The following is a 72,089-nucleotide window of genomic DNA, read 5'->3' on the forward strand; positions in this document are numbered from 1 at the left end:
ACCTATAATGTTCTCTTTGCTTTATATTCATAAATGATACTTTGAGTCTTAATCAGTTAATAACTAATAGGAACATTTGCAAGGATAAGGTTCTAATGCTTCGTAAAGAGTGCTTGTTTCTTACCTGAAACTCAACACATGTTTTATGTTTTCCTTTGTCTGTCCTTCTTGCCAACCTATGGTAACTGCACATCTCACATGCTCTCTGACTTTTAATTCCATTTTGCTATTGTACCACATTATCATCCATGTTTGAGTCTAGATCTTTATTGATCCATACTGGGTTTGTGAACATTTTACCACCCCATCACCTAAACTTGGTTCATAGATATCTATTCTTTTCTTACTGATAATATTCAAAGGGATGGGAACTATATGATTTTTGCAGTATACCAAGAGTTTTTAGGGTTTTTCATGTCTGCCATATCTGAGATGGACATAAAATTCAGACACCATTTCTTCCTTCCTTAAATCAGACTGAATATCTAATACAACAGTTTATTCTGTATAGCAAATGTTCAGTAATTGAAGAATTGATTTTAACAAATAATTTTAAGAACTATACATAATCACTCTACTCCATGAAATCAATAATAATTCTCTACTTTCAAAGACCGCACACTCTAATCAATCTTTAGCCATAAGCTGCATGCGTATGGAGAGAGAAGATGGTGCCAAAATCCACTCCATGGTAAGATGAACTTAGCAATTAATGTGCTATGACCTTAATATTTGTTCTCCATGTATTAAAATTGGGGGGAACTTTTGTAAAAATAGTATGTCTTGACCTATTATATATAGTTCTATCTAAAGTGATAAATGTTTGCATTTTTATTTTGCTTATACTTCACTGGAATACTGTGTTTGATATTGCCCAAATTCTAAATGAGCTTCATATGCTGTATTTGGATAGCTCTCTTTTGAAAATGGAACCCAGTACATTTTTTTCTCTGTAGCTTTCCAATTAAAATTCTGTTTTTATATTGTATAGACATGTTCTTTTTTGATATCTGTTCTTCATCAGTTATCCACAGCTCCATGCATCAAGGCTATATTTGCTTTGTTTTGTTCATTATTTATATGCAGAATGCACAGGTTAACACACTTATCCTGTATTCACTGATTTTTTTATTAGGCATCAAGATCTATGTTAGATGAAGGAAAGAAGACCAAAAATAAGATAATCATGGACTCTTGGTTCTTGCAACTTGCTAAATAATATAACTACAGTGGCCCAGTTACTACCTAAATTAAGAAAAATATATCAAGGCCTCTGTCTTTGAATGACTCTAACATGGGAATGGACAATCACCATGCTCCACACTATGAGCTTATAGAGCTATGTGCAAATATTCTTGTATCACAGAAAGAAATAGTTTATAGGACACCTGAGGAGGTCAAAAAGAAGACTGACCAAACATATGTACACTTTGTCAAATAAGACAAGGCAGGTAATAGCACTACAGTACAGTGGATACATATATGTCCATCCTGTTACGTGTTGAGGAGTGAAAGTAAATTTGAGGGCTTAGTGGAATGAAATATGATTTATTTATATTAGTCTGTCAGCATCCCAATACTAAAGGGACCACAAAATAAGTAGTGTGACTTTACCCTAAAGCTAATGTGGGACTTTTAAAGGAAATATTTGTTTTTCATTAGAGAAACTGATAGATATTTGGAAAAGTATGCTAACTCCCTCTTCACCCTTCACTTACCTTTTTAAATAATACAAAATATATTCTACCACAGGAGTTTCTAGCAAGAAGAACAAAAGCAATAATAAAAGATTCTAAATATTTGTTGTAAAGAAGCATTGATTATAAATGGAGAAAATATAATTGGCAGTAAATAATGTGGTTACTATAAATCATTTCAGATATTGTAAAATCAAGACATAGAAAGAAAGTATCTGCCACAGGCTAAGTTAAGATCAAGTTAGAAGAGAGTAGAATGTCAAGCCATGAATTAGTGATGGTTATAACTGGAAAAGATTGAAAGGAATCACTGTGGTTAGTAAATGATAAAATACATAATGCTTATATGATATTGAATCAATGCTTCTTGGATCATTAGTACATATATTTCCAGATTTCTCTACCCATTGAAATCAATATTTTTATTGCTTGGGGGCATCAAGCTCAAATAAATGGTCCATTGCTAACGTCTGAATTTTAAATTTTGTAGACAGATTTGTCTACAGGATATCAATTGTCTTGAAAGCAGAGTTTGTGGATAAATAAGAGTTTTTAATATTAGGAAATTTTCTCTTACTGATCAAAATAAAAGAAACATACACTAGGGAAGAAGAAGATATAACAGATCTATAATCTAATGGCAAGCATAAAGCCCTTCTACTTCTGGATGTTGAAAATAGAAGAAAAGGGAAGATATAGAAGGATTTTTTTTGCTCCTACCATCCATCCCTGTGGTCAGTTATATGGATTGGCAATTTGGCTGTGCACAGTTAGACAGTTTTTTTCTGCTGGTTTTGGCTGGGTTGACTCGTGCATTTGTCTTCAGCCAGTGGTCAAAAGTCCCATTCATATAGCTGACAGTTGGCTGGCAAGGGACTGACTATTGGCCAGGGGACAGGGGGAGTGGGTCATATGTCTCACATCTTTTAGTAAACTACCCCGAATTCATGTACATAGTGGTGGATGTAGAGTTTCTATGAGCATAAATAGTAGAAATTCCACAGTCTCAAGAGATCAAAGACCATCTTTTTGTCTTTCTATTGGAGAAAGCAAGTAGAAAGGCTAGCACCCAGATTCAAGTTTAAGGAAAACAGACTTCACCTCTTATTGGAAAAATCTAGAAAGTATTATGCTTATATTTTTTAATTGTCTTTTGATATTTCCTTTTAAAAGACATTTCTGCTGGAGTCAGCAAGAGCTCAGTAAAAAACAGTCAGCACGGGGGCTCCTTCTTGCTCTCAATGGCAATAAAAATACCAAATCTAGTATAATCCCTGAGTAGATTAATACACAAATACATGCATCACATCCAAGCAGTAGGGAGGACGTGCTTATATATAAAGAGTAAATAAATTCTATCTACCTCCCTATACATATGTCCAAATTTTTTTTTAAAAAGAAGGGGAAAAGGTGAAGAAGGAGGAGGAAGATGATTGTAGGCATATAAAAATATGAAAAATTGAACAAAGCACACCTCTAACTAGCATCATATTAAGTGATGAGAAACTAGATGCTTTTCTTCTAAGTTTCATAATAAAGTAAGGAAATTTTCTCACTTCTCCTACTCAGCACCACACTGGAAATCCTAGCAGTGTAATAAGGCAAGAAAAAGAAAAACACATACAGATTAGGAAAGAAGAATACAAACTGTTTCTATCTGCAGATATGTTGAATTATGGAAAACCTACCCTGCTAAATCTACATAAAATGCTCCTAGAGCTGAAAAAAAAAATTGACCAGGTCTGGAGGAGGGGGCACCCATGTTATAATGCAGATTGTGAAAAATGTATCTAATTATATGACACGTAGATGGCATATTTAAAGCAATGAATACTTGAAAAAAAAAAAAAAGCATGTCTTTGGGGCACCTGACTGGCTCAGTCAGTAAAGTACCAAAGATTCTTGATCTTAGGGCCACAAGTTCAAGCCCCACTTTGGACACGGAGCCTACTTAAAAATAAATAAATAAATAAATAAGTAAAAAAATTATATATATATATATATATATATACATATATAATATACTATCACTATTGAGTGCTACATTTCTCACTGTCAAAGAACATTACAAATAAGTATGAAAAATGTTAGAATGAATTCTGTGCTTATGAATTAGAGTTATATATAAGTATGAAATTATATGTAATAGATAAATAGATAGGAAGACAAAAAATCAATATATGTGTTTATAGATACATGTATTTATCTGATTCAGACATACACAGAGGTGCCAAAATAATCCAGGGGTATGGACTAAATGTTTTTTCCCCCACCCCAGTATTCATATATTGAAATCCTGATCCCCAATATGATAGTATTTGGAGGTGGGGCCTTTGGCAGGTAATTAGGTTAAGAGGGCAATACTCTTACGAAACCAGAGATCTTGCTCTCTCTCTCTCTCTCTCTCTTTCTCCCCCTACCATGTGAGGACAAAGTGAGAAGACATCAATCTGCAGACCAGGAAGAGGGCTCTTACCAGAACCTGATCATATATGTATGTACATATTTTTCATAACTCCATTCTCTCAAAGGGCCTAGAATCCGTGACACCTCAGAAGCAATAAGCACAATTTGTATCTAGATCATGGCTTCTACATACCATTTCCTAATAAAAGAGACAAAGACCCCTTTTTTAAAATGTTGATTTTAGACTTGGAGCAAGGGAAATATAACCTAAGCATATGTCTGCCTATTCTTGTATGGCCATTAAATACAATGAGGACACAGGAGCCAACCTGAAAGAGTTCCTAATTAGAAGAACTAGAGAAAAAAGTGAGTAATAACATAAGATGGATTAGATCATGAACAGAGAATAAATAATTACCTATATCAATAGTGATGTAAATAAATATTTGATTAAACAAATCAATAAATGGGGTGCCTGGGTGGCTTAGTGGGGTAAGCCTCTACCTTTGGCTTAGGTCATGATCTCAGGGTCCTGGGGTCAAGCCCCACTTTGGGCTCTTTGCTCAGCAGGGAGCCTGCTTCCCCCCTTCTCTCTGCCTGCCTCTCTGCCTACTTGTGATCTCTCTCTGTGTTAAATAAATAAATAAAATCTTTTAAAAAATGATATAGTAAATACATAAATGGGTTAAGAAGGAATAAGAAGAAAAATAAATTGTAAGACAGAATTATCTGAAATTTTAAGTATGTCTACACTTTCCCTATGATCTATGACTAGAAAAAAGACTGCAGATGTAGAATAAGATGAGAGAAATTATTTTTTTTCCACACTTTAGTTGTGATGTGTAAAATTTCACTGTATAATCTTGAAGTAACTGGAGCTCTAAATAGGCACAGGAGGATAGTTGTAGCTCTATCACAAAGGATATTCCAAAGATATTTGATACTAAGTTTGCCTTTAGAAGACCACAGCTTTTCTTCCTTCTTTTCTTCCTTTCTTCTTTGTTTCCTTCCTTCCTTCCTTTCCTCCTTCCCTCCCTCCTACTCTCCCTCTCTCCTTCCTCCTCCCTTCTTTTCTTTCTTCCTTCTTTCTCCCTCTCTCCCTCCTCCTTCCCTGCCTTCTTTCCTTCCTTCCTCCCTCCCTCTTCCTCCCTTTTCCTTCCTTCCTTCTTTCTCTTTTTTCTGTGGGTTTAAATAAAAATTACTTTATTGACAGTTCTTAAACTCATGGAGTTTAATGGAGCCTTTGATATTTCTTAGGAAGTCTACTACTAGTTTGTAAGATCAAGTAGGGAATATTTTGAGTTAAAAAAATAGTATTTATCATTGTATGTGTTCTCTGGGATTTGTCTAAATTATGGAAAGTGAGAAAATGGCTAAAAATCAGTCTCTATGTGGTTTTTATTTCCCCAAATGTTCCATCTGGCCATATCCTCAAGTTGATTTGAAATGTACCACATGATTTGTGTCACTATGGTGCTGAAATTCCATGAAGAGTACTGAAATTTTATATTGTATTTGTTTGATTTGTTTGAAAATCTGCATGGCTGCATTTGAGAATACAGCATTTGGTGCTGTTGAAAAACATCATGTAAAAAAAATACAGTTTTGAAATTACTATTTTATAGCATTCTTTTCTACCGACACACATAAAATGCATTATAATGTTACATGACACTCACCTGATTTTAATAATTTGACTAACATAAAATAATTGGTTTTAAATCGTGTGTCTAACGTAATAAAAACAAAACATAGTGCAGTTATGGTGATGCAACTTGTACCAAAGAGTTCGTTGGAAATGACACAAATGATTTGATTAGTATAGGATTTCTTTAAAAAAAAAAAAAAAAAAGTTGACTAGTTTTTTTTTTTTTAAGTAAGCACAATACTATCATTGTCTCTAATTTAATCAGAAGATCATATAGGAAAACATCTGTTTCTAATATTACTATGTCTGCTTTTTATTTGGTGTAGTCATTACAGTGCTCAATACCTCAGGCAGCCTATAAGAAGTGGTATCTATGATAGATACAGTGTATTCTTGGAAGTCATTCATCAGTGCAAAATAGCAGGTGACAGAAAAACTCAGAATTTAGGTAAAAGGACAAACTATCTTCTCATGATGAATTTGATGTAAACCAGAAGTCAGGATATATACCAGTCTTGTCATTTGAAAGGTTGATGATTTGTTTGGTTTTCTTTCTGCAGATGTTTTATCATTATAACCAAAGAAATAACTTCAAGCTTAGTTGGAATATATTTTGGCTTAGTCCAAGGAAACTTAGTAAGGTCAGAAAACATAAATCTAATCCTGATGCAATATACCTGTCATAGACTAAATGTTTGTGATCCCTTAAAATTTAGTATGTTGAAACTTAATACCCAATGAGATGGTATTTGGAGGTGGTGACCTTGGGAAGTGATTAGGTCATGAGGGTGGAGTTCTCATGAATGGAAATAGTGTCCTTTATATAAAAGAGATCTCAGAGAACCCCCTTACCCCTCCTACCATGGAGAGGACACAGTTAAAAACAACCCTCTATGAACCACTAGGTGGGACCTCACCAGACATCAAATTTTCCTGCATTTTGATCTTGGACTCTGAAGACTATAGAACTGAGGGAATGAATTTCTGTTGTTTAAACCACATAATCTATGGTATTCTGTTATGGCAGCAGCTTAGTTGGATAAAGAGAGCAGCTATTTGGATTTGAAGACCACTTAAGTCCTCTGAGCTTCTAATTCCTCATCTATAAAATGGAGAGGGGAAATAATGTCATAATATATTAAAAGAATAATTAGAGGAAATATACGATAAGAAAGCAATTAATGAAACACAAAATATCATTATAAGGGGATGCTATCTTAGTCTAAATGAAAACTTATAAAAATATACAAATCTAATGTGATGATGAATACTATAAATTTTCAAAATAGAATAACAAGAGTAAACACTTATAACTGAAAAGCTAAATTAATTCTAAAAATATTTAGTTATTTAATTGTTTTCACTTTTTATTTAACATTTATTCAGCCAAACTATTCACTAGGCATTGTGGTAATCTCTACGTATTTAAGCATAAATACAACAATCTTCTGTCTTCAGAAATAGTAGTTAGGGGCACCTGGGTGGCTCAGTGGATTAAGCCTCTGCCTTCTGCTCAGGTCATGATCTCAGGGTCCTGGGATCAAGCCCCACATTAGATTCTCTTTTCAGCAGGGATCCTGCTTCCTCCTCTCTCTCTGCCTGACTCTCTGCCTACTTGTGATCTCTCTCTCTGTGTCAAATAAATAAATAAAATCTTTTAAAAAAAGTAGTTTAATAGGTTGAGAATTTCAACCAGTTTTCTTCTATTTGTAACTGAGTGTTTTGAATTCAAATAAGCAAAATAATACTTTTAATTTTCTCATGGTCTCTCCATGCTGAAAATGCATAAATATTTAAAGAATTTTTGATTTATAAAATATACATTTCCTATGTGAAATTTTTTTCAAAAATTGTTATTATATCCATTGAGATTTCCTTACATATCAATTACTCAAAAGTAATAATAGCAGTACTAGTAGCAATAGTAATAATACTAGTAACAGAAGTAGAAATAGTAATAGGAATAATTAAATAATATTTTAATATAGAATGAAACTTTAGAAGAGACAGAAAAAGAAAAGAAAGTAAATGAGGGAAGGACAGATAGAGCAGACTTTTGTCGAAAATTAATTGATGAGAAAATCAGTTGATTATTTTTGTGTTAGTGTAGTACTTGTGGGCTTCTTCTTTTTTTTTTTTTTTGGACAGAGAAAGAGATGATAAGTAGGCAGACAGGCAGGCAGAGAGAAAGGGGGAAGCAGGCTCGCTGCCGAGCAGAGAGCCTGTTGCGGGGCTTTATCCCAGGACCCTGAGATCATGACCTGAGCTTAACCCACTGAGCCACCCAGGCACCACTATTTGTGGGCTTCTTATTCTTTTCTGTTAATATGTTTTTTTTTCTTTTACCTATACCATACCGCCTTGACTTCTATATATTTATAACAAGTCTTACATTGTATAATATGAGTCCTCCAACTTACATTTCCCTTTTCAGTATTTTTTGTCTGTTGTAGGATTTTGCATTTCCATATAAATTAAAGGATCAGTTTGTTAATGTCCACAAAATAGCTTGCTACCATTTTAATTGAGAATTTACTGAATCTATACATGAACTGGGGAAGAACTGACATCTTAACAGTACTGAGTTTCTCAATGCATGAACATGGAGTATCTCTCCATTATTTATGTATATCTCCATCATGTGAGTTTTGGCAGATTGGGTCAAGGAAGGGGTCCATTTAATCTAAACTATAAAATTTGTGAACACAGAGTTTCTCATAGTATTCTTTTTTACTATTATTTTCATGTCTAAGGTATGAGTAGTTATGACCCATCTTTCATTTTAATATGAGTCATTTGTCATTTTTTATTGATAGCTTGATTAAAGATTTATTAATTTTAGAGAACTTTTTTTAGATCAGTCAGCTCTTGGTTTCGCTGCTTTTTCTCTTCCATTTTCTTATTTTCAATTTCATAGATTTCTGCTCTCATTTGGATTTATTGTCTTCTACTTGCTTTAGGCTTTATTAGCTCTTCTTTCTCTAGATTCATAAGTTTACAGCTTATTTATTTGAGGTCTTTATTCTTTTCTAGTAGGGTAGTCTAATGCTCTAAATTTCCTTCTAAACATCACTTTTACTGCATCTTACAAATTTTGAAAAGCTGAAGCTGTACTTTCATTTTTATTTAGTTCAAAATAGTTTTCAGTTTCTCTTGGGGCCTTTTCTTTGACTCACAGATTATTTAGAAGTGTGTTAAGTTTCCAAATATTTGAGGGATTTTTTTATCTGTCTTTCTTTTAAGGATTTCTTGTTTAATTCCATTGTAGTCTGAGAACATACTTTGTCTGACTTCTGTTATTTTGAATTTGTTCAGATGTGTTTTATGGCACAGAATTTGCTTTATCTTGGTGAGTATTCCATATAAGATCAAGAATATGTATCCTGCTGTTGTGCATACACACTTAAACTCAATATGTCTTCTTAGAGATTTGACCCCTTTAGTATCATGCAAAGCCCCTTTTTATCTTTAATGATCTCCTTTGTTCTGAAGTCTGCTTATTTTCTGAAATTCTTATATCTACACCAGCTACTGTTTGATTAAGGCACACCTGATATATCTTTCTCCGTACTTTTATTTTTGCCTTATCTGAGTCTTTACATTCAAAATGGGTTTTTACTTGAATCTTGTTTTGCTTTTCTAATCTAGTCTTACATGCTCCGTCTTTTAATTTTTGCTTTAAAACTATATTTTCTTAAAGTTATTTTTGATAGAGTTAGATTAATATCTATAATGTTTCTAATTGTTTTCTAATTGTATACATTAGTTTATTCTCCCTTCTTTTCCTGCATTTTCTCATTGAAATTGCATTTTATATGATTTCATTTAAGCTTCTCTCTCAGTCTATTAAATATATTTCTTTAATTTATTTTATTTTTTTTTAGTGATTACTCTAGAATGTACAATATATAGGTTTTTTTCTTTAGGTTCTTATTTTAAGATTTTATTTATTTATATATTTATTTGACAGAGAGAGAGAGAGAGATGGAACACAAGCAAAGGGCCTGGGAGAGGGAGAAGCAGGCTTCCCGCTGAGCAGGGAGCCCAGTGTGGGGCTTGATCCCAGGGTCCTGAGCTGAAGGCAGACGCATAATGACTGAGCCACCCAGGCGCCTCCAGGTTCTTATTTTAATTCCAGTTAGTTAACATACAATGTTACATTACATTAATTTCAGGTGTACAAAATAGTGACTCAGCACTTTCATATATCACCCAGTGCTCATTAAAACAAGTACACTCCTTAATTTCCATCACCTATTTAATCCATACCACTATCTACCTCCCCTCTGGTAACCATCAGTGTATTCTCTATGGTAAAGAGTCTCCTTCTTAGGAGGAATTAGTATGGTTGAGTAGAGGGACCTTAAGCTTGTCTCATCCATCCAAAAAAAAAAAACAAAACTTGATAGGAAGCAAGTCACCCAAGAAATTAATCTTCTTTTTGTTCTGAAAGAACAAAAAACTAAGTCTACCAGTAGAAAAGTGACCACCTCTTGGAAAGTAGGAGGTACAGAGAGTTGACTTGGGAGAGATATAGCCATGGGTATGGTGGCAGGAAGGGAGCCCTGCTTATGGAGACTATTGGGAAGTATTATAAGCAATGGAGCATAAAATCTGAACTTTTAGAAGTCTGCTAATAAGGGAGCTATCCCTAGCTTAAAGGTGCTCATGTGGTGAAGTGGGGCCGAGTGCTAGGAGTGACAGCATTGTCTGAAAATCTCTGTGGGTTGCAAGAAGAATGGGAGATGCCAACATAGCACACTGTTCTTAAGCATAGGACCAGTGAAACCATCTGAGACTGTGAGTCTTGGTGCTGTATTTCTGCTCTGTCTTACCATAAATTGCAAACTGTTTCATTGTCCTGCAGCCACTTTCCTGGGACAGTCTGGCAAATGTGAAAAGTACAGTGAGACCCACCCCTGGAGGAAAAGCATGGATCTGTGCCACAGAAATCCCTAAAATTTAGAATTTTGAAATTCAGTTGTATGCCTGAGATTAAAAAAAAGCTCATTCACAAGCAGGGTGAACACAGGGTTCTGATGGAAATGTGTGGACACAAGAGGAGTGATTGATTACTGTTCTGTGAGGGCTCACTGAAGAGTGGAGGGGGAACTTTCAGCTCTGGGGCTATCCTTCTCTTACCCATGAGTGCTGAAAGACTTTAGAGAGCCTAACAGTGCTACCTAGTGGAGACCAGAACTGCTTACACTAAGCCCCACACATATGCACACTGTAGATGAATTTCCACTAGGGCAAGTCCACCTAGTGTTGAACGAGTGCAACAGGCCCGTCCCCCAGAAAACCAGCACAAACAACTCACTGGCATCAAGTCTACTAATCATACAGTGCTTCAAATCTTCAGCTCTAGAGGCAATAAGATCAAGCTTCCTTTTTACTTTTATTCTTTATTTTTTAATTTTTTTCATTTATTTTCTTATTTTTAATTCCCTTATTTATATATTTAAAAATTATTTATATAGTTTAAAAATTTTGTCTATTTTCATTTAATTAATTGATTTATTTACTTATGGAACTAGATTCTTTTTTTTTTTTTAAAGATTTTATTTATTTATTTGACAGAGAGAGAGATCACAAGTAGGCAGAGAGGCAGGCAGAGAGAGAGGAGGAAGCAGGCTCCCTGCAGAGCAGAGAGCCCGATGCGGGGCTTGATCCCAGGACCCTGAGATCATGACCTGAGCCAAAGGCAGCGGCTTAATCCACTGAGCCACCCAGGCGCCCCAGAACTAGATTCTTTTAACAAGCAGATCGACACACACCAAGGATCTGTTTTTGTTTTGTTTTGATTTTTCTTTTTCTTTTTTCCCCTTTCTTCTTTTCTTTTCTGTACAAAATGATGAGTTGGAGAAATTCACTCCAAAAGAAAGAACAGGAAGCAGAACTCACAGCCTAGGATTTAATCAATACAGATATAACTGAGATGTGTTAACTAGAATTTAAAACAACAATTACAAGGATACTAGCTAGGCTTGATAAAAGCATAGAATATCCTAGAGAATCCCTTACTGCAGAGATAAAAGAAGTAAAACACAGTCAGGCTGAAATTAAAAATGCTATAACCATGATGCAAAGCCAAATGGATGTCATAAAAATGAGGATGCATGAAACAGGAGCAAATCAGTGATACAGAAGGTAAAACTATGGAAAGTAATGAAGCTGAAAAGAAGAGGGAAAGAAAGTTAGTGGGTTATGAAGGTAGAATTAGGGAATTAAGCAACTTATTAAAATGTAATAACATCTATATCAAGAGTTCCAGAAGATGAAGAGAGAGAAAAAGGGATAGAAGTTTTATTCAAATAAATTAGAGCTGAAAATTTTCCTAATCTGCAGAAGGATACAGACATTAAAATCCAAGAAACACAGAAAATGTCCATTAAATTCAACAAAAGCCAGCCATCACCAAGGCATTTCATAGTCAAATTCACAAAATACACAGAAAAGGAAAGAATCCTGAAAACAGCAAAAGAAAGTCAAGGGAAGACATACCACGTTTGTAGAAGATCTATCCACAGAAACTTAGCAGACAAGAAGTAAGTGGCAGGGTATAGTCAAAGTGCTGAGTGGGAAAAACATGCAGTGAGGAATTCTTTAATCAGCAAGCCTGTCATTCAGGATAGAAGGAGAGGTAAAGTGATTCCCAGACAAAAACTAAAGGAGTTTGTGCCCACTAAACCAGCTCTACAAGAAATTTTAAGGGGAGAAAAAAAGGCCAAACCAACAAAGACTAGAAAGGACCAGAGAACATTCCCAGAAATACCAATTCTACAGGTAACACAATGGCACTAAATACATATCTTTCAATAACCACTCTGAATGTAAATGGACTAAATGCTCCAATCAAAAGACATAGAATAGAAAACAAGATAAAAAAACAAGTTCTGTCTATATGCTTTCTATAAAAGGCTCATTTTAGAACTAAAGACGCCTGCAGATTGAAAGTGAGGGGATAGAGGACCATCTACATGCTCTTGGACATTAACAGAAAGCTGGAGTAGTCATACTTATATCAAACAAACTAGATTTTAAAACAAAGACTGTAACAAGAGGTGAAGAAGGGCATTCTATCTTAATTAAGGTGTCTGTCTATCCATCAAGATGATCTAACAATATAAATATTTATGTCCCCAACTTGGAAGCATCCAAATATATAAAGCAATTAATGATAAACATAAAGAAACTCCCTAATAATAATATAGTAATAGTAGGGGACTTTAACATCCCACTTACAACAATGGACAGATCATCTAAGCAGAAAATCTACAAGGAAGCAATGGCTTTGAATGACACACTGAACTGGATGGACCTAACAGGTATATTCAGAACAATTCATCCTAAAGCATCAGAATACACATTCTTTAAAGTGAAAAATGGAAGTTTTCTAGACCAGATTACATACTGAGTCACAAATCAGTTCTCAACAAGTACAAAAATTTCAAAATCATACCATTTCTATTTTCAGACCACAACACTATGAAACTTGAAGTCAAACACACACACACACACACACACACAATTGGAAAGATCTCAAATATGTGGTGGTTAAAGAACATCCTACTAAAGAATGAATGTGTTAACCAGGAAATTAAAGAAGAAATTTTTAAAAATACATGGAAGCAAATGAAAATGAGAACACAACAGTCCAAAAGCTTTGGGACAAAGCAAAGTCAGTCCTAAGAGGGAAGTATATTCCAATACAGGCCTTCCTCAAGAAACAAGAAAAGTCTTAAAATACACAACCTAACCTTTCACCTAAAGGATCTAGAAAGGCACAACAAATAAAGCCTAAAGCCAGCAGAAGAGGGAAAGTAAGAATATGTTTCTGGGTTTACCTCTCTTTCTCTTTTTATTCCTTATGCTCATTTGTTTTATTTCTTAACTTTCACATGTGTGTGAAATCAAGTATTACTTGTCTTTCCCTGACTGACTTATTTCACTTAGCATGATATTTTCTAGCTCCATCCACATCATGGCAAATGGCAGGATTTCATTCTTTTTTATGTCTACGCAATATTCCATTGAGTGTAAAAAAATAAATATATATTTTAGTGGGCATGAACTACTTTAGTTTTGGTTTGTCTGGAAATCACTTTATCTCTCCTTCTATCCTGAATGACAGTCTTGCTAGAGAGAGAGAGATATATATATATCTTCTTTATCCATTCATCAGTTAAACTCTAGGCTTCAAGTTATATTACAAAGCTGTAGTGATCAAAACTGTATTGTACAGGTACAAAAATAGACAGATCAACAGAGCAGAATAGAAAACCCAGAAGTGAACCTACAACTATATGGTCAATTAACCTTTTCAAAGCAGGAAAGAATATCCAATAGAAAAAGAGAGTCTCTTCAACAAATGGTGTTAGTTTTGTAGTATGTAGTTTTAACTAATCTAAGCCCATCTTTAAATATGACTACTGTGTCATATTTAGGAGCCATATAGCAGTATCCTACATTCTTCCCCTTTGCTGCTTATAACATGTGTCCTATCTGGATCTGGTTCTAATGATTATTTTTTCACACATTGTTTTTCTTTGTTTGCTTTTGTTTTTGCCTTTCAACAAGGTTTACACTGTATTTAATGTTTGATGTCTCTATGGGTGCTGGAGGTTTCAGATTCCTGTAGTGTTGTTGTTTATTTGTTTGGACCTCCTTCTTGCCTTTGAAATTCTTTAAGTACTCCTTTTTAGTGATGATTCATGTCTTGTAGCTCTTCCATCTGTAAACCACTGTTAACATAGTAGAGTCCAAGTATGATTAAATAATCAATTCATATAACAGAGTTAAAAAACAGACAAAAACAAGAAAACCAATATCTAAGTCCTTTGGCTAAAAATATTTAATTTTGCACTCATTCAAAGTAGACATCTTGAAAAGTTAAATCCCTAAATTTCAATATTATTTTATACTCATTCTTAAAATGTTGACATTAAACTAAATTATCTCTACAGGTTGTTGCAAAGATGATATTCTATGTAGCTCTTCTGTTTCCCTTCATACTCAGAGTGGGAGTGATATCTTACTTTCAGGGTATATAAATCTGCTTTATTTCAAGACATTGCTGGACAATGGGAAAAATTATCCACCAATCTTTTCCCCAGGCTCATAGGAAGATTGTATATCCCATTCTTCATTGAAATTAGGTTGGGATCATATGACATCTTTTTTGGTCAGAACCAAAAAAGAAATGATAGTGGAAATGTTGTGCATCACTGTCAGGCATGGTGCCCTGGAGTCTTTATAAATGTTGGCAATTACATTACCATACCAGAAAGGAAGATATGGTCAGTGTGTGTGTGTGTGTGTGTGTGTGTGTGTGTGTGAGAGAGAGAGAGAGAGATAGATTGACATATACCAAGATGTATATGTAGGTATTGAGTGAGTACAACAAATGGGATTTAGTATTGGACATACTATAATTAAAATTAAATGATCAATATTAATATTTGCCTTCAATTTATTGTACTTTAAACAAGTTTGTTAGTGTTTTCCTTGAAAGTGTAGCTTTAAGATCATCTTTACGGAATTCACCTCAAGAGATGTCTTTATAAAAGTATGATTACCATTTGTTAACTTAGCTAAATCAGAATCTATACAAGGGGACCTCTAAATTCTGCATTTTAAACAAATTATCTATCTACTGGATAAACTTAGAGAATGAATACTTAAATTTTATGGGCTTTTTCATATGAACAATTTCATTTAATCTACATATAAACCTACTTGATTCATCAGGACTTTCCAGAATGTTTTATTTGTTTGCATTTATGTAATTTAGCCCTTCCTTATTCTAATACAAAGGGGATAAAATAAAAGGGTTTCAAAATTTACTTAACAAAATGAGATTTTCTTAAAGATATAATTAGCTAAATAGGAAAAAATATATGATGAAGCCAATTAAAAGATTCATACTCAAAATATGTGACAGATGGCATGCCCTTTCTGGGCTCTAGGGTACCAGTAAGACCAACTGGGAACTGTGGCTCAAACTGTGAGCCTCAGCTCTGACCAGCTTACAGAATTTCAGATGCCATGTCCATGACATGTCAAGGCCCTTGACTTCACATCAGGGTATATTGCCTTGTAAATCCATCCAATTTCAAAAATTGAGACTTCTATTTGAGTTTCAAGAAACTCAGCCCTTGCCTCAGGGGCCCTACCACTTTATAAAGAACAGACCACGAATTCTTCTTTCAAACTAGGAATCAGTTTCTGCCACAGTCCCCTGGAGGAGTGTGGTTTCCAAAAAATAAATAAATAAATAAGTGGAATAAAAATTGTGCTTCTGTCGCTTGCTTTGTTAATAAATAGCAGATTACATTCTCTGGGGCCATGCTAAATTTATAAAGAACACGTTATGCCAGACAAACTTGATTGCTTTTCTTTGATAAACTCAGTAAATTAGTGGATAAAGGAATAGAGTGGATGGAAAATATCTTGATTATAATAAAACAAGTGGATGTCAATTCACAAACACATAAGTAACACACATACAAAAAGATCTTGCCTGAAAATTTAATTCAAATTACCTTAGTTGCAAGTATTGTCACATAGATTGAAAATTGAATGAAGAATGACCATAAAGAAAGGATAATGAAAAATGCTAACAAAGAAATCTATCATGGGCACTTAAAATCTTAATGAATATTATATAAAGGAGCCTTACTAGCCCAGGCTCTTAATTTCTCATGTTGCATACTCAAGTTTTGTGGCTAACCAAAGGGATTATTTTACTTTACTACATGAAAGCACTTCATATTTAGAAAACCAGCAATTGCTTTACGCAGGTTTACTATACTGTAGATATTATTCTCTGCTCCACAATTTCAGCCATACGTATATTCTAAGAAAATCCTGACAAGTACAAAGATTGTTTGTTTGTTCGTTTGTTTGTCTATAATTTGCATGGTGAGTACAGGTGAAAGTGGGTGAAGTGTGTCCAGAATTGAAATCAGTGCCTTGGGTGTGGTATCTGACATTCCCAGGTAAGACAGGGCACTATACCTGCATAATTAGTAACATCACTCACTGTTTACTCATGTTGCATAGTCATACTTTGCAAGCTTAGGTGTTTATATCTGTGTTCTTTTGTTTTCTGTTTAAAAAGGTAGCATGGTACATTAGTTCAGAAGACAGCCATAAGACCTGGTTTGTCTCTTAAACTGAATAAACCAAAAATGTTCCATAATGTTATTAACTTCTGTTACCTTAAATGTTACACGATGATATAACACTTAGTTATTATGGGCCTCAATAAGTCCACGTTATGGAAAATGTTGAGAGATGTTAAAAGCTAATGTGTAGGTGGCAGTAGGCATTTATTGGAATTGTAGTCAGTCTACATGGCTAGAATCTTGATATTTTCTTTCCTTTCTTCCCCTTTCTTCCTTTCTTCTTTCCTTTTCCCTTTCTTTCTTTCTTATAATTAATATAATTAATATATTAATTATATATCATTACTATATTAATATATAATTAATATAGTGTTATATTAGTTTCAGGTGTGCAAATAGTGAATTAGCAATTCTATACACTTTTCAGTGCTCATCACGAGAAATATACTCTTAGTCTTCACACCTATTTCACCCACCCAACCACCAAGTTTGGCAACTGCCAAGTTTGTTCTCGATTGGAGTCTGCTTTCTTTCTTTGTCTCTTTTTTTTTGTACATTTGCTTTGTTTCTTCAGTTCCACATTTGAGTGGAATTATATGGTATTTTTCTTTCCTCCTGGCCTATTTCACTTAGCATTACTCTCCAGATCCATTCATGTCATTGCAGATAGCAAGATTTCATTATTTTTTATGACTAAGTAATACTTCACTGTATATATACACCACATCTTCTCTATCCATTCTTCTATGGATGGACACTTGGGCTGCTTCCATATCTTGATTATTGTAAATACGTTGCAGTAAACATAGGGATGCATATCTCTTTATTTTCTTTTAACAGAAAGTTGGAATCTGCCCCATTTTCTTCAATATTAGAATTTATCTTCATAGAGCCAATGGTACTCTTTCCTTTCTGATTTTGAGTGTCATACATTCCAAGTTCAACCTATTTCTTAGACATTTGTGAGTTTCACACATTAGCCATTTCCTTCAGGATCCCATGCATCTGCATTTTAAAATCATCCACAATTCTAGCATAACAAATGACATGGAGGACATGGGGAGATGGAGAGGAGAAGGAAGGTGTGGGAAATTGGAAGGGGAGGCGAACCGTAAGAGACTATGGACTCTGAAAAACAACCAGAGGGTTTTGAAGGGGCGGGGGTGGGAGGTTGGGGGAACCAGGTGGTGGGTAATAGGGAGGGCACGTAGTGCATGGAGCACTGGGTGTGATGCCAAAACAATGAATACTGTTATGCTGAAAAAATAAATAAATAAATTTAAAAAACAAAACAAACAAAATAAATAAAATAAAATCATCCACAATTCTGACATCTTTCTCTTCACCATGGACCTGTACTGCTAAGTATTCATCAATGTTTCCCAGTGAAATTGCCTTGCAGATGAAACAGTAGTCATAGATACTAGAAGCCAGCCACAGCTATGCCAGTAACTGGTATCCTAACTGACCAACACCCTCATTGTCAACATATGGAGGTAATTTAGGCCACTGTGATTTACAATAAAATGAATAAAATGTCAAATTATATTCTTTAACAAATCCCCTACCTTATATGAGTATCTATTTCTTCATCTGTAAAATGGAAATGATAATCCTTGCATGGCCTACAACATAAGATGGTTGTGAGACTCAAATTATTATAGGAAAGTTCTTTGGAATCCCTAGAATACTGTAGAAGATTGAAGAGAGTGTTAAGTGACCCACTTATTGGGGAAGAAAAGAGGAATCCCAGATCTCATTATTTTCTTTATGGGACTTAAGAAGGGATATTTTTGGCTATGATAAGATTTTTATTTGCAACACAATTAGTTTCATTTTGGGATGTTAATGAGAAAACAAAAAATAGAATAATTCTGAAATAAGTATAGTGAGCTAAATTTATTTTAGATACCAACAACTGGGAACATTAACTTGTTACTACCTTTTATAATAATACAGAATTTTCATCTTCTATACATGATAAAATTAGCATTGGGGGACGCTTCTCAATAGTTGGCTTCAAATATTGTCACAGTTGATTCAAATTAGGTAAATTTTGAAAGCTTGGAAATAGCACAGGATTTGAGCCAATTAGATTTGGCATTGCTTCCTCACTCTCAACTTACTAAATCATTTAGCTTCTCTCAGGCTTGGAATAGCTTATGTATTAATTGGAATTTTTAATAATTTTAATATATGACAGCCTGTATGTTAATATATGTTAGTAATCTTTCTCAGTTCTAAGTCTAAAGTAGAAATCTAACCGAGGAAACCCTATTATGTATTAAGACAAGTTTTCTTCAGGAGCTGTTAGGAGCAAAAACATATTAACTACTCCCACCCATATGAGAAATCATGGAACAATTGTGCCTGCTTGCATTTTATGGAGGGAGCGGGCTTGTGAGATAATTAATTTAATATCCTCTTTGAGATCAATGCCTAATATAGATACTTCTTTTTAAGAAAATGGTATAATTGCTAGAATAAAAGTAATCTACTGGTTGAGAAGCTATACTTTCATCCAAAGCAATTTGGTTTTGCAGGAAAATACTGATTTTAAAGTCAGAAGGATCGATCACTTAATAATCATGATCTTTGAGAAATATTACCATCCTTAAGTTTCAACTGCTAAGATAAATAGGAATAATAATCTTAGCTCATAATAATAATATGGGAATTGATTAATGTATATAAATTTCAAAAAGAATATGAGAACATAATCAGTTCTCAGTGCATGTTAATATTACTTCTCTCTGCCACAGACTGAGTTACCACTTAGAAAGAACCTGAGTGAGGGCTTGCATCATGATAGTTGATTTGGGAAAACTGTACCAGAGAAGGAGTGGGAGACTTGAAAATTTCAGGCAGGGGGAGAGAGGAGTCAATATGAAATGTCACGATGGATGGTGGTGGATAGTGCTGTTGGCAGCTGGGGACCACTTTCCTTTGGAACTCTTGGTGGAACAATGAGGTATGAGCTTCAAAACTGTCCTCCTGATAAACGGAAGTTACACATGTTTATTCAAAAACTGTTATTAGGGCACCTGGCTGGCTCAGTTGGTAGAGCACAGGACTCTTGACCCCAGGATTTTGAGATCCAGCGCCACTTTGGGTGTAGAGATTACTTAAAAATCAAATCTCAAAAACAAAACAAAAACTGTTATCTCTTTTCAGTCCAACATTGCCACGTGGTTGTTAAATGCCATTTTTTCCCATTTTATTTATTTTTTTCAGCATAACAGTATTCATTGTTTTTGCACAACACCCAGTGCTCCATGCAAAACGTGCCCTCCCTATTACCCACCACCTGTTCCCCCAACCTCCCACCCCTGACCCTTCAAAACCCTCATGTTGTTTTTCAGAGTCCATAGTCTCTTATTGTTCGCCTCCCCTCCCCAATGTCCATAGCCATTTTTAAGTTAGTGAGAACTCCTAGGGGCTGACTGAAAGCCTGCATGTGTTCAAAAACCTCAGGAGCAAAGCAGCTCTGGAGAAGAATGCCCTGGTTGTCGCTATAGTACTCAGGTTACATGTGAGCAAAGCTGTTTGCTTTACCAATTCCAGACGCAGTCTGTGGTCCAAGAGGATGTCATGTGGGAACATAATGGGGCACAAACGCAAATGCACAATATTAAGTAGACACTGTTCTCGCATATAGATACATGATGCCTCTCACCCTCTGGCTCTCCTCTTTTCTTTTATATATTTTGTTTAATAATAGATTATTGAGGTATAATTTACATGCAGTAAAAATCACTCTTTTCAGTATTTTGACAAACACTTAAAATGTGTTTATCATTCATTGCCACTCAGTGAAGTGCTTTATTATTAGATCAGCCTGTGAACATCAAGGATGCATTTCTTGCCATTTTATGTCTTTTCCTTGATTATAACATAACAGCCTCAAAGGGTCAGGGAGTAAAGAAGCATATTCTTTCTGGAAATAGGAAGCAAATATATATATTAGATTAGCAAAACATTATTAACTATTGAAGCAGGATAAGCAATACATGGGCTTTCTCTGAGCTCTTCCGTCTACCTTTGTAGACAGAAGTGTCATTATATATTAATGATATATATCATATATAATGTATAATGATTATATATTATCTATTATATAAAATACATTATATATTATATATAATTAATAGTAATTATGTATATGCACTCATGTATGCATGCACACACATGCACACGCATACACACACATATATAGCATATGACTGTAGAAAATTCTATAATATGAGAGAATGATGGGAAAAAATCACTGGCACTAGTAGCCAAAATGCAACCAGGATAGAATTATATTCTTATTTAATTTCTATGGGGAGTTTATACCTGAAAATGCTTTTCAAATTTTGACATTATACCATCTACAAAGTTAAACCCATTTATTCAGACCAATCTAGGCTTTAAGGCAATTAACAGTCCAGGTATCACAATAAATACACATAGTTCTTCCAACAGCCAGATTTGGGGATGTTCACTGTTTGAGGAAAAAAGGAAGACATGAAGATAGAAAAGGTGAATGGCCATACAGGTCTTACATTTTATAAGGTTCCAAAAACAAATCTACTAGCCACTTTCACAAGAACTTCTAATTTTTATCCTAATTAATGGAAGAAAATTATCCTTGTTTTTCCCTTGGATGACAATAGCATGCTGTCCCTTGCACACAGTAAAAGGAAATCTGAAAATGTTTGAATTGCTATGCCTGAAAGAAATTCCTAGTTTTAACTGAAAAATTCCATTTCTGCAAAATTGTTTTGTATTTAACTTAATCTCACGTAAGTCTTAAGACACCCCTGAGAAATCATAAGGGTGTACAAAGTGAAACAGAAGAGCTCAAAGAAAATCCGGGTTCACTTCACCTCTCTTTGTGAAGAAACTGAGAACCGATTTGACCAAGTTCAGACAGTTTCTGTGGAGCAGGCATAACGCTCAGACCTCATGAATCCCAGTCTCAAACTCTCTTTGCTACATATGGGGTAGATATAACTACATAGTAATATTAAATAAATTTTAAACTTCCATTATATAGTGTTTAAATGGGGGAGGAGTCAGATTACTTTCAAACAAGTCCACTAAAAATGGCTAAAACTTACTGTCTTTTGTCATATAAACCCTCATGATAGTGTCTCTCAGGCCTCTAATCTTTTTTTTTCCCCATATGACATATTTAACAGTCTTCCAAAAGTTTTACTTTGAATGAAAAATGGAAGACTTGTATTTTTTACTTGATGGCTCTAGAGAAGAATGGTAATTCCATAAAACTTTTCATTACACTTATAACAAAAATCAGTGATCTCTGGTTACCAAAGCAAGAAGCCATGTTAAAAATGTAAATGGTAGGGACACGTGGGTGGCTCAGTGGGTTAAGCCTTCAGCTCAGGTCATGATCTCAAGGTCCTGGGATTGAGCCCCACATGGGGTTCTCTGCTCAGCAGGGGCCCTGCTTGCCCACCCCGCCCCCCACCTCTCCACCCACTTGTGATCTCTGTCTGCCAACTAAATAAATAAAATCTTTCAACAAAATTAAATAAAAATGTAAACAGTAAAAATAAAGCAAACAGACATGTAAACACAAACAAAACTAAATGTTTTCCCAATGGTTGACTAATTTTGGAACAGATGGCCTGATTAAAGACTCTGAAAGAATGAGAGAGACCCATGTTCCAAAAGAGAAATAAGATGATTATAGTTCTGGGCTGAAAATAAGATTTAATGTTATAGAAATAACAACTATTACTCTAATGGCTTTGGATAGTCACCTTATAAGAAATAGGGTTAATCTGAAATTGGAAATGAAAGTTCCCATTGAAAGTTGAGTCATTTCAGTAAGGTATAGGAGAGCTTGATTAAAGTAAGATCTCTATTGTCATCAAGAAAAGTCTTTTCTGTTAAAACAAAAACAAAAACAAAACTTGAATGTAATTTACCAAAAGTGAGACAATTTAGCAAAAGTTGGGGTAGAGGTATAATCTTGGAACAATGACCAAAAGTCTTATGAAATATGTATGTTGTCTTCAGACTATTGAGGAGCTGGAACTGGCAACAAAGAAAATAAAGTTTCTCAAAGAAGCTGTTACAAACTCCCGTGGCTTAACTATTGAGTATTCAAATATATGTATGGGAAAGATTCAAACATCACAGAGGAATTAGAGTCATTGATTTCCAATTTCCCTTCTAATGCATGGATGTTATGACTTTTATCTCTTTTTAAGATTTTATTTATTCGATAGAGACAGCGAGAGAAGGAATATAAGTGGGGGGAGGGTGAGAGGGAGAAGGAGGCTTCCTGCTGAGTATGATCTCAGGACCCAGGCTAGTTTGCTAAAAGATGTGAGACATATGACCTGAGCCGAAGACAGACACTTAAGGACTGACCCACCCAGGGACCCTGGATGCTAAGACTTTTAAATGTATTGAACTCTCTTTTCTAAAGGAAAGGAAAAACACAAAAAATATACAAATACATCATTTTGTAAGTATGCTCCAGATGGCATACATAAAACATTTAGTTTTATTAAGTTAATGCATCTATGATTCACGTCATGGGGGGAAAAAAAAAGATACTTTTTTCATGGGATACTTGCCAAGTGGTATGATAGTCCTCCAGAAATGTCATCCTACCTGCTCTAATTGCTAACCAGCCATCCACATATTAATTGGAAGGCAATATACATTTATATGTGAAAACTTTGTTTCCATAACTGGCTAAAAGTAAACAATAAGGAATTTAAATTGTGGAAATATAAAGACTTTGACAAGTCTTGTAAATTTTAATATAATTGCTCCAAACCTCCATTTTTAAGATCTAGTGTAGTGCTCCTGCATTGTATATATTCAAGATGTCTCCACAGATTAATAAATGAATGAATCATGTATATGTAACCTTTGGCAAGTGCCCTGGGATTCTACTTTGTTCCAAGTGCTGTGATGTTCAGGTGGAGGGGATGGAATAATCTTTTTAAATATAATAATGGAAGATATAAGATTTGCTGTAAGAGGAATACTTGTCTAGCAAGCATGTGGGGACGAGTGAAAGGTGGTGGAACATGGACATGAACAATTAATCCACAAAGTGGAAAACTAAGTGCCACTGAAGAAGTTTATGGAAAAGTTGTGAGATGTCAAGAAATAGGTGATAATTCTATCTTTGAAATAAATTTTGCTACGTATGGTGAATATTCTGAGGTGAAATATATAGAGATACATATTTTTTCTATTTTCATTTGTTCTTTTCTCTCCTGTAGTATTGATATAGAAATGAGGTCATATTCCTGTTTTATCTTTAAATATGCCAGAAATAGTGCATAATTGTTTAGAAAATAGAAATTTAATAGTAGACCAGTGTTTTAAAAATTATGTTAAAAGTGTGTTAACTGTGCAATTCACATCTGTTTAACATCTGCTACATACCAAGTGCACTTCTCTTTTTTTCCATTTTATTTTATTTTATTTCTTTTCAGTGTTCCAAGATTCATTGTTTATGCACCACACCCAGTGCTCCATGCAATACGTGCCCACCATAACACCCACCACCAGGCTCACCCAACCCCCCACCTCCCTCCCCAGTGCACTTCTATCTCCGGAACTAGATACACACTGAGTTAAGGAAGTCTTTTTTTTTTTTTCTCTCCTTCTTGTGACTGCATGTGACCCCTAAAACAGCCTCTTTCAGGTCAGTATAGCCACAGTGGAGGGTTTCAGTTGCTTTCTAGGCACGTATTAAAGTTACAGAAGGTTTTCACATAATCAAAGTTGGGTATTTCTAGAGAGATCAAAAGAGACAGTGAAGTGGAGAGCAGGTGTGTCAGCCTTCTTCAAGGATCTGAGAATGCAATTAACCAGCAAATGAACCCTTGTAAAACCAGGCTTCCTGAACAGATGAGCACAATAAAAGCCACCGAGAAATAAGGTGGCCAAGGGGCACTCCTGAATGGAGTGTGCCCATGGACATCTGCCCCTGTTCTTGAACTTTAGGAAAAAAGGGAGAGAGAGAGAGATTCAATAGAGACTGTAGAATCAAAACAATTATGCAAATATAGGAGACTCCGGGAGGAGATGAAAGATTAGCTTGCTTTCACAAAGGCTGTTGTAACAGTAGAGATTTTCTCTTTTCTCTCCCAATCGTACCGACTTAAGGCTGAAAAAGATGGATGCTAACAGAGGCATCCCAAGCCAAATTAAAGAGCAGCACAGATTAATCACTTGACATTAATATGACAAATTCAAAAGCTACTTCAGTAGGAGACAAAGTTGCAGTCACAGAATATCTTAGGTCTACCATCCTTAGTGTATGCATAGAATGGAATAATATTCAAACCAGAGAAGGAATGAATTACTGATACATGCTGTAACTTGACTGGATGTCAAAATGTGATACTGTGTGAAAGGAGCCATGCACAAAAGTCGTAGGTACTAGGGTATGATTCTATTTACTTAAAATATCCAGAATAGGCAAATCCATATAGAGGCAGAAAGCAGACTGGAGATTGTTAGTTGTTGGGGCATAAGGGAATGAGTAGTGACAACTTAATAGGTATGGGGTTTCCTTTTGAGGTGATGAAAATACCTCAATTATTTATTTTCATCACCTCAATTTGATTATATATATATGTATATAAACACCTCATTTATATTATATATTATATATTATATATATTTAATGTATATATACCTCATTTATTTAATTAGTGGAGTGTTGCACAATATTATGAATATATTAAATACCAGTGGTTCATTTGATTTTATGTTAATTTCATATTCTTTTTTAAAACAAACAAACACACAAAAAAACAGTATTTTGTATCTTTACTCCTAAGTAGGTATTTGCAGATTTAAACTGGGTTACTCCCTCAGGGTCATTTTCTCTCACAACTCATTCTCTCTACCTGGAAAATCACCTTTCCCGTTTTCATGGATAAGCTCTATTTCTAGTTCTATGAATTTCTTCCTTGTCAACTATCTTCTGTTGGTTTCAATATTCTACCCAATAAATTGCAGCATTTGGCTTAGTAAACACAAATATACTGTTTCTGTAAACCAGAAAATCTGCATCCACATTTTCCTTCTGCTATTATAAAGCAGATAGTTTTGGACAAATTGGTTCATTTATCTGGGTCTGATTTATTTCAAATGCTAAATTTATTTTATTATTGCTTAAATTAAAGAATTCCCTTGGGCTTACATTTAATATCTAATTGCTTTATGTGGGTTTAATCACTAAAACACTATAAAATCAATAAAAAGTCAACTGTCAGCAATAAGGTAGTGATGTGATAATAATCATCCTTCATTCATTCAATAAATACTCTGTGCACATATTCTGCACTATCCCTGGGGATATAAATACTATCAACAACAGATACAGCCATTAATCCACTGGATATATTAGAGACATGTAGTTTATGATGATGACGATGGTAATGATGAAAATACTTATTACCATACTTTAGAAACACTCTACAAAAAGAAGACCAATAGATAAATAATAACGTGTGCTTTGTTATCCTGTTTTTTTATCTAAGGAGGCAAAATTTAAAACAAGGCTAATGTAAAACGTGTTTGTAAGTCAATTATTTGATGCATTTATTTATTCTAAAAAGACATTTAGAAAAATGATTATGAAAGATCTTGTCAAATAAGCTTGTGGATTACTAGGTTAAAGTTATATAAGTTTCATTATTGAAGTAATTTTGAAACACATGTATATATATATATATATATATATATATATGATTTTCTGAATTTGATTTCCATTTTGCAGATAAAGAAAGTAAGGGCCAATGACTACCACTTAGGAAGGACTTTTTCTGACCTAGGTATTTGCACACTCAGAATCTTGTTCAATATTTACAATTGAGACAGGTGTTATTTTAGTCATTAAAAAGCTGATAAGCTAGCAGGTAAAACAAGCTAGCTAAGGTGCCAAATTCCATATATCTCAGAGGTGACAGATTTGGTTACCATATCTGATTTGACTCAGAACACAAACTAACTGTATCGAACCGTACTGATTTCAGGTGATGCTTTTTCCAACCCCTACCTCTAGCAGGAAAGGGGATCTTTTTTTGTCTCGCCCCAAGTCCATAATTCTGTTCTGGGCTCTACTGGGCTCTCATACTTTGCACAGGCATGTGATGCTTTTCTGCCAGGATCCCGCAGAAGCATACGTTAAGTACACATTCTGCCCTCCAAATAAAGTCTCCACATTGCTCTCCAAGAACACTCTGCACAGTTAGGCAGTGAGGCTTCATATTAATCATGTTTTCTAATTATTTATTTATTAGAACAAGGAGCTGAACACCTGGCAACGTTTACATTTGCAATTAGGGAAGCAGCCTCACTCTAGCAGAAGTCTGATTTTATTACTTGCCTTTGCCTTGTAAAACTAAGTTTGCTGGATGGTGAAGAAAGTTGTATTAATATAAACAATGATGAAGTTCTGGAAATAATCTCTTTCCCCGCTTTCCAATTTGGCTTATATAGGGCAAATTTTATGCTTGAAACTTATTTCACAATGCCATTGTTAGGGGGAAATAAACTATGTATTGGTATAATGGTCTCATTCTTTAATTCAAGAATTCTTGTTTGAGAACTTGCTATATCCATGCTTCTGTGACTGGCACTGTAACCACGTTAAGAACGTGAGTTCAAACAAACCTGTGATCAGTTCCTAAGTTGCACTAAGTATCAGAACCTCTATGCTCTTCCTAAGAAATGGAGATTATATCAATTTCATAGGTGTTTTTGAGTCTTAAAATGGATATAAGCATAGCACAACTCATATGTGAGTTGTACCCAGTATTAGTTGGCTACTCAGCGCCCCCTCATCTCACTTAGGTATGGTGATCATACAGGTGATAACAGAGCTCATAGTCACAATTTTTCAATCAAGTATGGAGGAAAAGCTAAATTAAAAATAATAGTAATAAAGTATAAACTGATTGGTATCACAAAACTCATCTCTGTGAGTGAAAGGTAATTTTGGATATGGGCATAGTCAAGTTTTCTAAATACATATTGTATTTAGGAACAGGAGAAGGGAACTAGGATTAGAAAACATTTACATAATGAATAGCTTTACAATGAGCCTTAGGTGACTAAAATTTATCCTACAGCCAAATTATTCCATTGACAGCCAAGAGTCATGCTTCATGGAGTTTAATTTAGCCATTGTATACCTTGCGGGAGAGCAATTGAGAAGGAGATGAGAAACCCAATTGGAATACTATATAATTGTAACTTCTTAGATGATGCCAAGTCCTCCAACTTTCTGGATTCACTCTCTAAAACACAAACTCCCCAAAAGAACATTTCTCTCCTTTGGAAGAAAATTTCAAACCTCCTGTAGCCAGCAGTCCAATTGCATCAGATGTTAAAATTAGAACATCTATGTCCTGCTGCAAGGACTTCAGGGTAGTGATAATGATGATCCAAATAAGGGCACTGAAAATGGAATGAAGAAAACACATGGAAAACTCCCTCTCCTCTGGGGTGACAAGCTCTCAGAGCCCTGTGTGCAAATTAAGAATTGTATAACTGAATTCTTTAAAACAAACATGTGGTAAACTACCTTCTGAAGGAATGACTAACACTGAGGAACACTTCTGAAGCTACTGGTAAAGATACTGAACAGGTTACAAGTTGAAATAAAAGAACACAGTGAGAAATCAGCAGTATTAACACCGGGTAAGCTACTTCATACCTTATTTCTATGAAGAATAATATTAACCTATGAATACTATATGTCATTGTATATATGAAGTTTTGAACATAACACCAGACATAAAGTACTTTTTTAGAGAGAGAGAAAGAGCAGAGGAAGTGGTGACTGGGGAGGGATAGAGGGAGATAGAGAATTTTAAGCAGACTCCATGCCCTGCACAGAGCCTGATGGGGGAGTGGGGGGCTCGAATTCATGACCCTGAAATCATGACCTGAACTGAAATCAAGAGTCAGTTGCTTAACTAACTGAGCCACCCGGGTACCCCTAATACATTTTCAATAAGATTATGCATGTGTGACATAACATATAATTTATAATTATATTAAAGATATTTTATTAATTTCTCTTGACCAGAAAATTTTCAGTAAGATTTTTTCCTATGTATAAGGAAAAAAAAAATCAATGAAAAAGTGATTTGGGAAAAATACTACATACTTGTTAATTCATAGTATAGATCACAGAAAAAAAGAAAAAAAGAGAGAGTGAGGAGAAATAAATCTTACTTGTAGGGGATTGAAAGTAAGCAAATTTATTCCTAGATATCACCAAGATTTGAATAAAGATGCACTTAAAAAGAGATACCAGGCAGCTGAATTGTTCACCTGGTGGGGATCCAATTGCCCTACACGGGAAGTGCTAGCTACCTGCATGGAAAACAGATGTTATCACTTTTACTTAATGTGGTAGCAGGATGTTGGTGAGGATAGAAATTCTGTGTTATCTCTAATGTTGTGATTTTTACTGCTTAGTAACTTTTAAAATCTGTGTATACCTGGAGGACACAAGATCATTTATTCGTTTTCTTTCTTTCTTTGCTATATCCACATTCTACATCGCATTTACTGTTCTCTGGGTAAACATTTTCACCAGTATAGAAATGCCAGCAAAATGTTGGCCTCTTTCAAACACCAGCTGGATCTCTAAACTATAAGGATTTCTCAGACTGAGGCATGACCTCCTTTTACAGAGGTCACTCATCCAAAGCCAACACACATAAAAATCTGTCCCAATAGTACATGACGTCTCTATATATACATTTTCCAACTGCTGGCAACTTTATCTAGAATGAAGGAGGAATTCTTTAAATTCATTACTTCCCAGTTTTATAGTTGTGAAGACTACTTATCAGTTCTAAAATCCTACTAGTGAAGTCAGATGAGTTACTCATTGGTCATATCTTTTTCAAACTATCTTATCACAATAACAACAATAAAAAAACTATCAAAATTATCATTTATTAAATATCTCATTTGTTTAGGGAAATGTGCTGCTTTACCTATGTTGTTTGCTTAATGCAAATTGCTACAGTATTAAAGGATGAGGGAATTAAGGAAAGAAGTGATTAGGTTAATCAGTCACATACCTAGAAAAAATTAAGTAGCATTTAAGAGAAAAATGGCTAAGAAAACTCATTCAGATCCTGAAACCAGATTACCTGTGTTCAAATTCTGATTCCAAAATGTTACCCATTGCCATATTTTTAAGATAAAATTGATTATAACAGTCCTTAGTTTACAGAGTACTTATGAGGATCAAGTAACAAACACATGTAAAGTGCTGATAATGTGGCTAAATGAATAGTAAGTGTTAAGTGTATTAATTATTCTTCTTCTTAATACCGTAATTAGTGACTGTAACCGAGACTCTTCTTTGTTTTCAAAAATTGATAAGCTGAAGGATGCTGCGAGTGTACAGGATGAGGATTTCTTTACTTTTCATCTCCAATCCTAGAGTAAAGTGAAACCTGAACAATTGTACATGTTGCCATTCCTCTGCTCTTTTTTTAACATTCCGTATTTTACATTCAGTGTCTGCATAGATGAACTTCAAAAAAAAAAATGAAGACACAAATCACTTTCTTGAGTACAGTGGATTAATCTCTCTTATCTTGAGGATTTTCTAACCTTTGTTTTATGGAGAAACTTCTTTTTCCTGTAGGGTAATGATGGCAGCCTTGGTGGGTTTTCCTTGATCTAAGACTGAGTTGGTGTCAGAGTGACAATGGAGTCACCACCTTGGGCACCACTGCAGGGAGGTGCAGGGATTAGGAGTTGGAGGGAGATTGTCTCTTGGGACAAGCATTCTGAGGAGCTGACTTCCAACAAAACATTGGAAATGAGGAGAAAATGATTATTGGTCTCAGACCTCTTCACTGTACATTTTTTTTTTTAAATATTTTATTTATTTGACAGAGAGAAAACACAAGTAGGCAGAGAGGCAGGCAGAGAGAGAGAGAAGGAAGCAGGCTCCCTGTGGAGCAGAGAACCTGATGTGGGGCTCGATCCCAGGACCCTGGGATCATGACCTGAGCCAAAGGCAGAGGCTTTAACCCACTGAGCCACCCAGGCGCCCCTTCACTGTGCATTCTTAATTTCTCCACGTTTCCAAGGAATCTGGCTTCCACTGTGCTCCTGGCTGTTCGTGAGGAAGCTCTGGCCATTACTCTGACAGCGACTAAACTTGCGGAAGATAATGCGTACACATTGCAGTATTTGTACTAGTACGATATAAAATGCAGAACGATATTGGTGGTACTTCAGAATGTGTGACACACACGAGTGTGCATGTGTGTGTATTTTTGTATCAAATAAATACTGGAAGCAAAAACATGACAATGACACTAGATTATGGGCTTTATTTTTCCTCCTTTATATTCCATAACCTCATTCTCCAATGAGCAGGAATTGTATTCATAATCAAAACAGTATGAACAGAAACATTATGTACAATAAAACCTTCAGAGTTCATAGTTAGTATCTAAAATTGAACATTAATTCTGTTTGGAGGATAGTTTGCTATTTGCAAATCAGTGAAAGCTAATGATCTACTCTGGAGAAATACACTATTCAAAATAAATTAAAAAGAAATGGGAATTATAAGGGGGGGAAAAAGCACCGTGAGGCCTTTATGTTTCTCTACAAAGTTTAACATAGGAAATGATAGTAAGATAAACCAAGCTATGAAAGGAAATGCATTTGTGTAAGTGGCATTTTGCGCATGCCAGTGAAATCACCACACATGCTCTCATGTGATGTTCTCAACGATGTTATTTTTAGTTATTATTGTTCCATTTTGCAGATTTAAGCAGTCTTTACGAAATCATTCAACTGGTAAATGTGAACTAGAGCTGAAACTTGGAGCTCCTTGACCAGGTGCCAAGCAACCTAAAAAAAAAAAAAAAATCACATTTCGGTATTCTGTATTTGCTGTCTGAACACAGATCCCTAAAAAGGATAGAGAAATCACTATACAAAGTTTTGACTTTTATAACAAGATAAATGCCTTTGTTTTCCTATCAAAATTGCCAAAGTCACATAGAATTGAAGCAGACACCATAGTAAAATGAGGTGGGCGGAAGGAAGGGTCCTTCTCATGCTGAACACTAACCATGATACAGGACATAGTTGTAGGCTTTATATCCACTAGTTCAGTTAACTCTTAGAAAGACCTTACAGAGCAATCCCTGTTCTCCATTTACAGATGAGCCAGAGGGGACCTTGAGAAAGTTGAGTAGTTCATCAGAGATAAGAACAGCTTTGGGATTTGAAGCTGGCCCCTTGTGATTCCAAAGTCCTTCTGTTTTGTTTATTTATTTGCTTTTTTTTTGGCTTGGTTTTGTCTATAAAGTATTTTTTAAATAGCTCAGCTTTTAAAGCCAGCATCTAGAGAAGGTCCTTGAGTTTATAAATAATTTAGTGGGGGCACCTGGGTGGCTCAGTGGGTTAAAGCCTCTGCCTTCAGCTCAGGTCATGATCTCAGGGTCCTGGAATCCAGCCCCATATCAGGCTCTCTGCTCAGCAGGGAGCCTGCTTCCTCCCTCTCTCTCTCTGCCTACTTGTGATCTCTGTCTGTCAAATAAATAAATAAAATCTTAAAATAAATAAATAAATAATTTAGTGATTAGGAAATCCAAAGGGAGATAAAAGATTATGTAATGTCATGGAAATATCTATAAATAGGTCATTATAGGGGCACCTGAGTGGCTCAGTGGGTTAAGCCTCTGCCTTCAGCTCAGGTCATGATCCCAGGGTCCTGGGATTGAGCCCGGCATCAGGCTCTCTGCTCAGTGGGGAGCCTGCTTCCTCTCTCTCTCTGCCTGTCTCTCTGCCTACCTGTGATCTCTGTCTGTCAAATAAATTAAAAAAAAAAAAAAGGTCATTATAAATCTGGGTTCACTGTGACACCATGTACTGTGACACAATCATATATATACATACATACACGCATGCATACATGGGTACACACTATCATTCTGTCTTTGGTTAAGCCAAAATTACCTCTCATTATCATCACAGAGTCATTATTTCAGCAGCTTCACACTGACACTGTTTTTAATAAAGTTGATTAATTCTAGATGTCACATATCTCAGTGGCTGAATACAATGTATTTATTTCCCACTGGAAGTCAAATCATCACATAGTATACCCTTAATATGTACAATTTAACTTGTCAGGTATACCTCACTCAGTAAGACTGGAAAATGCATCCATGAAATATTTTTACATAATATTTCTTGCTGTTTTTTTCAGCAAAATCATTTTAATCTGAATGTTTTATATGAGGGTATTTATTTTATTAATCTTTGAATTACACCAAATATTTTCTCTGCTCTTGTTTGTGTGCTTCTTTTTATAATAAAAACCCAAAACAAAACAAAATCTTTAAGCCTATGCAGTTGCAAGGGAAGTGGAGAAATGTAGTTGCACAAGGATTTTTGGTGAATACTAACTTTCTCTGCTACAGTCTTAAGGTTGACTTTCCAATCTGGTTTTGGACCCACCTCACCCCTCATGAAATTAACAAAACAACAAACACAGAAAAGATGCTGAGCTCACAGCCCTGTTTACAAAGGAGAGAAAACAAATCACCAACAAATATATAGAAGATATTCATTCTTGTGCCTAACAAAATAATGCAAAGGGAAACACATAAACAATTCATTAAGGCCTTACGTTTATTAGGTTGTGGGAAAATAGTCCTCAGAATTGGTGGAAATTCTAACTGATGCCTCTTTTGGGAAAAAAAATCCAGTAATTTGAAATAAAGTATAAACAGCAAACAGCAAACGCTGTTGTAGACATTTCTTTTAAAGTAATTATCAGACCAGTGCACCAAGATGTGTGAATGTGTGTGTGTTTGAAAATGTTTACTGTGACAGTGTTTACGCAAATAAAAAAAATGAAGTAACTTATATGTTCGTTAATTAGTATTCATTTTGGTGATTCATAAGTTGTAGTCATTAAAAACAATAAGGCAATTTTGTAGATGATGGATAGATGGATACGTAGATAGAGAGATGGATATAGATAGAGAAAATAGACATGTCTGGGATATATTATTAACTAACAAGTGATTAAAAAGGGCTTGGTCTAATCCTTCAGATTAACATTAGAATAAGAAAATAGTAGATTAGTTAATACTTAATGATAAACTGTTATATACCAGGGACATCCTTAGCCCATACAGTCTTAGTCCCTGATTTGGGTGTTCAAATGCATAAAGAAGAAGCAGAGTTCAAATCACAGAGACTGAAAGTGGCACATTTGGGATTTCAACCCAGGTCGGTCTGGTTCCAAATCTGATGCTCTTTCTACTGCACCAAGCTGCTTCCACAGCAGTTGGAACTTGTCTGCATCTGTTCTGTACTTGTTTGCATTTTTCCGTTTTGAAGCAGCAGCCACCCCCTGTCCCACCATGCTCAGCAACACTCTGATATCCTTTCCTGTTGCTGAGGCAGATCCACTCACCTCCCCGGCATTCATGAGCAACTCTGCAGAGTGCTCGAGCATCTGGCAATCCACCCAGCAAAGAGTGACTGGGAAGCGCAGAAAATTCCTCCGAGAGCAGGCAACATCTGTTTGATAGGCAATGAAAAATAAACCCGTAATAAACTCATTTTGGAGCGGAAAAATGGCTCCTCAAAGCGCTGATTATTCATTTTATGCAAGTGTAGTCATGTTGGTCTCCTTGACATGTCGGGAAACAGCATGTCTGAAAGAGAATGATCACGGTCAGAGGGTGAGGCTGCTCACACCAGGACCAAGCTCAGGCGATGGCAGATGAAGAACATTTAGAAAGATTACACAGAACACCCGCACCACCTGTAGCTGGCTCCTGGCATAGAGCAGTGACCCAGGTGGTTGGATGGGGTGTGTACGTGTCAGGAATGAGTTTCAGTTTGGTGGCGATGGCTTCCTCACCACTCCAGATTGCCAAGCTGCTATCAATGCATTCAACTATTAATGCAGTCTTTCCTTCCTTCATTGTTTCACTTATTCAAATATTTATGTTATACTCCAAAGAAAACTTTTTTTTTTAAAATACTGGATGCTTTAATGAATATTGCAGTTATAATCTAGGATGGTTTTCCTATGAAGTATAAAGGATCGAAGAATAAATGGTAGATTAACATTTACTGAATTTAAATCTGATGAGATATGGATGAGTATAACAAAATGGATTGAAGGAGAAAAGAAAATAATTGAAGGATAAAATCATCTTTGGTTAAAATTACACTGGATACAAGCTATCCACTGGTTATAATTTTGGTTATGGGTATAGAAATGTAGATTATTCACTCTCCTTTTTTTTTAACTGGAATTCATCTAAGAGAGGACTACTTACTCTTTTTCTCAGGTGATCATATACCATGTGGAGGACAGATGGAAACTAGGTTAAAGGTTGTTCATGGGTTAGCCTACTATACAAGCTCGATAAAGCTCTCTGAGTTAACTACCAGTCTTTTGTTATCCTCTATTCTTGAATAAATTTCAGTTTTATCCTTTAATCTCTCATATGTATGCTCTCTGAATCAAAAGGTTTAGGTCAGAGATAAGAAAAAATGAGAAAGAAAGAGAATTTCAGAGAACGGAAACTCCTAGACGATAGGTCATGATAGCAAAACTCAGAACAAGATTACAAGAAAATGATAAATCCATGAAACTGGGGCATGACTGTTTGGGCCAGTTAGCTCCCCACACTTTTTTCTAATGACTTTAAAGATTTAACATTTTTGTTTATTAAAGATGCAGAAATTTTCCTGCCCTTTATATAGGAAAGACAGATGCAGCCCTGTTCCTCGTCTTTTTCTTCTCCCCAGAATCAGGATGGTGCCATGTTGTACTGGAAGAGGAATGAATGGCCCATGGAGCAAAATAAACTTGGGTTTGACTCTGCACATCATTGTTTGCTAGCTTTGTGTCCCTGGACAAGTTACATGTTCAGCATCCTTATCTATAAATCGATATAATAATGTCTTTGGCTAATATGATTGTGGTAAGCATTTAATGAGATAGCATGTATGAAGTATTTGGAAGTGTGGATAATACGTACCAATTATTCAATAAATAGTAGCTATTATTCCTATAATTATGACTGTTATTCTTTTCTCTAAGCCTGCTCCCTCATTAGTTAAATTTGAATAATGATACATAAGGTTGGAGTGAACAATAAACAGTGTGCATTTTATGCATTCCAAATGATAACAACTTTCAATCTAGCTTCAAAGAGATAAAGATGGAGATGCATTTCTTATCTAGATGTGTTTATAAAGTAGTATATATTCGAAGAGCAATGGACATTCAATTAAATTCTTATGGCGAAAGAAAGTCCCAAGTGAAGTTCCTGAGCTAGATTCTGGCATGTGAAAATGAAATAGGATCAATATCCTTCAGGTTCAAGTGAGGCTTTATAGAGAGAAAAAAATAGCAGCAATTTTTCAAATACAAGTTTAGATGTCCAGTAACTGAGATGTTCATTTTAGGGCTGGTTACAAAAACTACCATGAAAGCTAAGCCATATCCTCCCACAAAATGTTCACATTGTACATTTACAAAAGGACTATAGTCATCTCATGAATGATGTTCTCTTAGTACAGTTATGCATAGGGTCTCACATTTTAAACTGGTGCTATAATGCTAGACCTTTTTCTCCCTTTTATTTATTTATTTTTAAATCCCAGTATAATTAACATACAGTGTTATATTAGTTTTAGGTTACAATATAGTGTTCAACAATTGTTTACATTACCCAGTGCTCATCATGATACGCTTACTCTTAATCTCCTAAATTTATTTCAACCGTTCTCCCACTCCCCTGCCCTCTAGTAACCATCACCTTGTTCTCTATCATTCAGAGTCTGTTATTTGGTTTCTCTTTTTTAATTTGTTTTGTTTCTTAAATTCCACATATGAGTGAAATCATATTGTATTTGTTTTTCTCTGACTTGTTTCACTTAGCCTTATACTTTCTACAACCATGTTGTTGTTGTTACAAATAGCAAGATTTCATTCTTTCTTGTGGTTGACATCTTCTTTATCCATTAGTCTATCAATGAACTCTTGGGTTGCTTTCATAATTTGTCCAGTGTAAATAATTCTGCAGTAAACATAGGGGTGCATCTATCTTTTCAAATTAGTTTTTTTCATATTCTTTGGGTAAATAACCAATACTGGAATTGCTGGATCATAGTAATTTTGTTGAGAAAATCCATACTGTCTTCCACCATGGCTGTACCAGTTTGCATTCCCACCAACAGTGCATGAGTCTTCCTTTTTATCCATTTCCTCACCAACACTTGTTGTTTCTTATGGTTTTTATCTTAGACATTCTGACAGATGTGAGGTGATAGCTCATTGTGGCTCTGATTTACACTTCCCTGATGATAAGTGATATTAGGTATCTTTTCATATGTTTATTGGCCATCAGGAAATATAGTTGTTGATGTCCTCTGCCCATTTTTAATTGCATTATTTGTGGGACTTTTTTTGGGGGGGGATTGAGTTATGTAAGTTCTTTATATATTTTGGATATTAACCCTTATTGGATATATCATTTGCAAGTATCTCCTCCCATCAGTAGGTTTTCTTTTATTTTGTTGATTGTTTCCTTTGCTGTGCAGATGCTATGTCCTTTCTTAATGCTTGTCCTCCAATCTGGAGTGCCATCCTCATTTACATCTAGTCAGCTTTTGCAGAGATCTCATTCATACTCCTGTCCCCTAATAACTTATCTATAGTCTTATAATCTGCTTTTCTATATAATCCTATTGTTGCTTTCTGATAAAGCTTACTATATTTGATTTAGTTTATTTTTTATTAACATATAGTGTATTATTAGTCCCAGGGGTACAGGTCTGTGAATCGCCAGGTTTACACACTTCACAGCATTCACCATAGCACATACCCTCCCCAATGTCCATAACCCCACCACCTTCTCCCTACTGATTTAGTTTACTTTTTAAAAGATTTATTTAAAACACAGAGACATAGAATGCAAGTTTGGGAGTAGGGGAGAGGCAGGGGGAGTGAGAAGGAGAGAAGCAGATTCACTGCTGAGCGAGAGCCCCATGCAGGGCTCTATCCCAAGGCCCTGAGATCATGACCTGAGCTGAAACCAAGAGTCAGGTGCTTAACTGACTGAGTTACCCAGGTGCCTCTAGTTTAATTTTTATAGACCTATTTTCACCTTCAAGTTGTGAAACTTTAAGGGAGAAATAAAAACTATCTCCTTACTTAGCTTTTTATTTCTGCATTACATGTATTATTATCTAGTATTATGATTTATATTTGTTTATATGCTATTAATTTTCCTCTTGAGAAGGTTTCCTTCATGATGATAAGATCATTGTTTTCTCTATCAAATCCTCAGAATGTAGAAATTTGTCAACACACAGTAAGGACTTTATACATATTTGTGGGATAAATGAATGAAGGGATCATATTTACAGAAATTAGTATAGTGCCTGGTTGTGTTAGCTACACAGAAAAGTTGGGTTGGATTTAACTATCAAAGTAAACAGGGATGCAATAATGTTAGGCATCATTTAGAGCCATACATTTTGCACTGATATGTGATATTGGTTATCAATAAGAGGGATCATACAGAGGCATCACTTAGAAATGGAAGATGTGATATATATATATATATATATATACACACACGCATACACTTGTGTGTATATATATAGATACAGATATAATGGAATATTAATCAGCCATCACAAAGAATGAAACTTTGCCATTTGCAATGATGCGGATTAGAACTAGAGGGTATTATACTAAGTGAAATAAGTCAGAGAAAGACAAATATCTTGTGATTTCACTCATATGTGGAATTTAAGAAAGAAAACAGATGAACATAGGGGAAAGGAAGGAAAAATAAAATAAGATGAAATCGGAGAGGGAGACAAACCATAAGAGACTCTTAACTATAGGAAACAAACTGAGGGTTGCTGGAGGGGAGGGGTTTGGAGGGATGGGGTCATTGGGTGATGGGCATTGAGGAAGGTATATGTTGTGATTAGCACTGGGTGTTACATGCAACTGATGAATCACTAAACTCTACCTCTGAAACTAGTAATGCACTATATGTTAATTAATTGATTTAAAAAATAAATGATGAAGATGATAAAGAAAGTTCATATAGAGAGAATAACCTGCTCTAAAGGCGCATAGGTAAAGAAGAGCACAGCGTGACTGGTGACCTATTGCAAATGAAGCAAAATAAAGCTATATTTACTAGAGAACAGCTGGGATTTCAGAGGCAGTGAGGATGCGGAAAGGCTTCTGTGCCATGTTAACAAGTCTGTACTTCAGGCTGCAAAAAAAACAAAACAAAACAAAACAAAAAACATGGAGCCATAGCAGATTTTGATCAGTCAATTAGGGGGATTCTTTTATGCTTTGAGCAGAGAGTTGGGTGTCTATGATCTGTGCTCTTCCTATCTGATAAGTAAAATCAGCCTTTGCACCCTGTGCATGGACTATAGCCCACGTGGATGTGCTCAGTCTGCAAAGCAGAGCTGCGGAGAGCACCTAGGGAATATCAGGTTGCAAATGATAGGAGGCAGGGCTTTTAAGGACCTTGAGTAGAGCCATAATGCTACTGCTCTCTGGGTGCTTGGGATCACCTAAACGCCATCTGATAATGCTCCTTATTTCCAGCAAAGGAATTAAAAAAAAAAAATGTGTGAGGCTCTTATGCCTCAGAGACAAAAAGCAACAAATAAGAGTTCTCCTCTACAATTCTAATAAGGACTTTGAAAGATGATTGGAATCTGTAGTTTTGCGAAGGTCTCAAAAGTAGGGTATACTAAATAAGATTTTCCAGGGCAAGTGGGTCTGAAATACTTTTTTATCACTCTGCCATAATAGACAGAAAGAGATTACCAAAAGAGTTTCTAATTCAATTCAGTTCCACATACTCTAGTGACAGGCTCTTATTTGTACCTTATAGCTACAGGAAGAGGACTGATGGATTAGTTAGGTAGTTATGTACATAGTTTCATATATATTTATATAAATACATTAATATATTGACATATAAAACAACATATTCAATTATACATGTTAGCTGTCTATTACACAGATGTACAATTTATATAGGCTAATTAGAATAGTCTACGGACATGGTTGTAGCTAAAAAGGTTAAAATGACAAACTTCAGAATTTATAGTTCAGAACTTCTAGGCAATTCATCATTAAAACAGTTCTGATGCTACTGCAAACACTAGATAAAATATACAATAAAATACCTAAGGATTCTGAGGAAAACACACAAGCAGGCAAATTGTGTGCTGTATGTGTATGTGTGTGTGCGTGTGTGTGTGTGTGCGTGCGTGCACACGTGCATATGCACACAGTGGGGAACATGCCTGGAGGGGTGACTAGCATGGAGGTGATAAATTCAAAGCAAACCATGCTTAGACACACCATAATTGCTGAAGACCAAAGATAAAGAGAAAAAAATCTTGAAATCACCTAGAGAAAACCAATGCATTACATAGAAGAGAACAGCAATTTGACGACTACAGATTTCTCATCATACTATGCAGGTCAGACAAGAAAATGACAGTGGATTAGTGGAATTTTTTTTTTTATTGAAGTTTTTATTTTGAGATACTTTTGTCACCTGCAGCTTCAAAATATAATACGCCAGATCCCATGTGGCCTTTACCCTATTTTCCTCAACGGTGACATACTGCAGAAAGAGCACAATATCATCAGCAGCACATTGACCCTGATACAGTAAAGATGCAAAATGGTTCATGTTGTCCTTTCCCTGCCACAGCCACTTTCCTCCCACCTTCATCCCTCCATTAATCTCTGACAACCATTGCTCTTTATTTTCACCACCTTATCATTTAAAGAACGCCACATATATGGAATCATATAGCAGATTACCTTTGATATTGTTTGTTTGTTTGTTTTTCCACCAAGAAAATTCTGTGAAATCATCCGGACTGCTGTGTGTATTAAGACTACATTCCTTTTTGCTGACTCGTGGTCTATAGTATGGAGGTACCAGAGTTTATTTAATCATTAATGATTGAAAGATATAAAATTGTTTCCAGTTTGGGGCTATTATGAATAAAGCTTCTATAAATATCCATATACAGGCTTCTATGTGACCATAGGTTTCTTTTCTCTGGGATCAACTGCCCATTAGTGCAATAGTTGGGTCATATGGTCATATGGTAGTTGCATATCTGCTTTTCCAAAGAAACTTCAAATTACCAGAGTGGGAACGTTATTTTACTTTCTACCAGCACACATGAGTGAATCAACCTCTCTGCACCTTCACTAGCATTCTGGATTGTCAATTTCTTAGGACATTCTGAGAGGTTAGAGTGATAGTTCAAAACTGAAGTGTTAGTTCAAAAAAAACCTCAAAATAGGTTTTGAGGTTTTGAGTTGCATTTCCCTAAAGGAGGTTGGTGCTCAGGATCATTTCGCTTGATTATTTACAATATATTTTTATGTGTTTTACCAATTTTCTAATTGGACTATTTAGTTAACTATTCAGTTTGGACAAGTCTCACATATTCTAGATATTAATCCTTTGTGTACGTGATTTGCAAATATATTCTCCAGCTCTGTAGCTTTCTTTGAAAAGAAAGGCAAGTAAGTTTTGCTTCTTACCTTTTTTTAATATGAGAAAACTGAGATTTGGGGAGGTAAGATGTCTTTTCAGTGCACATGAAAAGCAACTGTCTGAGATGTGGTTTGAATTCAGTTCATTGTTTTTTTCCACCTCACAACATTTCCTTATGCAGAAGGCCTTTTAATAAGGATAGATTAAGAGAATACATGTCATGATGAAGAAATTTCATTTCCTAGGTATTTTATATCAAAAAGCAAGATGAAGAATAGTGTACATTATATAGTATTAGTAATAAAAATATATGTGTACACACTGGGCTAGTACTCACTTTTTCTCTTAGAACAATTTCCCACGAAACTGTTTAATGTTTTTTTTTTGGGTGAGAGAGAGCATTTCTCTTCCATTTTGTTTTTTTTTTAATGCTCTTCAAATTTTTTTCAAACTATTCATAAATTAATATTTCCTTTTAACATTTAAAAGCACAAATAAAAGGATAAACTATTGCATATGTAATGAGCAGTAAAGAGAATTTATATTTCTTACCATCAGAATTTTTTGTTAGCATGTTTCCCTAAAATGTGAGTTTCTGTTAGGTGAACCTTTCAATAACTGTTAGGACAGAGGGTAATGATGAGATCTATAGGAACTGTTGTGTTTGTTGAAAACTAGACACTCGATTTATCAATAAAGAAGCAGGTTCAGAGTGATCAGTAAATTGCCCTACTTCACTCATGTATTAAATTACAGAGCTAGAATCAATGCCAGGTATGAGTGATTCCAAAGCTCCTGCTCTTTCTTATTTCATATTTCTGTCCCCTGCCATGAACCTTTAACCCAGGGAGGTCTGCTTCCTTTTAGGCAATTTTACCAAGTGGCTCAGTTCCCCAGTTGTCTACAACTATCCAGCTGGTATCGCTTATAAGAACCTTACTAGCGGGCGCCTGGGTGGCTCAGTGGGTTAAGCTGCTGCCTTCGGCTCAGGTCATGATCTCAGGGTCCTGGGACCGAGTCCCGCATCGGGCTCTCTGCTCAGCAGGGGGCCTGCTTCCCTCTCTCTCTCTGCCTGCCTCTCTGCTTACTTGTGATCTCTGTCAAGTAAATAAATAAAATCTTTAAAAAAAACAAAACAAAACAAAAACCTTACTAGCTCATTTAAAAACATACCTAGGTTCATCTTTTACTTGAGCACTTTTTAAAAAAAAAACTGAAAGTATATCTTGTAAATGTGTAATTTCACAAACTTAATATTATCTGAAGTCATCTTATTCTTAGGCAGTTTCAACATATTTCTTCTTTCTGTAGTAATGCAGACACTGGATTAATATATTCCCTTGAGATTAGATAGAAAAATGCAAAATGTCTGCATTGAATTCAACCTAGGGAAACTACCCTGTTGCTAATAGACATTGGCTCCAGCTCTCTTCATTTTCAGACATTTCTTAGAATAGAGGCTAAAGCTCTGATCCCCTCTGTTTCACTGTGGTTTCCAGACTTAACAGTTTTATTGCAGATTATGTGGGAGAAGCTTTTACACCTGTTTTTATTTGAAATTTATAATTGTGAAATTGATACATACCAGTTTCCTCATTATTTGGATGAGTCAGTTCAAAAGGATTAGGTCGCTTTTCTGGGACACATGGGTGGTAGGACCTGAAATCTGCCCCACCTCTATTGGTTGTACATTCAATTTTCCCCCAAATATATCATTCAGACTTGATTGTTGATTGGAGATTAAGAGTTGATACTAAAACAGTGCAGTTGCTGGAATACATATTAAATATGTGGCAGTATTTATTTAGACTTTGTGGTGTGAGCTTTATCTTTCCTTCAACAAACAGACCATTTTATCACATGACTCATGTGGGAAGTCAGGTTCAGATTCAGCAGAAGTCTGCAACTCACTTGTGTTAAAAGATTAACCTATAATATATTTTTAAAGTAAACTCATTCTTTTAAAAAACAAAGTAAATTTTAAATTTAAAAAGTGTTCCCTCCACACTGAATCTGTTTAATGTCACTGCCTCCCAAATAATAAGAAATGGATTTCAGTTTATTATCTGACTCCTGTTTATTTTCTCTCTACCTTTACCAGACAGAAATGTCACCAGATAAAGACACTAACCACATACAATGTTGGGGTGAGAATGACAGGTAATTATTGCTTTAACTCAAGTGCTCATATGTTAATGGATTATCGACAGTTACTGATATCATTATAATAGACCACCAGGAAAAAAATGATTCAGAAGTCTCATATTAGACTGGCTGGGATGAGATATGCAATTACCTCCAAGGATGAGATGTATCACTGTCACTCTGGCTTCTCAGAGTGTGAACACAGAGAATGACACACATAGGGAAAGTAAGAAATAGCACTAATGTTCAAAACGACCGTACAGTGTCTAAGCGCTGAGAGAACTGTACTGGAGGATCTCTTGATAAAATATTATCACCCACATTTCCTTTTTTTATATAAAGCGTGGCCCTTCCTATACGTGTTGGAACCAATGTCTTGAATACGTCTTGCCCTGTGAACGTCAGGACACAAAACTGAATTCAGGATATATGGACTTAGAATGAAATTTAAATATATTCTCCTTCAGTTTTGTCATGATGAATGACCCTTTTCTGCAGCCACATTCTTTAAATGTTCCGAAGTTATGGGAGTGCGTGGCAGTTCCAGGAACTCAATCCTAAATTCATTATTAAGTAGTTGGCAGGACTCCCTTGTCAGCTCCCCTGTGTATATTTTGCATTGTTGTTGACTTTTCATTTCTGTCTGTTGTAACTAGATGCTCTTCAGATCTTCAGTCCCTATTAGCTCCTCCCTGAGAAAGAGGATTACAAAACGAAAAACATCTAATTAGATTGCACATTACTTATTAGGATATATTTGCTAATGGGTCAATACATAGATACTGTCTCCTTATAACTGCCTCTTCTGGCAATGGAATGTTCTAGTATTCCTTTTTTTAATATTTGGATATTATTAGAGGAGCTTTGGTGCTGGTTTTATAACTTAGGGGTTGTGTCAAGGATTTGTTAATTATGTATATTAATGGAAATATTTCTTCCAAGGAAGATGCCTACAATGCCATTGACTTGGAAATCATTTGAAATTCCCAGTCTGAAAGTGGAAGACAATGTTCCACAAAGGGCCCCAGGCAACAATTTGACTATACCCATTGATCCTGTGAGTAAGATATTTGGCAAGGATGTAGCAACGTCAAATTTCTCTGCTTCAAACTGTCCTCAAATGACTGGGGGTGACTTAATCCTGAGGGTGTTGGAAGAGCAGAGGATCCATTTCTGTGGGTCCATTTCCATGGTACCTTTGTTACTTACATATCTGGTGCCTGAGTTGTGATGGCTGAAGGAGGGACTCAGGTGGTACTCTTAAGCAGATCACCTGTATGTTGCTTCTGGCATGGCAGCGTCAGAGTAGTTGGGCTTCTACTTGTCAGCTTGTTAAATTTCCAAGAGTAAGTGTTACAGTAAACAAGGTAAACCCTGTATGACTTTTAATGGGCTAGGTTTGGAATTCATCTAGATGTATTTATGGGCTGAGGCAGTGATAGGCCCACCCACAGTCAAGGAAATGGGACATAATCCCACCCCTCAATTGAAGAATGTTAAAGGATTTGTTTAGGTTTTTTGAAACCTTCACAGACAGGCACATCTTATTTGCAAATGAAGATTTTAACATTCTACTTCTCTAGACATTCTAATACCAGCAATGCAAAATAAAATCATTTATAAAGTGAGTTTGCAGGATAATAATCATCTTTAAAAAGTCCTACATTTTGTCTCAATAATATCAGTGTTATAATTTTTTAATATAGGAATTCTCTTAAGTACGTAAAAAGCATTTTTGTATATTATTTCTATTAAAAATAACAGACATCTCAGATTCAGAAAAATGGTTAAATAAATAATAGCGGTTATTAGTAGATAACATAGTCAATTAAATATGGTAATAATAAAAAATTTTTAATTGCATGGGCAGATTTCCATAATGTTAATTAGATGAAAAAGATACTGCTTGTTCGTGTGTATAACACACTATTTAGCTAGAGAAATGCAGATAGAGATAGGTAGGTAGGTAGATAGATGGAGTTTTATATGTATTTGTGGCATATAATTCTGGTTGTTGCTATTGATAAGAACAATTTAACACTAATTAAATGCCACCTCCAGAGAAGCTGAGGCACACTCTTTTCCTGTGGGGAGTTGAAGTAGAATATATCTAAGTGTTTGCTTTTGTTTTTAATCTCCGTAAACCCTAGTTTGTGTACTGAGGTCAGTAAGATGATATAATATCCATGGTAGTAATTCCGGTTGTGACATGGGGTGGCATATTACAAGCAAGATCAGATACCTATATATTTTAAAACAACACATCTTTAAGTTCATCATATTTTAGAAGTAAGAGCATCTCATTTTTAACAATTAATATCCTCTGATCTATTCAGCAGATTTTATGCAGACATGTTACATTAGACTGAGTTACCGGAGCAAGTAATTTTTATTTATATCGCCAGGACCTTGCAAAACAAAACAAAACACAATTTTTTTTTAAAAATCCCTAAAATAAGTCTTTTTTTTTTTTTTTTTTTTTTTTTTATTTTTTTTTTTCTCATTTTATTTATTTTTTCAGCGTAACAGTATTCATTCTTTTTGCACAACACCCAGTGCTCCATGCAAAACGTGCCCTCCCCATTACCCACCACCTGTTCCCCCAACCTCCCACCCCTGACCCTTCAAAACCCTCAGGTTGCCCCAACCTCCCACCCCTGACCGTTCAAAACCCTCAGGTTGTTTTTCAGAGTCCATAGTCTCTTATGGTTCGCTTCCCCTCCCCAATGTCCATAGCCCGCTCCCCCTCCCCCAATCCCACCTCCCCGCAGCAACCCCCAGTTTGTTTTGTGAGATTAAGAGTCATTTATGGTTTGTCTCCCTCCCAATCCCATCTTGTTTCATTTATTCTTCTCCTATCTCCTACCCCCCCATATTGCTTCTCCATGTCCTCATATCAGGGAGATCATATGATAGTTGTCTTTCTCCGATTGACTTATTTCACTAAGCATGATACGCTCTAGTTCCATCCACGTCGTCGCAAATGGCAAGATTTCATTTCTTTTGATGGCTGCATAGTATTCCATTGTGTATATATACCACATCTTCTTGATCCATTCATCTGTTGATGGACATCTAGGTTCTTTCCATAGTCTGGCTATTGTAGACATTGCTGCTATAAACATTCGGGTACACGTGCCCCTTCGGATCACTATGTTTGTATCTTTAGGGTAAATACCCAGTAGTGCAATTGCTGGGTCATAGGGTAGTTCTATTTTCAACATTTTGAGGAACCTCCATGCTGTTTTCCAGAGTGGTTGCACCAGCTTGCATTCCCACCAACAGTGGAGGAGGGTTCCCCTTTCTCCACATCCTCGCCAGCATCTGTCATTTCCTGACTTGTTCATTTTAGCCATTCTGACTGGTGTGAGGTGATATCTCATTGTGGTTTTGATTTGTATTTCCCTGATGGCGAGTGACGTGGAGCACTTTTTCATGTGTCTGTTGGCCATCTGGATGTCTTCTTTGCAGAAATGTCTGTTCATGTCCTCTGCTCAAACTATCACTCTTCGCAGATGATATGATACTATATGTGGAAAACCCAAAAGACTCCACTCCAAAACTGCTAGAACTTGTTCAGGAATTCAGTAAAGTGTCAGGATATAAAATCAATGCACAGAAATCAGTTGCATTTCTGTACACCAACAACAAGACTGAAGAAAGAGAAATTAAGGAGTCAATCCCATTTACAATTGTACCCAAAACTATAAGATACCTAGGAATAAACCTAACCAAAGAGACTAAGAATCTATACACAGAAAATTATAAAGTACTCATGAAAGAAATTGAGGAAGACACAAAAAAATGGAAAAATGTTCCATGCTCCTGGATTGGAAGAATAAATATTGTGAAAATGTCTATGCTACCTAAAGCAATCTACACATTTAATGCAATCCCTATCAAAATACCATCCATTTTTTTCAAAGAAATGGAACAAATAATCCTAAAATTTATATGGAACCAGAAAAGACCTCGAATAGCCAAAGGAATATTGAAGAACAAAGCCAAAGTTGGTGGCATTACAATTCCGGACTTCAAGCTCTATTACAAAGCTGTCATCATCAAGACAGCATGGTACTGGCACAAAAACAGACACATAGATCAGTGGAACAGAATAGAGAGCCCAGAAATCGACCCTCAACTCTATGGTCAACTCATCTTCGACAAAGCAGGAAAGAATGTCCAATGGAAAAAAGACAGCCTCTTCAATAAATGGTGCTGGGAAAATTGGACAGCCACATGCAGAAAAATGAAATTGGACCACTTCCTTACACCACACACAAAAATAGACTCCAAATGGATGAAGGACCTCAATGTGAGAAAGGAATCCATCAAAATCCTTGAGGAGAATGCAGGCAGCAACCTCTTCGACCTCAGCCGTAGCAACATCTTCCTAGGAACAACGGCAAAGGCAAGGGAAGCAAGGGCAAAAATGAACTGTTGGGATTTCATCAAGATCAAAAGCTTTTGCACAGCAAAGGAAACAGTTAACAAAACCAAAAGACAACTGACAGAATGGGAGAAGATATTTGCAAACGACATATCAGATAAAGGGCTAGTATCCAAAATCTATAAGGAACTTAGCAAACTCAACACCCAAAGAACAAACAATCCAATCAAGTCTTTTTTTTTTTTAAGTTTCAAGGTTTTATTTAGATTTTGATTAGCTAACATATGGTGTAATATTGGGATGCCTGGGTGGCTCAGTCAGTTGAGTGTCTGCCTTCAGCTTGGGTCATGATCCCGGGGTCCTGGAATCGAGTCCTGCATTGGGCTCTTTGCTTAAGCAGGGAGCAGCTTCTCCTTCTGCCTGCCGCTCCCCTTGCTTGTTCTCTCTCTGACAAATAAATAAATAAAATCTAAAAAAAAAATGCTATAATATTAGTTTCAAGAGTAGAATTTAGTGATTCGTCGCTTATATAAAACACCCAGTACTCATCGCAAGTGCCTTCATTAAAAGAGTAGGCCTTAGGGGTGCCTGGGTGGCTCAGTGGGTTAAAGCCTCTGCCTTCGGCTCAGGTCATGATCCCAGAGTGCTGGGATCGAGCCCCGAATTGGGCTCTCTGCTCAGCAGGAAGCCCGTTTCCTCCCCTATCTCTGCCTGCCTCTCTGCCTACTTGTGATCTCTGTCAAATAAATAAATAAATAAAATCTTAAAAAAAAAGTACAGGCCTTAATAAAAGTTCAATAAATGATCAATTTATGATCTATTGTACAACCCTTTGGCTAAAGGACAAAGTCTGTATGTCATTCTGCATCTGCTCTTGGGATACACACCATCACACACTAGTCAGGTAAGCCATTTAATTATGAAGGCAGCTATATTGTAAAACTGTTTCCCCTTGGAGCTTCTATTCAACACTAGAATGTTAGCTCCACTAACAGCATTAGTCATTTTAAATATTACTCAAAGATGGACTTCTTGACTTCTCTTTTTTTTTTCTAATATTTATTTATTTAGTTAGTTTAGAGGGGGGGAGTTGATGTAGGGGTAGAGGGAGAGGGAAATAATCTCAAGTAGAGTCCCCACTGATGATGGAGACCGATGGAGGGCTTGATCCTACAACCGTGAGATAATGACCTGAGTCAAATTCAAGAGTTGGACACTTTACCAAACAATCATCCAAGCGGCCCTTGACTTTTCTTTTCTACAAATCTTCATTTACAGAGGTGTAGTTAATAAGAAAATGATGGAAAAAAAATAACAATGTCTTCTGCATAAGTCATCAATTTGACTAATAATGACTAAGATGACCTCTAATAATTTCCAGATTCCATTTGTGTCTTGATGAAATGACCTATATCTTGATGAAACGTTTATCCTCCCATTGGTTTTCTTCAGTCATTTGCTCAAGAGTAAGTTTCACTTCTTTGAATCGTTATCCACTTCCTGGAACCAAAAATATTCCAAAACAAGTGTTTTGAAGAATGTTGTATAAGATGTTGTATTTTTATCCTGGAGAATAAATATAGAAGGGAGATAATAGGCAATATGTGTGGGTTTGCTGGGAGAAACGAAGCATAGCACAGCTCTAAGATAGAATAAGCATAGAAAGAAATATCACTGTTGTGCATAAGTAGGCCTAAGAAACAGATGGTTATACTAGATTGAATGTTAGGTCTGTTGAATGTCTGATGGATAAGGTTTATCAAAGAATAACCAGGGAGAGATACATAAGTATTGTACATTTCAGCTCACATTGATAAATGTACCTTTAAAAAAAAAAGATTATTTACTTATTTGAGAGAGAGAGAGAGCATGAGCAAGGGATGGGGGGCAGGGAGAGGGACAAGCCAACTTCCCGCTGAGCACAGATCCTGACTTGGGGCTTGATTTCATGACCTGAGGTGAAATCAAAAGTCAGACGGCTAACCAGCTGAGCCACCCAGGCACCGCGATAAATGTACCTTTTAAAAAAACTGAAGTACTGTTGACACACAATGTTATAGTTTCATGTGCACAACACAGTGACAAAACTATAAGTTATGCTGTGCTTACCATAAGCATAGTTAAATGAGCACTATTACAGTATCATTGACTATATTCCCTATGCTGTACCTTTCTTTCCTGTGACGCATTAATTCCATAACTAGACGACTGTACCTCATACTTCCCTTTACCCGTTTTTACCCATCTCCCTGTCCCTTTCCCCTTTGGCACCTACCAGTTCGTTTGTTTTATTTATGGGTTTGTTTCTGCTTTGTTTGTTCAATTTTTTTTTTTTTTTTGGTTTGGAGTTTTTTGTTAAGATTTTTACATATAAATAAAATCGTATTTGTTGTTTCCTGTATGACTTATTTCACTTAGCATAATACCCTCTAGGTCCATCCATGTTGTCACAAATAGCAAGATCTCATTCTTGTTTATACCTGGTAATATTCCATTGTGTATATATATATTCCACATCTTCTTTACTGATGGTCACTAAGTTGCTTCCATATCTTGGCTATTGTAAATAATCCTGCAATAAACATAGGGGTACATATATATATTCAAATTAGTATCTTCATTTTCTTTGGGTAAATACCTAGTAATGGAATTACAGAATCATATGGTTAATTCTATTTTTAATTTTTTAAGGAACCTCGATACTGTTTTCCACAGAGACTGCACCAATTTATATTTTAAAAGTGCATGACAGTTCCCTTTTCTCCATATCCTCTCCAGCACTTACTATTTCTTGTCTTTTCTAGTCTAATCATTCTGACAGGTTTAATGTGATCTCTCATGGTGGTTTTATTTGCATTTTCCTGATGATAAGTGATGTTGAGCATTTTTCCATGTGTCGATTGGCCATCTGTATGTCTTCTCATTTTTTAAAATTTTATTTTAATTAAATTTGATTTTTTTTTATGTTGAGGAAACATATCTAGAAAAACGTTGCTACGTCTGTTAAATGTATTTTTTACTTTCATCTGATCCTGTTATCCTACTTTAACATCTCAATGCCTTGTCATTACACTTCATTACAACCCATACTCCTTACTGTGGCCTGAAGAGTCCAGCCCTTCCTTGCTCTTCCGTCTTCTCTTACCTTTCACCTCACCTTTTATCATCCTCTGAGATTCAGCCTCACAAATCCTGTCTCTCCCTCAAATGTTCCATGATGCTTCTTTCTTGTGTTCTATGACACACATTTCTCTCTGTCTGGGAAACTTCCCATCCCATTATCTCAACCTCTGATGTGTTCTAAAAGGAATACCACACATACTTCATAAATTATCAAAATTACATTTAGGTATTATCATAGTTTTCATACCCTAGAAGTGAAGTCTGAAGCCAGTAGGGACTTTTGCTTAAGTAGTTTTTTGGGAGACAGTGGGAGTAAGAGAGGCAGGTTATAAAAGGAAGAAGAAGAAGAAGAAGAAGAAGAAGAAGAAGAAGAAGAAAAGAAAGAAAAAAAGAACAAAATGAAGACCCAGCTACAGACGAGCATCAATTTCTTCTAAAGTCTGGAGTACAAATTCTACCACAGAGTTAATCCTACCTTTAGCAGAGGGCAGCCTTTTGTAACACCCCTTCAGTCAGCCTTAGTTGTTAACCAAGGTATGCCAGAGAGGGGTTATGCTAGAACATTCAGCTAATTAGCTCCTGGATGGCCAGTAGCAATGCTCTGAGATCAGGACAGCTATAGGTTGTTACCAACAAACAAAGCACAGAGAGGGAGGAGGGATGATTCCACCAGCTGGTAAAGGTGATCTAATCAGGGCACCAACAACATTCATTACATGTGTATCTAGCTCTTCCTTGTATTCCTCTGGTCATGAATGTCTTTCTAAATCTGTAGCCTGCAAGCTCTGTGAGAGCAAAGATGGTGTCTGATTTTATTTGCCATTGCGTTCCAGTGAGCATATGCCACTATAATAGGCACTTAAGGATTAGTTATTTAAAGAAGGAATGGATCACTTGTTTTTGATGTGGGAAGCCTACAACATAAATGGAATTATAGGAAATAAAGTCTCAAATTTTATGAATCCTTAGCATGTGAAGATTACTGATCTAGAGAGAAAGCATTGTCTAGGAATCCAGTAGCTCACCCAGAGAGATATGCTTACCTCACAGAACCTCACAGTTGAAAGGGACCTTAGAAATATTGAACCCAGTTCCCAGCAGAAGTTTGATATTTCTCTACTATGTCTGTATAACACAAATGCACTTGCCTTAACCCTTCCAAATGGAACAGCCATTAGAAGCGATGAGATAAGCATTACTTTACTAAAACCTATTGTTGGACAGATATAATATTTAATTCTAAGTCTAAATACATAAAATCCAAACTGTCACAGTTTGGAAAATCTTTATTTTACTGCGTTTGTAATCCAGACAAAAAATACCAAATAAATCTTAATGCTGAGTTTTAGCTTAGAGCAAAATTCTATACATTTTATCTTACCATAATATAATTAGCTGGCTTAACCAATGCTTTATCAGACTGTACACGTCAGAAAGAGAAAATGTAAAACTTAACAGAAGATCATTTACCCAAACAGTTAAAAATCTCTGGGTAAATGTATTTTCCCTAGAAAGAGATGCAAAATCATGGCATTTGGAATGAAAATATAGTACATACGTCTCTTACATCTCTCCTGCACAAACGGAAGACATTATTAATATGTCACGGCATTTCCCTGCTTTGCCTCGATAATAACAGAATCTTTCTAGGAGTAGCATGCCATTCAGCCACTGCCAATCAGTCACCACTGGCAATTGTGATGCACCTGTATACTGTCTCTGCTGAAGAGGAAGAACACAGAATTTTGACATCACTCTGTTGTTAACCTAAGAGGAATTGTTTATAGCACCTTTCTTGCGGGGCTGCAGGTTCTTCAAATACCAAATGCTATATTTAGTTGGGATGTTCTTTCTGACGTCTTGTTTATAAGAACACAAGAAAGCGTCAACACCACTCCCACTACCGCCGCCACTGCCAGTAAATTAGTTATTAAATAACAATAATGAAATAGAATTTTTAAACAAAACTGAAAGCTCCAAAGTTTGACATTGTACACACGTTATTCAGATAAGGGTGACACATACCTCACACCCTTGGTCTGTGCAGGCTCATTTATTTGTTTCCAATAAAATATCTGTTCTGATGCGTTTTTTTCACCCAGTGAACATTTTGTTTTGATTTTCAAATCATTAAATGAATGCGTATCTGTAAATCACAAAACAAAGTAATGCTCAGGCAAAACAGTCTGGGAGGGAACAAGCACACAAAGGACAAATAAACAGATTGATTGGGTACTCAGGGCTAGACGTTTTATTGGGAGTACTACACAGAAAATAAGACAATGGGAGTTGATAATGGTTCATTTTCTTTCTGGTAATTCTAAATTGCTAAGTAAGTTAAATGAGATTAGAGCAAAAAAGGACACATTAATGTTCACCTTTTTTTTCCTCCAGTATGACAGAAGATAATTCCCACAGTGTTTTATTTGATTGCTCTGAGGTGTCTCCATAGCTTCATGTAACTGAAATATTGTGTCCATTTTGAATCCTTTAGAATATGGTTCTTCCAACATATTCAGAGGTTCAAAATTTTCAGAACTCAGTTCATTAGTGTTTCAATTTTCATCTGTATTATCAAATTAGTGTGTTGCAGGAGAAAATGGGTTTATTTATACAACATCACTTTTTCATTTATTCTTCCCCTAACACATGAAGATTTATGATCCCCACGGTTTCTCCTCCTAGATGCAAGGATGCTTTTGCCTATAACGTTTTTAAGAGTGGTTAATATTCTTATCTGAACATTCTTTTCTTTCCAGTTTGCCTCAGTCTCTGGGACTTTCATCCTATCTCCATTATATCCAAGTCTAAATTAGTTTTGCAAGTTTCCAAAAAAAAAAAATGTATATATCTCTTATCTATTCTCCTGATCACATATCTGAATAGCCAAAACTTAAAGGGATCTTTAGCAAGCCAACAATGTTTCCTTTTCATGTCACTCATCTGGAACATCTAGGTATCCTCTGTCCCCCAAAAGCTTAATCCCTCCTTTACATAGGGTGTTTTAAAAGTCAACTGTATTTTCCAATGTCTCCAAATAGAATCATGGATAATTTTAGGCAAGTAAGGCTCTTCCATTTATATTTTATTAAATGAAGAAATGGTCAAGCAACTTCTCAAAGTTCTAATGGTATTAATGTTAGAACCAGAATATGAAATCTGGTCCTTTAAAATCAAGCATGATGCTCTTTTGCTTAAGATGTAAGCTTTTCCTTGAAAATACTTTAAAAATTGAATAGCTTATTGTAGGCATCATGAATAAATTAGAAGGACATTTTGTGTTCTCTTGAACTTTCAAGAACAGCTAGAATTAATTCTTCTTTAAAAAGTGGCCACATGTGGTCAACTGAATATGGCATGTTCATCATCAACCCCCGTTTTCTTCTACTTTTATTTACATTTTAAATGGTGAAAGGAAGCTGTTCATTTTCTATTGGAGTCTTTCTATGAGATTTCCACTGTTGTTGTCATTTTAAAGTTGCAATTATCTCTTTTACTATCCTTATAGCTAACTATCTTATGCACTTCAAAAAAGTTGGAAAGATAGAAAAAAAATAGATTTGGTCCTGGGCCAGACTTCTCATTTACTTTCTTTTATTCATTCAATGCAAACTCTTTAATTACTTGATCTTGGTGACATTTTAAATTACCTATAACTTTTGTTATATCTTCCATAAAAGGGGGAAAATAATACCTTCTTTGTACAGTTGACATTCAATTTAATTGAAAAATATATCTGTAGGGCTGAGAATATTACATGGAACATATTCTAAATTCAACAAATATTATCTCCCCTCCTTTTTTATAAAATACATTAATCTCAGAAATGACCACGTTAATTTTTTAGAAATTATTTCTACTATTTCAAGCTTGCTAATTCCCCTTATGTATCAACTTTATAATACATTTTCTTTAGGATTTTATTTATTTATTTGACAAACAGAGATCACAAGTAGGCAGAGAGGCAGGCAGAGAGAGGGGAGAGGGGAAGTAAGTTCCCCACTGAGCAGAGAGCCCGATGCGGGGCTTGATCCCAGGACACTTAGATCATGGCCTGAGTTGACGGCAGAGGCTTAACCCACTGAGCTGCCCGGGCACCCCTATGATACTTGTTTTTAAAAATTAGTTTATTCCTTTGTGTGTTTACTTATAGTCACCTATTCACTTAATAAACACATATAAACTGCCTATTACTATCTGTGGCCAAGGGATAAAAATTTTGAATAAACTAGTGTATTAGTTCACTATAGCTATCATGACAAAGTATCACAGATTGGATACAACAGAAATTTGTCTCACAGTTTGAAGGTAGAGGTTTGAAATCAAAGTGTTAGCAGAGTTGATTCCTTTTGAGGCCTGTGAGGAAAGATTATGTCCCAGGCCTCTCTTTTTGGTGTATCTTTATGGTCATATGATATTCTCCTTGTCTATATGTCTGTCTCCAAATTGCCTCCATTTTATAAGAAAGCCAGTCATATTGGATTAGGGCCATCCTAATGATTTCATTTTAGGTCAATTACCTCTATAAAGAGTGTGTATATAAGGTCACAGTATGAATTCCTGGGGGTTAGGATGTCAAATAGTACCTCTGGGAGGGCACAGTTCACTCCTGACAGAATTAAGAACTTATACTCTATTGAGATCTCCAAAAATATATCTTCATAAATGCTTAATTGTTATCCATCATGGACTGTGTTCAAAAGAGTTATACTTATGTGGACAAAAAGAAGAGGTTGAACATTTAACGTTATATTGTTTTCCATCATTAAAATACATTCAGAGGTTGTTTTAAGGGATGAATAACGGAAATCTGTTTTGTTTTCTAGCATGCCCACTTAAATCCTCCAGACACTGGTTATCTAGATCATACTTATAGGAACTGGTTGATTCCTATATCATTTGCGATGAGAAATCAATGTGTAGAAAGAATCTAAAACAGTTTTACCTCAAAAATATATACACCATTTTATTTGAAACACCAGAATTGCCATTTTTTAAACGATTAATTTTCCTTTAGGGTTCTATTCTTATTCTAAAGGGATAAGATGCCTATTCTCTTTTCTTTAAGCATTCAAATCAAACAAACAAGGATCTCCAGGAGAGCACAGAGATAATTAGAGAAGACTATAGCCAAGCAGACTCTGACAATTAAGTTACTGTTAAGTAACTTAAACTTTCTATAGAAGGTACAAGTCATATCTTTGGTAGAACAAGTTAATCTTCATGGGGGTTTTTAAAAAAGTAATTGTATAGACTAATCTTTATTAATTAATTCTTAGAAAAATGCACCAGATACCTGGTATTTTAAAGATAGGAACAATGTTAATTGTTTCCAGCTATAATGAAGGACATCTACAGTAAAACAAAAGTATAATGCAATATAGGTTGAAATATAAAATTAATATTTCAACACTAGAAACATATTTTTCAAAAATCAGCAACATAGGAGTGCCTGAGTGGCTCAGTCAGTTAAGTATCTGACTCTTGATTTTGGCTCAGGTCGTGATCTCAGTCTCCTGGGGTTGATCCCAAGTCTGTATTTCATGGTGCTCAGTGGGGAGTCGACTTGATATTCTCTCCCTCTCCCCCATATCCCCCTCAAATAAATATATTAAGTATTTTTTTTTAAATCAGCAACACAGCACAATTTTTGTGGGATTCAGTTTGTTCATTTCCTTTTGTTTCTTTGTTTGTTTAACCACACTAGTAAATATGTTGTGCTCTTTCATGTGGTATATAACAGGGATATGTTTTCACTACTCTCCTACTTAAAGATGCTCATTACAAATTAAATATAATGCAAAGATGTTCCTCCTATCACTTGCCAAGTATCGTGTAGGTCACCATGGCTTAAGATATCCTAAAGTCACAGAAATTCCTATGTATTCAACATCTTTCACCTATTTCTTCTTACATTCCCTTTTCCTTACAGTTTGCAGGAGACAGGTCATATTTCTGATATACTGTAAAATTTAGCTCTATACATCTATGTGTGTCTTTTTAACCCCATTCTCCTCTAGTTGGCATTCACTTTTATCTCTGAATTAAGACATTCCTTCTTTCCCACCCTACACTCTGGATAAATACTCTCTGAGTGACATAGGGAAATCCTTTTAGTATAGAAATAAATAAATAAATAAATAAATAAATAAATGTATAATAGTATATTAAAGTTTATAAATTATATGTGTATACTGTAAAACATGTTTATATATTACATAGAAATACAAGTATTGAATAGCTCTTCCTCTATAAAGAAGAGACAGATAGGGGCGCCTGGGTGGCTCAGTGGGTTAAGCCTCTGCCTTAGGTTCAGGTCATGATCTCAGAGTCCTGGGATCAGGCCCCGCATCAGGCTCTCTGCTCAGCAGGGAGCCTGCTTCCCCCTCTCTCTCTACCTGCCTGCTTATGATCTCTCTCTCTCTCTGTGAAATAAATAAATAAATCTTAAAAAAAAAAAAGAAGAGACAGTTAGGTAAAGAGATACTGTAAATTATAATATATATATATAAAGCATATATATGTGTGTTTATAGCACATACATATTTCAACCCGATACAACTCATATCTGATTTAAAAGTTGTCTTCCTCATTATTTCGAGTAGAGAAAGGCGTGTCATTTAGAAATAAATACCAGTATTTAACATAGATATATTAAAGAACTGAAAAAATGCAGAGTCAACAGCCCAGTGTTCCCACTTCTAAAAACCTAAACATGTATACTCGAATGTTCACAGTAGCACTATTTATAGTTATCAAGATTGGAAACTATTCATATACCCAGCAACAGTAGACTAAACATATGAATCATGTTTTATGCAAACAGTGAATATTCTAGAGCAATGAGAATGAACAAAAGACAGTTCCATACTTACAGATTGGTAATAGAGGTTTTGCTTGGATCACCACTGCAGTAAAGTAAAAGAAAGAAGCAGGGTTGGACAGAAGTCCAGGAAGGAGACGTCAAGCTTTGAACCAGTGCCCCCAAAATTGTTTGACCAACACTGCAAAGACTCTTAAAGAAAGGATTGTCCATCAGAGACTTCTGGAATTAGGACAAGAGGGCTAACCTTACGTACCCACTATAGATCAGTGATTGGATATTGGTCACTCTGGAGAGCGGCCAAGTAGGTGAGATCCCTTTCTTCAGTTAAATCCATCTTATTTTTTGTTAAGATTTACTTACTTATTTTAGAGAGACAGTGCATGATCAGGGGAGAGATCAGACTTCCCTCTGACCAGGGAGCCCAGTGAGGATGATCTCACCACCCTGAGACCAGGACCTGAGCTGGAATCAAGAGTTGGACTCTTAACCGACTGAGCCACCCAGGCACGCCAGTTAGATAAATTTCATTTATTTTTTTCTTTGAGAGAGAGAGAGAGAAGAGGAGCAGGAGGAGGGGCAAAGGGAGAAAGAGAAGCAGACTCCTCATTGAGCAGGGATCCCAAGACCCTGGCATGACCCGAGCTGAAGGTAGATGCTCAACCAACTGAACCACCCAGGCACCACGCAGTTAAATCAATTTTAAAGGGATCTGACAGCTGAGGGCAGTCTGCTGGCATTATTTCCAGCATCTGGGGTAATAAGCCCTTTACTCTAAGAGGTGTTTCTGGACGTGGATGGTATCAAAGGGTCCATTATATTCATGCAACAATATGAATGAATCTCAAAGAGAATTGTAAATGAAAGACCTTGGGTGCAAATTAATACTACTATATAATTCCATTTATATGAAATAGATAAATAGGCAAATTGAACGCTGTTAGAACTGGGGATAGTGGTTAATGCTGAAGTTTAATGAACAGAAAGGATTATTTATAATGTTCCCTTTCTTGGTCTGAATGTTAGGTAGATGGGGTGTATCCAGTCAGTATCTAAGCATCATTTGAGCTGTATATTTAGTATTAGTGACTTTTTCCACATATATCTACCAAGATGAGGTTGTGAATACTTTCTATAGGGAGGCGGGGGAGGAGGAGAATCTGCCTTTTAAAAACATCTATTTATTGATTTGTCGTGTATCTACAATGTGTGCATACATGTATTGGGGAGTGTAATATTTCTTTCATTTCTACTCTCTATTCATACATTTTTTAAAAACCACTGTCTGCAATGCACTTTTCATTCCTAGATGCAGCCAAACCGGGCTTTTCTTTCCTGCACACTATTTTAACCTAATGTAAGGCAATATCACAACTGAGAAGAATTATGGAGGATTTAAATAAGTTGCAATTCAAATTGAAAAGATCATCTCCAAAACTCTGAAGTACATTCAACACTAAAGTCCATCTAGGAGTAAATATGTAATAGAGAGAATTTTTATATTAGAGGAATATAAGTACTATTCCATATTCACTCACATGGATTCAGGAAATCATAACATACATGCCTAACTTTACACACACACTCACACACTCACAGACTCACAAACACACATATATAGTCTGTAATATAATAGACAAAGATGAATTTGGTTTATAGTTTCTGTTCTCAAACAGCTCTTACTCTAAAGAGACAGATAGGTAGAGAAATAATTATCATATCACTGTGAATCTTGATCTGAAGTTTACTGACCCTTAAGTAGAAAAGGAGACTGTAACTGACATCTGTGTTTATATCAAAATATTATATTAGCTTTCTAATATAATATCATCTATCTAGGGCACTCTTCCCCTTGTCTTCTAACCCTCTTAGCTGGAGTGAACACACAGACACACTCACACACACACACACACACACGCACGCACACACACCCCCCACATCACATTATGGCAAAATAGATTTGGGAAAAATTGGTTCAAATAGCATAATATTGCTGTACCTAAGTCACAGTTGGCCCAAATGGTAACTCAGACTATTGGAATGTTTTATATGTAGCTGGCCTACTTCTAAAATGCTTGCCCACGGGGCCCCTGGGTGGCTTAGTGGGTTAAGCCGCTGCCTTCGGCTCAGGTCATGATCTCAGGGTCCTGGGATCGAGCCCCACATCAGGCTCTCTGCTCAGCGGCGAGCCTGCTTCCCCTCCTCTCTGTCTGCCTCTCTGTCTACTTGTGATCTCTCTCTGTCAAATAAATAAAAATAAATAAATAAAAATAAAATGCTTGCCCATACATCATCATACATCTCAGCTATCTAAATCCTTTTTATATTTCATTAATTCAGTCAACTCCTGAAACACAAAGCCCTGTTTATTTGTGAGTTTCTTAACAGTGCCTGGTGAATATTGCTAATGATCAACAAACTCTTGGTTAGTATTAATATACTTTCAAAATGCCCTTTAATTCAGTACTCTAGCCAGGTACAACCAATTGATCTGTTTTGTCCCATAATGTGCCACATTTTGGCCATTGCTTCCAATTCTGGGTTTAGGGAAAGCAAATCTCACCTTTAGAGGTTGTGTATGGAGTTGAGAAAAAATTATAATTGAATTATCATGTAGGCATGTTTTTAAAATTCTATAAATAAAATATTTCTTGAGCTCAGGATGTTTGAGGACATTTTTATCTTGGTGAAATATAGTTTGTAAGCACTAAGTGTTCTTTGCCATTTCACAAGTGAGGTAAATAAACCCAATAATCATGAGATAGTGATGTAGGTACTAGGATATTAGTAGGTATGCGTTGCTAAGCACTGATGATAAGGCACTTAATCCTGTCAAGGGGTCAAGATTTTTTTTTTTAATATTATTTATTTATTTATTTGACAGAGAGAGATCACAAGTAGGCAGAGAGGCAGACAGAGAGAGAGGAAGGGAAGCAGGCTCCCTGCTGAGCAGAGAGCCCGATGCGGGGCTCGATTCCAGGACTCTGGGATCATGACCTGAGCTGAAGGCAGAGGCTTAACCCACTGAGCCACCCAGGTGCCCCAGGTCAAGATTTTTTGAAACCATTATGGCAGACTTTACAGAAGTAAACCCTAAACTGTTTTAAATGACATTTGGGGGTTAGGTAAGAGGAAAAAAGAAAAGGGAGTTTAGGCTGGTCCTGGAGGCAGAAGAGGAGTAGGACCAGAAAGACCTGAATGAGGAATACTTGTCTGATGCCACAGATTTATATTCAGCATAAAACTTGGAAAAAGTCACTCTACTTAAAGCTCTGAGCCCATGTCAAAATTGCATTCCAACTTCCTTTTCCTAGAAAACTTGTCTTTTCTCCAGTTGCTGAAAAATTACATGCTACAGCTTTCTTTCTCCAGTATTGACAAATGGTTAAATGGAAAGGGAGGTCAAAAAAGAAAATCAATGTGATTTTACACAGTCCTCATTACTAGGTCAAGCATGTCTTCTCCGTGCATACTCAGGCTGGTTTCCTTGCTCTGAGTAAGGCTTTTAAGAGGTTGCTTGCTGGCTGAACTGTCAGCTCAGGGAGAGAAAAAAATAGTTTCAAAATCTATCTACATAAAAAAGTAAAATAAAACCTCATAGACCACATTATGATTCTATCTTTAATTAACATCATTAATGCAGAACCAAGGAGGAAACACTAACTGGTCATTTCCATATAAAATAAAGAACCATAAAGATTTCAAGCTGGAAGGGTCTTTAGGGATCATCCATGTCAAACATCATTTTCCCCTTTATTTTATAAAGATGGAAATTGGTGCACAGAGAAGTCAAGTGGCCTGCCCAAGGTGACGAATTGAGCTAATGGCTGAACCTGAGTTTGGTCCCAGTAGAACGGGTAAAGAAGCCCAGGCATTTGAATCTGCAGTGTGAGGGAGAATCGTTTACTTGAAATTATATATTGTTATTCCTTTAAAAGAAAGCTTTTTATTCAAATAAAGACATTTATGTGTCTGTTCCATGGTATCTATTTCTGGCTGTCGGTGTCTGTGTTGAGACAGGGAGCATATACTCTTCATTCCTTAGAATCTGCCTCTTCCGCCAGTGGTGCTCAACACTGTCTGCACATTCAAAACCCTTGAAGGGTTTAAAAAAAAATCAATGTCCTGACTCCACTCCCTGGAGATTCTAATTTAAATGCTCCGGGATTGTATCCTAACAACTATATATTTATAAAGTTCCCTATGGGATCCTAATACAAAGTCAGTACAGAGAACAGCCTCCCTGACCCAGCAGCAAATCAATTCAGTTGTTCATAAACCTCCCCAGATTTGTGTGCTCTCTGTACTGTTAATTATCTAATATTTTCCTCACATTGACTGGTATTTAACTTTTTTATCGTGTTATGTTAATCACCGTACAATACATCATTAGTTTTTGATGTAGTGTTCCAAGATTCATTGTTTACATATAACACCCAGTGCTCTAAGCAATACATGCCCTCCTTAATACCCACCACCAGCCTCATCCATCCCCCAACCCCTTCCCCTCAGTTTGTTTCTCAGAGTCCGTAGTCTTTCATGGTTTGTCTCCCCTCTGATTTCCCCTTCACTTTTCCTTTCCTTCTCCTAATGTCCTCCATGTTATTCCTTATGTTTCACAAGTAAGTGAAATCATACGATAACCGACTTTCTCTGTTTGACATATTTCTTTTTTTTTTTTAAGATTTTATTTATTTATTTGACAGAGAGAGAGATCACAAGCAGGCAGAGAGGCAGGCAGAGAGAGAGGAGGAAGCAGGCTCCCTGCGGAGCAGAGAGCCAGATACGGGGCTCGATCCCAGGACCCTGAGATCATGACCTGAACCGAAGGCAGTGGCTTAATCCACTGAGCCACCCAGGCGCCCCTGTGTTTGACATATTTCATTCAGCATAATCTCCTCCAGTCCTATCCATGTTGATCCAAAATTGAGCATTCATCCTTTCTGAGGGCTGAGTAATATTCCATTGTATATATGGACCACATCTTCTTTATCCATTCATCTGTTGAAGGGCATCTCAGCTCTTTCCACAGATTGGCTATTGTGGACATTGTTACTATGAACATTGGGTTACATATGGCCCTTCTTTTCACTGCATCTGTATCTTAGAGGTAAATACCCAGTAGTGCAATTCCTGGGTCATGGGGTAACTCTACTTCAAAATTTTTGAGGAATCTCCACACTGTTCTCCAAAAACATTAACCATCAGGAAAATCCAAATCAAAACCACATTAAGATACCACCTTACACCAGTTAGAATGGCAAAAATTGACTGGTAGTTAACTTAAAATATTTTTAAAAAATACATTTTATAGTGCTATGACAAATGATAAACAATTAACCCCTATTTAAAAATAAAATTTAGGACACCTGGGTGGCTCAGTCATTTGAGCGTCTGACTTTTGATTTTGGCTCACATCATGATCTCAGGGTTGTAATGTTGAGCGCCATCGGGCTAACGTGCTGGGTGTGGAGTCTGCTTAAGATTCTCTCTCTCCCGCTTCCTCTGCCCTTTCCCCACCTCTAAAAATAAATAATTAAATAAAAATAAAATAAAATAAACATGAAATAAGCATGATGTAACCAATATTATTAAATGTTAGATAGATGCCATTGCTTACCTGAGATTTTAAGTGTAGAGCTTATTATTTCTTTACTAAACTTCTAGATAACACATATAAGGTAGTGGTTTAAGACAACCATGTGACCTACCAAGACCTCTTTTCTGATGTACACGGATAGACAGAGAGAGAAGTATAAAGGGCACACTTAAAAAAAAAATGTCTGGCCTCTTAAAATACAAAATCATCTTTCTTAATACCAGGGGTAAATGTCCCACACTTCAAGAATCTGTGAATCAAGATATAGGAAGAAGCACAGGGTTTGGACTTCATTTCTTGCATCTACAAACATACCAGGGCCTCAGCTCATATCTTTGTCTTACTGCTGCTTTCATTTGGGGTATGAACCACACCACACTATTTAAGGTTGGTGACTTCTACTTTGCATAACTCCCTGGTTAAGTGGATGCATCGTTAATGAGGAAGCTGTAACAAAATGAGATATGGAATATCTACTCCATTGACTTCCTTATGCTTCCAGAGTTCCCAAAAATAGCTCACCAGATGAGTCAGGTATATGCAAATTGCTTTAGAGTTGTGTTTGAGAAATTCCAAGGAATATTCAAACACAGGAAATGAGAAGTCATGTTTCTAGCTAAGTTGGCTATTTTCTGCAGGCTCAACTGAAGGCATTTAATGAAGTAGGGTCCCATGAGAAGGAGGGTCCCCAGAAGATGTCTGTGTGAGAAAAGTGATTCCAATAAATCAGCCACCAAATCCTGAAAGAAAATGGTGGCTTAAGTAACATGAAGGGCTTAAGGGAAGGGCAGTGCCAGACACTACACAGAGAGGCATGTGTCACATAAATATACATCACACTTATATTCTCAAGGTTTTTTGGAGAATGCATAATGGTAGTTTTCTACTTGGAGAGCCCTAGCCAGCTTTCTCAAGGCTGCTTCTTACTGCAGCCAGCCAGGTTACAGTATTGACCATTTCCACACTATCTATGTGTTCTCTTTACTTTTCTTTGTGTCTGTTTTATCTCCCCGCACCACTTCTCCCCTTTCTCTTCTCTGTTTTTGCCTTTGCAGGTTCTCCAGACTCCAAGGCTATTTCCCTCATATATAAACAATTAACAATGGAAATGTCTCTTGTTAATTTTGCAAAGACACGTGTATATCCTCACTTTCACCCCAGCCACTCCCCAAGAAAAGATCTGATTCCTTAAGTCCTTCCCCTTTTACTCCCCTGAGAGCCAGTCTGCCCTGTGAATGGTACTCAGAGAGTTTGCAGGCTTTGGCTGGAGATGCAGGACTGATGTCTCAGACTGTAGGAAGCAAGGTGGGCAAGAGCAGTGGGGGCCTCATCCACCTACAATGTAGATGTGTCGGCTCATACCTCTGTTTCCTTTCTAACTTCCCACCAAATTGAACTGTAGGCTTGCCAGTTACTCTAATTATTGAATTTATTCAAGTAACCGTTCCTCACAAGGGCATACAGGCTGAACTCATTTTAAGGAAGGGGACAATCTCACATTTAGCAAGGTACTTGCCTCTCTTCTGAAGCAGAGATATTTGACTTTACTTGCATTTTGGTATGCATTTAAATGCATCACAGGTTTTATACCTACTGTGCTTTTGGATTAGAGGGTCTTCATTATTATTATAGATCTATTTATTTATTTATGTGGTTTCTTAAATTGTCCATGTTATCACTTGAGGACAATGTGTGAAGCTATATTTTAGTGTTCTTCTGGAGTCCCAAGGAAGGGCTCCAGAAATTATGTAATATGTATATATACATGAAAATTTAACAGTGTCCTCTCTTGTTTTCAAACCCCAGTGATCTTATGTGATCTGTTCTTCCCATCTCAATTTATATTATTTCTTCTTAGGCTCTAAACACTTACTATGATTTCATTTTGTGGACAAAAAAAAAAAAAAAAAAAAGCTGCATATAGTTTTAAAGACTCTGTTCCTGCTGTCCCAGAAGTGTGAGCCACCGTAGATCCTATCTTCTCCAAACACACATACAGAGAAGGCAGGAAGCAGAGAAAGAATGAAAGAAAAAGACGAGGGAAGGAAGCAAGCAGGCCCAGTAATGGAATAAAGTTCCGTACCTCAAAACAGGAAATTCAGAGTATCTTTATAAAACACAAAAGCAACAAAATAATGCTGTATTTTGGGTAGGCAATAACTACTTACAAACATTCCAATCATGCAGGCAGAGTTTTATTTATGTCTATTATGAACTTATAATCGTTCTAAATTTTTACACTGATTTGATCCTTTTTTATGGCAATAACTTCACCGTAATGATTGCCTTCCCTTTTCATTCATTTATCTATTCTATAAAAAAAAAAAATTTTTACACTTTATCATGTGCTACTCATGTTTAACAGCTATTTTGATAACTGTAGCTATTAACAAAACAATCTGTTAGCAAATTTGGGGGGAATAAGGACAGAGACCAATTTGGATTTCTTTCAAGCTAAAGGAGGATGGTAGTAGGGACGGCTGACACCCAGCAAGGTATTTATTGAAAATGTGATATATCATATGGTTCAAATAAAATAATTTTGATGTCAATATTTATCCATATGTTGACCAGCAGTCATCACCACTTACCTGCTACTATAGATGAATAAGAATATTTATCAATTTTCAATAACGTAATGCCTACAGTGTATACAATTAAAAAAAAAATTGGAACATTTTGCCAGCAAAGGGGAAAACAAAACACAAATAAAAATACCACTTTCAAATCTGTATACATGGGAAGAGAGAGTGATGGGGATTGTCCTGTAAGGACAAGGCTTCGCTAAGAGACATACAGCTGTTAAATATAGTGCTGCAATTATGTGAAAATATTTTCACTTTGAGAAAAAGATGAGCAGGTCTGTGGCATACAGAGAAACAGCTCTTTTTTATTTCTTATAAAGAAATTGTACCACTAATGCTCTTTCCCCTTGCCGTCTGCCTCTGAAATCCCCTTATCCTCTTCTGATAGACAGACACAAATTGAATTACCAAACAAGCTTTTTTTTTTACCCCCCTAAACTGAGGCACCAATAACCTCTATCATCAAAACACTGTCTGGCCACTGCCATCTTGTGGGCAGGATGCTATCATGCAGTTCCTCTTCTGGCCAAACCAAGGACACAAACTATCTTCCCAGGAATGAGAAAAACTGCAAGCCAATAGACAGTCAAAAGGAATTATGGAGGCCCCTTAGGCTGACCTAAGGAGTGAAATCAACTATTTAAGTATATATATACTTATAGAGTGAGAATTCTGACTGTGTGTGTGTGTGTGTGTGTGTATGCTTATATATATATATATGGTGTGTATATGCTTATATATATATGGTGTGTGTATATATATATATGCTCACATATATATTGCTTTTTAATTAAGTATACAAGTATTTATCATAGATTTAAAAAATAGCACAAATAGCACAGACCCTTGTATATTAAATTCATCATAAACACTATAATATGAAAATATGAAGTGACATAGCATTGTATGTTATTTTTACAGTTTAGGGAAGCTAAACACCCAGATACTGCTCATGGTTTGATAAATATAATAAGATTGTTGATGACTGCTACTTTTCCTACTTAGAACTGCCTCACTACATCTCACCTGAGCTATATCCCCACTATTTTATTTTCTTTCTCCATTCTACCTCCGCTTCAACCTCTGTAAAAATTCGGAAGTTTAGACTTAACTATCAATATCTTGCCTACAGGAAAAATATCCTGGTTCCTTTTGCCAACTGGAAGACATGTTTTGTTTTGGAATTTTAAATATTTTATATTTAACCTTGACCACATTCTTGTGGCTGGCATACCCATCACACACGATACTCTAGGGCAACGTGTCTTAATGGTGACGTTGGTAACATTTTGGGTGAGATAAGTTTTTGTAGTGGTGGTGGTATGGCAGTAATAGCAGGCTATCCTGTGCTCTGTGAGATGTTTGGCAGCTTCCTGTGTCCATCTTCATCTCCAACATGACAATCAAAATTGTCACTGGTTCTGCCATATGCCTTGGGCTAGAGGGGAGCTAAGCCATTCACAGTTGAGAACTCCTTCTGAGAACCAAACTTCTGGCTATTTTCTTACTCTATTCTGTAATCTCCCTTTATCTTTCCAATCTCTCCATGCTTTTTTGCTTCCATCTTTTTTTTTTTTTTTTTAAGATTTTATTTATTTATTTGACAGACAGAGACCACAAGTAGGCAGAGAGGCAGAGAGAGAGGGGGAAGCAGACTCCCTGCTGAGCAGATAGCCCGATGTGGGGCTCGATCCCATGACCCTGAGATCATGACCTGAGCCAAAGGCAGAGGCTTAACCCACTGAGCCACCCAGGCGCCCCTGCTTCCATCTTTTTTCTCACCTTCAATGTGAAAACACTTCAAATTCTTGTTGATCCATAAATTTCTTTTTATAACACTTAATCTTTGATGATATATTCTTGGAATATTTTTTCATCTCTCTTATTAAACAATAGCTTTCTTATGAGCTGGAAGGGACTTTCTCATTCTTTCTTCTAAAATAGCATTTCCCAAACTATGTTCCATGGAGCCCTGGCACTAGCCATTTGATATTCACAAATTTGTTGTGTGTACATGTTATGTGCTTGCACTCATGTGTGTATAAAAATTTTTATTGTCAAAGATGGAAAAGTGGGGGCACCTGGGTGGTGCAGTGGCTTAAGCCTCTGCCTTCGGCTCGGGTCATGATCTCGGGGTCCTAGGATCAAGCCCCGCATCGGGCTCTCTGCTCGGCAGAGAGCCTGCTTCCTCCTCTCTCTCTCTCTGCCTGCCTCTCTGCCTCCTTGTGATCTCTGTCTGTCAAATGAATAAATAAAATCTTAAAAAAAAAAAGATGGAAAAGTGTTAAACCATATCCTTAACAGGGTCATTCACAATTTGCATTAACATACTAAGGGCCATAGAAATCTTTTAATTAATAGAACTGCTTAACACAGTGTTTTCTCCCTCAAATATATTTGCTATGTCCATGAAAAAATAAATTGGTTAGAGGGCTTTGTCTTGTCAAAGAGCATTTCAATTCAATCTTGTTTCTCTTTGCCTCTGAAAAGTCACCAGTGATTTTTCATTTAGGCTCATATTAGTTTATGTTGGGTGACAGAGCAATGCGTCACTGAACAAAGAGGCAGTTCTACTGATAGTGGTCAATTATAATGTAAGACTAGTTTTGAACGGTGGTTACAAGGAGCAGAGGGGACTATGGAGTCAGAGATGACATGGGAAAGAGGGGAGCTAGGATATAAAATGATTGAAGACTTTGCTCACAATGTGGAAAAAAAAAAGAAATTTCTAGGCCCTAGAGTGGTGGAGAAAGGACTGGAGTAGGTGTCTAGATAATGTGTTTATAATTAGAACTTTGGCTAAATACGGGTTAATATTACAAAGACACTACTTTTATAAGAGAGTTACACCATTTATGACATCAAGAGACTGGAGTGGTTGACCTTAAATGTTTATTTAAATTGTTTGACAGTAAAATTGACGCTGGGATGGTTAAGATGAGAGTATAGTTTGCTCAAGTGATTCTACTCTATCTTGATTGAGTTTTCAGTCTTCATGAAACACTGCCTGAGTATATACTGCACACGCAGAAGCTAACTATTTAAAATAAATAAGGTTTATTGTGGGAAGATATTTGAGAGGGACTGTGGATGGAGGGAGTCATCAAGGACTTGGTACTTGCAGGTGGTGGGTAATTAAGAACCAGACAGAGGGTACCAGGCAAACTTGAGAAGCAGCTGCTCTTGTCTTCTATGATCCTCTCTCTCCATTCAGTTGTGCAACCTTTATTTCTTATGAAAATGAGTTCTTCAAAAAGCGTGTGTTTAGCTAATAACATTAAAGTAGAAATCAGGGGCACTTCTTAAGTCAGATTAAGACTAAAAGTTTTAAGCTGCAGGAGAAAAAAGATCACATCTGGTGGATTCTCAAGGGAATGGGAAGAGGTAAGAACTTTTGGAGGTAAGAACTTTTTCTGCTTGCTCAGACTCATAGTTATAGCACAGGACGGAAGTGTCTATATATCCTATGTTTGTTTTACATGCAATCCTTGTCTCTATTTCCATCCAGGGATTTAGAAAATAGGACACAATACATCTATGGTGTCACATGCAATTAGTACCCTAGTGAATTGCTAATGAGGCAACTCCAGCTCCAAAGAGCCATTCTAAATAAACCACGAATACATCACATCTTCACAAATTGCTCTTATAAATTAATAAATACACATGCCCACAGAAATGAAAATGAATTTTGAAAAACAAGCCCTGAACAGCTACCATGTGCAAACCAGGTTAGGTGCTAAGGACGAGGCAAGCAGGAAATCTCATGGTCCCAGTAATCACAGAGTTCATTAGCGAAGGGTCAGTTATAGGACACACCACTGTAATATTGAAATAAAGAGAAAATAAGCCCTGTTTTAGAAAGACAGGCTCAAAATTGGGGGTAGGACAGGTAGGATCAGAAGTGTGAGTGTCCAGTTCTCAAAGATCGGTCAAGCTGGTATTTGAAGTCGTACTAAGATAAATAAATAAGAGGAGAAAAGATATTTCAGATAAACCAGATAGTTGGAACAAAAGCAGGCAGGTAGAAAAGAAGTTTAGGAAAAAAGAGAACCCTTCTGTGAGGCCACAGAATGCTAAAGGGTATTACATAAAAGGTAGTGCTAGAGAGAAAGTTTTGGCCTTAGAATAATTAAAAAAAAATTTTACACTTTAGTTAAAGGGTGGTTCATAGACTTATGTAACTGATTATAAATGTAGGTTCCAACCTGAGCCAGTTCCAATATAAGGAAAAGGGAAAATCACATAAGATAACATTTTTAAGTTTCAATATTGAGAATCCCTTTGGTTCACATCTCATTTCAGAGCTTCATCAAATTAGATGGACAAGTAAAACTTAGAACAGTGCTGTCCCATAAAAATATGTGAGACAATAATGTGGATCATATATATAATTTTAATGACTGTAGTAGCCTCATTAAACAAGTAAAAAAAGATGCAATTTAACGTGAATTTCATCAATAAAATACATCAAAATATAATTTTTCTACCTTAAATAAAGATCATTAATGAACTATTTTACATTTCTTTTTCAAAGTAAGTTATTGAGATCCACTCTGTATTTTACACTGATGGTACATCTTGGTTTGAGCTGGCCACATTTTTTTTTTTCATTTATTTGGCTTATTTTAGGGAGAAAGTATGCACAGGCAGTGGTGGGGGGTGGGGCAGAGGGAACAAGAGAGAGAATCTTAGGTTCCATGCCCAGTGCAGAGCCTGACACAGGGCTCGATCTCACAACCCTGAGACCATGACCTGAGATGAAATCAAGAGTTGGAGGCTTAACCAACTGAATCATCCAGGAGCCCTGAGCTGGTCACATTTTACTTTTTCGGGTTTTTTTTTTTTTTTAAGATTTATTTATTTATTTGAGAGAGAGAGAGGAAGCAAATGAGCAGGGAGTGGGAGAGAGGCAGAGGGAGAGGCAGAAGCAGACCCTGCACTGAATAGGGAGCCCGTGTTGGAGCTCGATCCCAGGACCCCAAGATCATAACCCAAGACGAAGACAGATGCTTAACCGTCTGAGCCACCCAGGTGCCCAGAGCTGTCCACATTTTAAATATTCAATAGCTGCATGTGGTTATAGATTGCCCTATTGGATGGCACTTTCTTCTGCTAGCAAGAGAAAAGGGGTTAAATGTCGCTGCTAACTATGATCTTGGCCACACTCTTAGTTTCCCTTTATTCATTTAAATGAGTTTCTCTCTTTCTAGTCTGTTACATTCTATTCCTTGAGTGCGGAAAGTTTTGCCAAGATTGTTGAATTTTTCCAAAGCTTTTTCTACACCTGTTGATTGGAAAGTCCTTCATTCTCTTTCTCCCTTAAATGTTTGGTAAAATTCAGCAGCAAGTTATCAAAATATGAGTAATAAATTTTTACCCTCTTTCTCTGTATTAGAAAAATGTTTGGATAAGAATAGCACTATTGGTTCCATAAATATTTGACATGGATAACATATAAATCTAATCTGGGACTGGGGTTTTCTTTGTGAAGATTATAAGTAGAAATTCAAATTCTTTAGTACTAATATTATCCCTTTCATCTTATATTAGTGTTGGTAAATGATGTGTTCATTTTTAGTCTCTGGCAGTGATAGCCATGGCTTGTTCATTGTAACAGGCATCAGATGCTTCCTGTTTACTTCCCATAGCAATTCCCTTCTTTTGAGATCCTCTATCCGTCAATATCCTCAGACTCAATCACCTTGGACCAAGCCCATCAAAGGCTCTGTTGGCAATGTCGTTGGGACCATTTGCAACCTAATTAATCTATCTTTGTGGTGCCTCAAAACAGCATACACACCGCCTTAATTGCTACAACCTCACACCCACTGGGGACCACAAACAGAGAATAAGCAGACTCCGATGCACCCTGCAACTCCTGTATTAGCATCATTTACTGCAAGATTAATGAGAGAAGCTGAGAAAGCCAGAAG

The sequence above is a fragment of the Meles meles genome, chromosome 19 (genome assembly GCF_922984935.1).
Source record: "Meles meles chromosome 19, mMelMel3.1 paternal haplotype, whole genome shotgun sequence".
Classification (NCBI taxonomy): Eukaryota; Metazoa; Chordata; class Mammalia; order Carnivora; family Mustelidae; genus Meles; species Meles meles.